Raw genomic sequence first — 72,089 nt, 5'->3', positions numbered from 1 at the left:
AAGAGACCCAGAAGTGGCTCAGGACCTCTACAGGCAGGAAATTTGGAGTCCCGTATACCATAAGATCTAGAAAAGGGGCAGGCTGGAGGCGGGCACATTCACTTAACCCTGCAGGGAGAAATGTTGCAAGAGGGCCAGAGTGGGGCGCTTAAAAGCACAGGCCCAGGGCCACAGCTCATTGGCTCAGGTCTGAGGGTAGTTCTGCCCATGGATTCGTCATCCTCCACCTCCACAGGTCTGCCCCCAATTCTCGTTGCTGGCTACACCCATTCATAAAGTCTTCCCCTGTAATGCCCATCAAGAAGGCACTTTGTTGTAGCGTACGGATTCCCAATCTTGCTTTCATGGGAAGTCTTCCATCATCTTGAAAGCAAAGACATAGAATTCTCAAAAGTCATTTCACCATGATTAAGATGAGTCTTAACTTAAAAGATAAAGTACTTATTCACAGCAGCCAAAAGGTGTAAGCAACCCAAGTGTCTATTGATGGATAAACAAAACGAGCTATACACATACAATGGAACATTGTTTAGGCATTAAAAGGAATGAAATTCTAACACACGGTACGGCATGGATGAATCTCGAGGATATTATGTTGAGTGAAATAAACCAGACACCTAAGGACAAATATTCTATGATTCCATTTATATGAAGCACCCAGAATAAGCAAATACAGAGACAGAAGTAGAATAGTGGTGACCAGGGGCTAGGAAGAGAGGGAATGGAGAGTTAGTGTTTAATGGTTACAAAGTTTCTGCTCGGGACAATGAAAAAGTTCTAGAAATGGGTAATGGTGATGGCTGCACAACAGGGTGAATATACTTAATGCTGCTGTATCATACACTTTGAAATGGTTCAGATGATAAACTTTATTCTATGTATATTTTGCCACACACACAAAAAAAGATAAACTACTTCTGAGTGCCTTCAGGCTTTCTGGAAGAGAATGCTAGAGAAGAAGGAAGAGAGAGCCCAAAATTCAATTTCCAAAATGTCCCTCCCACCCCCAAAAAGACTGGGACAGATCCCTAAGGGAAGCTGTATATTTCAGCATCCACCCCAGCAAGCCTCATAATTGCTCTCCGCCCTCCCATCTGTACCTGGCCCTTCAACAAAGGAGTCTGCGTTTGAATGAATTGCTGCTGCTTCCTGTGCTGCTCTCTACCACAATACCTGGGGTGGAAGATAAACACCAACTTGAAAACTACCCAAGGCCCATGCTAACTGAACTCCACATTGTGCTAAATGGGTCCTACACGACAGAGCTAAAACCCTTCAACACCTAGCGTTAGAATTACCCATGGGGTGGGGGTTCTTTTTAATTTTCAGCTCTTATGGCTTTTAAAATTAAATGAACCCTCGACACCCACACCCCTTCTCAATAGGTACAGACATTTCCACAGGTACTCAGAAAACGATGACACATGACAGATGTGACTGCTGAAGTAATTATCCCTTTGTTACTTTCAAATGGCCACACAACATTTTTAGCCAGGTCTTTGTAGCCAGAGCAGGAAATGAGGCCATTGGGTAATTAATTTCTATCGCAATTATCTGGGCAGCGGCCTGAATTCTGATTTTCCTTTGTCGGTAGAAATTTGACACGATAGAGTGAGATAAGACAAGAATGGGATAGAAAACATTGGTAAGACTGCCTGCAGTAAAGAAGCTTATGCATTATATTTATGCTCTTAAACCTGCTCTGCAGGAGCCTTCTCAGAAAAGCGGCTATGTGGAGGGCACCACCCAAGACCCACTGGATAAGATCCCCAGTGGCACCCATTTCTTAAGACCTAGGACTATAACGTTTAAGAAGCTTGGTGTTAGTTTCCTGCAGCTGCTCTAACAGATTACCACAAGCTTCGTTGCTTAAAACAACAGAAATGTAACCTCACAGTTCTGGAGAGAGAAATCAGGCCAGATTCAAATCCTGTCTCTGCCATTGATTAGTTTCTGTGACTATGGACAGGTACCTAGCTTCTCCCAGTCTTAGCTTCTCCATCTCTAAAACACAAATAATAACTAGTTTGCAAGGTTCTATAAACATAAGAGAGAAAGCATGTAAAGTTACCATTCATTCAACAAATTGGTATTGAGTCTGTACTGTGTGATGGGAACTATTCTGGGGTCTGGAGGTAGAGTATGGGGCAGAACAAACAAAAACCCAGCCTTTATGACTCTACATTCCAATGGGGAAGACAGGAAATAAGCAAATAAATGAGAAAACACAACGGTGCAGTTGATGGTGCTCTAGAGAAAAAAAATCAGCAGGAAAGGGTAAGGAGTGGGTGTGGGCAATGTGTTGTCTTAGGTAGAATAGTGGGGAGAGGCCTGACTGAGAAGGGAATAAGTGAGCAGAGACCTGAGGAAGTGAGGGCAAGTCAGGCAGACACCTGTCGACGAGTGTTTCAGGTAGTGGGAAAAGCCCTGAGGTGGAAGCCTGCCTGATGTATGGTGTGTGCCAGGCCTACCAATGAGACCAGAGTGACCAGAGGTGACTCACTAAGAAGTGACAGCCCTTGCTCAGAATTCCAATCATGTTCATTGCTAGGATGGCCCATTTGGCCTGCATCCTAAGCTACTACTCAGATGTACATTGCTTTAACTCCCCAACTGCATTCTGATTATTTCTCTCCTAATTAACTCATTGAGAGCAGAGCCCAGAATGTTTTTGCAGTGCCAATCCCGTCCCAACCAAATGCCTCAGATATGGAAGGACAATTGTCATCTGGAACCTGACCAAACACACAGACACACAGACACACACATGCACATGAGCAAATTGCCAAATCATCCTACTTACTGAAATATTAGTTTCTTTGCCCAAATCTTCTCATCTCCACAATATGACTAAATTATTTTAAATTTATTTGCATTAAAAAGTGTTCCCTCTTGGGAATTCACTTTTAACACAGCAATCTCCACCAAGCCTGGCTTTCCTGAAACTCCTTCAACAAAGATATTGCTTACATTGGCTGCATCAACGGCTAAACTGACCCTGGCAAGAATGAACTTGAATCTCATACCCCTACATGCCTTTTAGCATGCAGGATACCTTACCAGCAACACGTTTTCTCTAAAGATCACAAAAACCTGCTGTACCAAGGACCATAATTTGAGCAACAAGCTTGCAGAGGGCTAGGAATGCATGTGAAAAACATTAGAAAAAAATCATTGGTCTTCAGTTGCTCTATAAACAAAGAATGGGCACTCCAGTTAAAACATCACATTGCCCAGCCAGCATGGCTCAGTGATTGAGTGTTGACCTATGAACCAGGCGGTCACGGTTCTATTCCTGGTCAGGGCACATGTCTGGGTTGTGGGCTGGATCCCCACTAGGGGGCGTGCAGGAGGCAGCCAATCAATGATTCTCTCTCATCATTGATGTTTCTATCTCTCCCTCTCCCTTCCTCTCTCTGAAATCAAATAAAAACTAAATAAATAATAAAAACATCACTGTTGTTTACTATTAACCATGTACTGTGCTAAGTGCTTCACTTACCTGCCCTACTTAAGTGAAATCTTCACAATACCCTTCAAGGTATTAGCCCCATATTACAAAGAAATGCCATCTCAGAGAGGTTAAGTCATTGGCCCACAGTCCCACAACTACTGAGGGGCAGAGGTAGGATCTGAACCCAGATCAGCCAGTAGTGAAAACTGTACACCAAATGTAGATGCAGCCAAGACCCAACGGGTAGTCTCATTCTGAGACTTTTTGCAGAGGTGGAAGTTTTGTCCTCACTGGTAGCTGTGAGAAGCTAGGGCTGCATACCTGGCTGACCTGTGACCAATCCCCAAGACAGGAGGGAGCAGTATGCTGAGCACCTGGACCCCCTTTCCCAGGAGCAAATGGACAGACAAGTTGTATTTGGGTCCACAGTGCTGAGCCTTTCCCCACGGATTAGCTGTGGGTGCTCAATGCTGGTGACTGAGAGCAATTACACCACTCACAGCAGATGGGAGCAGATGGTGCCAGCCAAAATGAATCAGTGTGTCACAGCAGCAAGGCTTGGATAAGATTTAGAAAATGTTGTCAAACAATGACTATAATACTACCCGGGGGGATGGGGCAGCAATTACATCTTTCAGCCAATCATTTCTAGCACTTTCTTTTTAACCCTCATCCAGTGGCCATTGTTACAGCTCCAGTTTACAGATGGAAAAACAGAGACACAAAGTAGTTTGCCTGAATTTACAGAGTAAGTCATGAGCAGAACTTGTGGTGTTTTGAGAGAACCTAATAGAATCCCTTTTCCTGTCTGGGTCTGGAACCCATTAAGAAACAAAATAGCAGAGGCAGAGTGGAGCACAAAATAATATCATCTCTATTACAAATCAAGCTAGGTTGGAAGACAAATGCCTGGGCTAGCTCCCTCACAATCAACTCAAGGACAGACAACCTGAGAGGAAAGATACTGGCTTGGACAGAGGAAAGAGAAATCCCGTTCTCAAGGCCTTGGCTATATATATTAGCCCCCCAGTTGAAAACATGGACCAAAGGCTGTTGTCAGGCAACCAGATAACTCACTTCATCCAGTGATGACGTGAGACTGGGGAGTCAGTGTATTTAGGGGTGTCACTCTCTTCTGTGATTTTTGTCACTCTCTTCTGTGATTTTTGTCACTCTCTTCTGTGATTTTCCTCAGCAGGGCCCCAAGGTAAAATATATTGCTGTACGTAGGAGAGGGGCTTCCCTTGAAGGGAACAGATGTTACCACTGCCAGTCATCCTGGGAAGAGGTTGACCCAGGCAAGAAATATGGATTCAGGGAGACAAATGCTCGATCAAGGTGAGGACAAAAATCCTCTCTTTCTAGGAGGTGGTATCAGAGCAGAAGGTCCTGTCCCCAGGGTTGACATGCTGGAGTGTATGTGCTGCCACCTTGGCTCACCCCTCGGACTTGTTTTTCAGGCTGCTGTTTGCCTACGCTGCCTGGCTCCCCTGAAGCACAGGCTCACCCTCAGCTCCCAGGCAAGAACAGGAAACAAAAGTCCCACTGAGAGTGGGCAGCACAAAGGACGCTACAGCACCAAGCATATGCCATCAGTCTGAACATTACATTCGGATGCCCCAGGTCCACAGACCAAGCCTCGCCAGCTCTGGGCATCACCATCTCCTAAGTCTCTGGCCCACAGCCAGTTGCCAAGACCCCCTACCAAGACCTCGTGGCCCAAATCCACCTTCTCCAGGGTCCTTTCAAAGGAAAAATCATTTTCTGCACCTTTCCCAATCAAAATATTCTGCTATTTCATCCAACTGAAGATGGCATTCATTTTCAGTTTACTTTAGACATTTACTTTAACCAGATGTAGTTTAGCTTCCAGTTGCCTTAAACCTTTCCACTCCAGCAGAGGTTCTTGCCTTTATCTTTACATAACCAGGACTATCAAAGTACTGCTTTTGTTGTTGGAGAAATCTTCCCTCAAAAGTAAAGTCAGACTCCCATCTCTAGGAAAACAGAAAAGATACTAGCAAATTTTAAATAGCTGCTACCCACCTCCATCCCAGCTACTGCTTCTAGCCCTCAAGGCTTCAAAAAATACTGGGGGCTCGACCTAGTACCATCACACAAGTCCCAGCGCTACCTCCAAGCAGAGTGACAGACATAGATGTTTTCCCGTTTCCTTCTGACCTTGACAGGATCTTCATATTTCTAGCGCTCTGTCAACATTTTTTTCGTCCCCAGTACACCAAGAAGATAATAAACTCTGTCAGCAACAGCATCTCACAGACTCCAGCGAGGATTCTCATTTTGAAGGTGGAGCACGCAGACCTCATAGAGACATAGTCGAATCTTTAAGGAAAAAGAATTGTGTAGTTCGAAAGCATAATTAAAATACCCCTCCACTCTCAACCTCCCTTCCCCCTAAGTAAGAATAAGTTCTTTGGAGGCTCTAATTTGCGCACATGCTCCCCTCAACCAGCCATAATATAATTCAACTGGATGCGTTTATTACAAACCTCACCACTCCTTCAAAAGTCCAACTCCTGCCTGGCTGGTGTGGCTCAGCGGCTGGGCACTGACCTATGATCCAGGAAATCTAGGTTCAATTCCCAGTCAGGGCACATGCCTGGGTTTCGGGCTCGATCCCCAGTAGGGGGCGTGCAGGAGGCAGCCTTTTAATGACTCTCGTCATTGATGTTTCCATCTCTCTCTCCCTCTCCCTTCCTCTCTCTAAAATCAATAAAAATACTTTTTTTAAAAGTCCAAGTCCTTGGGTCACCCTAACGTCTGCTTTCATCTTTCCTTATCCTCTGCCCAACAAGTTGTTAACATCTAAGTTTCAGAAGAAGGCTAATGCTCAACTCATTAGAACCAAATTTTACATTTGAAAAGAGCGGAAACACTGCCTCAAAACAGTCAACGGATCCCGTGTATATCAAAGGCCTTACAGGTGTCCTAAACACCAGTGTGCATTTGAAACCAGAGCTTGGGAGTGTGCTGCCTTACCACATTTAAAGCTTTCAAACCTTCCTGTGGTGTTTCACCTTCGGATTTCAGAATGATGTAAGTTGTGCCAGGAATACTCCTCCCTCAAGCAAGACCAATATATGGAAATTATATTACACAAAAGAAAAATAAATGCATATCCACTTTGTAAAATCACTTACCCATTACGTTTCTTTACTGGCAAGTTTCCTGGGATTTATGAAAATAATTCAATTTATTTGAAATTCTGATTTATACACACAAGAGGGGGATAGCCTTATAATGTAAAGTGAGGTATACCTACACCCATAAATTCACCAACCCTTCTCTATGCAATCTACACATTTATTTATACATTTGTTATAGGCATGTGTAGCCCAATAGCTACAGAATATAACTGCACAAACATGTAACTGCCAGCTGTTATTTGGGTACTTGCTGCAGGAAAACCTGATTTTCACATTACTTCAGAAAACACTGAGCTGAAATGTCAGTTTTCAGACTAAATACTTTTAAGCGTCTGATTGGGTGGGTGAGTTAGGAGCTGGGCATCTCGGGTGCCACAAGGCTCCACCCTAACATTTATACCTAGAGGAACAAAACAGCTACGTTGAGTCATAAGCAGAAAGATAAGAAAAACGCTTTAAGTTTCCAAATTCAGGTAGTCATTCATCTGGCAACTGTGCTCGCTTCTGACAGCCTTGACAGACAAGCATTCCAGGGGACACTGTGCATAAAGGAAAGAAACTGCCATTTGGGACTTTTCGCACCTGGCACCATTGAGGAGGAAGGAGCCCCCCCTCACTCTGCACATGGCACTTCCCGCTGCTCTGCTCTTTATTTAGTTCTCTTTAAAGTTCAGCAGCATTTTAATTCTTTCTAAATTCTCCAAAATTCTAAAGCACTCCAGACACGACAGAATTTTGAATAAATCCTCATGTTCTCAAAATATAAAGTCCTGAGCACAATGGAAAACAGCCTCCGGTGGCTTCATCAGGTGCCCTTTCTCCCTGGGCCGAGGTAGTGCCCTTGGCCAGGGCCACGCCTCCCTCCCCACTGACCACAGAGGGGCCGCTCACACACTCAGGCCTCCCAGTCCCATCACTGGGCCTCCTGCCTCTCCCACCATCGCACGCATTAGTCTCAGCACCCTCTCCTCTGTCCCAGCGGAATCCTGGCTTAGTTTTCAAGCCTCCACACGTCACGTGCTTCAAGGAGGGGGTGGACCTCGTTAGTCTGAGCAAATCAGTACAAAGAACTCAGAAAAGGCTGGGCCAGAAGGCCGGTTTGCAGACCACCCACTCTTCAGTGTCTGCTCAGGTGAGGTAGGAGTTAGGTATGTTAGGTGACCACTGTGACTAGAGCTGGTCCAGTCAGACTGAAGGGAAAGACCAACACAACTGAAAAAGACGTGTTTCCATACTCCCCTCCTCCTGGCAGACATGAATAACCAGGCACGAGGTACCAGTTATCAGAGACAGCCATCCTGTGACCATAAGGACAACCATCTTTAGCATGAGACTGATGCAGAAATATCTGGAGTGGATTCCTGAGGCCCTCACTGAGCCTCCTCTGAAGATCATCTGAACTTCTTTCCTGAAACCTTCTTGGAGGCGTTACTATCCCAACTACACTGGGATCTTTCAAAAGGGAAGTGCGGTACACTCTCTCCCCCAAGTATATGGTCTTTTCCAATTACAGGGTGGGGCAAAAGTAGGTTTACAGTTGTGAGTATGGGAACTGCAGTTTATTCTTGTATTATTATTTATTAATTACACTATCATTTTCCATGTGAACTATAAGCCTACACTTTTTTAAAAATTATCTTTATTGTTGAAAGTATTACAAATGTCCCCCTTTTTCCCCCATTGATCTCCACCTTGCACCCCTCCACCCACGCCTTCACCACACCATTGTCTGTGTCCATGGGTTATGCATATATGCATATAAGTTTTTAGATCAATCTCTCCCCACCCACCCCAGCCTTCCCTCTGAGATTTGTCAGTCTGTTCCATGCATCTATGTCTCTGGATCTATTTTGTTCATTGGTGTAAACACACGTTTGCCCCATCCTGTACATTAGAACAAATAGCCCCCCTCTCTCTCAAAGAGTAGTGTTCCAGGGAACCTAGCTTGGGAAACACACACACTGGTCGGTTTAGGGTTCTTGGGGGCCAAAAATTTCCCCTGAGAATTTAGCAATCACCAGCCACTGAAGAGCTAGGGGTAAAGAACCCACAGCTGTACATCCTTAAACGTAAGATTCTCTGTTTGAGATGCACACTCTGTATTGACAGTTTGGAGACAATCACCAAATAATTTCTTTCCTTTTCCAAATCAAGTCAATATGTATTTATTAAATTATATATTCACTTCATCCACAAACATTTTGTATGGCATGATTCCTCTGCCCAAGAAATGTAAATGCCGACTACAGCGACTTTTACTTCTCCTGCCTAACTTGCAGGACCATGCTGAGTGCCCTACCTAGTTACCCATTTCTCACACCCTACGCCCCACCTTCACCCTGGACCCATTACCCATACCCATCCCTGGTCCCTCAGCTCACATACCAACCACAGCAGCCTTAACCCTTCTCCTGATCTTTCTTCAGATCTGAAATTTCAAGTTAATTTTAATTATACTTTTAATTATATAAGTAGTACATTAATACATTCACCTTATGAAAACTTAAATACTAGGCTACCATCCCCTTTGATAGCCCCAATTCTGGTTCTCCTCCAGACGTTATCAACTTTGTGCATAACCTTCCAGACCTTTCCCGGGCATTTGTATACATCTATATGAACCCAGAGAACACATGGGGCCATATTACATTCTACTCCCACCCTCTGTCCTCACTCTGACTACTGACAGCTTTAAGATCCTGGAAGCCAGAATGGCTATCAGCTCCCAGAACCTGAGAACAGGGAGGAAAAAGGTATAATTTAGCCTCTCAGGAAAAACGGGTGGTACAGAGCACCCCCTATGCCATGGAAAATGCCATGTTTTCCAAAGGGCAAATACCAGCCAGCAGAGGCTGCTCTCAAGCAGACACAGAGGAGAAGAGGAGCACAGGGTATATCAGGAGCCTTGCTGCTTCCCTCAGACGTCACAGAGCAGCGATGCTTTGAGGTGGGAAACACTCCACTCTCACCACCACCACGTGGTCCAGCTCTCTGCTGGGATCCTCTTCTCACAGGTGGGAGGCCCAAGCCACACTCCGCTCCACTAGCTCCCCTCCACTTCCTATCCCTTCTGCCTGGGACAATGGAAGGGCTGCCATTTTGGATTTGGACAGGTACATCCCAAAAGTTCAAGCCAAGGGAGAATGCAGTAAGCAAACAGGGCCCACTCATGTTTAAATTGCATTTGCCTGCTCCTAGCACAGCCTTCATCAGGACAGCAAGACTGTGCTCTTCCGAGTTTGACAGAAACACACAGAGGGCAAGCACGTTAGCGGTGACGTGTTTCCCCCAGGATCTAAGAGAGAACACAACTGGAGCCTGAGGTGGCAGGGACCCCACACACACATATCTGTAGTCTCTCCAGGTTCCCATCACTTTTGCCCCCGCCCACTCCACATCTCCATTTCCTAAATTGGACCTTTGGTTATGGAACCCTTTTTGTTAATAGCCACTAGATTGACTCAAATAAAATAATAAAGTAGCCAGGTATAATCCCAATGATTCCACTGGAGATGGCCTCACGGAACTCACAGCTCACCCCAAGCAGCAAACCCATATGTGACGCCAGCCGGGAGGGTCAGAGGAAGCCTCACCTGCTCCAGGCAGTGTTTTCTTTCAATTGACTGCAATTCTCAATCCTGCTCATGCTCCAGAAGACAGCGGAGCCTCCTCTCTTCTGGCCATGTACAAGCTCTGCTTTCTTGTTGAGAAAAAGCCAGGGCAAAAAAATAATACATTATATGTTCGGAATTATGACCAGCATAATATAATCTCTGCCTTCCTCCCTGACTTCATGTCATACCTCTCCCCCCACACCCTCTGCCCCTCTTGTTCCACTAACAGGCCCATCTTAGGTGCTTGCGCACGCTGTTTCCTCTGCCTGGAATGTTCTGCCCCGGTCTCTACATGGCTGTCACTTTCTTGTCATTCACCTTAAATGTCTTGCCCTAAATGTCACCTCCTAAGAGGTAAATCAGGCAACCCTAACTTGTTCTCCTAAAAAGATGTGGTGCTTTCTTTCACTTGCCATAGGCAGTTGTTAAGAGGTCAGTATGGAAAGTTACTGAAAGCAGACGTGGGGCTTAGAATTGTAATACACACACACAACGGAAGCTATAATCTACACTTACGGAATAAGTATAATTAATTACAATACATATAATTTCCTTCTCTTAAGGAAAGAGGTACACATATCATCTATTTCGTTCTGCTCATGATATTTATAAAGGGAGCAAAAAGGACCCCTAAGGCTCCTCAGATCCGTGCCACCTTACAGATATTCTAACCAAAGCAGTTTTTTTTAATCCTCACACGAAATTTTTTCCATTGCTTTTCAGAAAGAGTGGAAGGGAGAGAGATGGAGGGAAACATCAACGGGAGACACATCAATTGGTTGCCTCCCGCATTTACCCTGACCAGGGGCAGGGATTGAGCTTGCAACTGAGGTACGTGCCCTTGGCCAAAATCAAACCCGGGACCCTTGAGTCCGTGGGCCAATGCTCTAACCACTGAACCAAACCGGCTAGGGCCCAAAGCTATTTTTTTTCTATCTTCCTTTATTTCCTGGTGATGCCAAGGGATGGAAAGGCTCTGCCAAGGTCAAGCTCTGCTCCTATGACACAAGTTCCCTGCACCTGACCTGTTAAAGCTGATAGCTGAATTTTTCTCCTTGATGCCCTGAGAGAGAAGGGAATTTTTTTTTTAACTGTAGGATAACAGGTTGATGGTCCCATAACAAACAGTATCTTTCAAAGATGGAATCTATACTGATACAACACATAGCCACCGAAGTGGAATATAAAGCAAGAAGACAGATTTCCCAAGATTCATCTAGGCCTATCAGTTTCACCTCTGCAGTTGCACCTCACATGTCAAACGTCTCCAGGAAGGAGAACCAGTCACCTAGAGGCATAATATCCTCACTTCTCAAATCATCAAATTCCTGCATTTACTGTGATTGGAAAGGGTACCATGTACTGAGCATCCCTCTCCCCAAAAGCTACCTGCTGGTGGGATAAGCAGAGGCCAGGAAGAGCACCGCGCAAGGCATAAAAACTGCACCTCTCCCTAAAGTTCAATTTTACTATGAGATTTGAAGGGGTAAATGATGTGAAAAAAAGGAAAAGAGCTAAAAACATAATTTAGCATCAAAATAAGTTGGATATGTTACAATGCCTAATGCAAAGTGTCAGTGAGCCTGCTGCAGGCAGGTTCAGATTCTGACTCCAGCCCCCATTTCCTCAACCCTAACCAGGCTGGTGGTCATTCCACTATGCCTTGGGGCATTTTCCAGCAGAAAAGTTTAAGGAGCATTGACTCCTTATAGGTTTTCAGAAATATTGCACGAGGGTTGAAACCAAACAGGAAGTTTGTGTGTTACTTCAAATATACAGAAAATTTATCCCATTAGAATGTAGCAGCTCTCCATCCTAGACTCTGTCCTCTTTCCAGCTGTACCACAGTACCCCTCCAACCCCTGCAGAAAGAAACCCATGCCCATATTCCCACTGCCCGAAGCATCCTCAGTCAGCAAAGCATTGTTTGCATTGGTGACAATGTGCATCACACACGGACAAATCCATCTACCCCACATCTAGTGATCACTGGGCTGGCAACCTCTGAGAATATGAAGATGAACACAGTGTCATCCCTGCCCTGGAGAGGTTTACGGGCATGTGAGGGATCAAGACATCCATTTTTAAATGACTTTATAATGTGATAAATCTGTGAATAAAGCTACAAAGTGCTGCAGGAGCAGAGAGGCATAAGGGATTACCTGCTCCTCTCGGGAAAGATGATCAGGGAAGATACACAATCAAATAGAGCAGCGTCCGGGGTTCCACCTTTAGAGGCCCTGCAGCAATGGGAGCCTCCATCTGGGTGGGATCCAGATGTGCCCTGGAAACCCCTGCCCAGCTGGCTTCTTCACACCTCTCCCTAGCCCCAGCCCTAAGTATCTTCATTGCCTGCACTTCACCCAAAGACACATTCCCACTTTTAATCTGCACCATGTGTTTACCATCTGTCCTATGAAAGGCTGCCTTTGCATAGCTATTACTCTCAACATTTAGGGCTCCTGATGACCATATTTTATTACTCTCCTCATGAGGAGATGGGGGCTCAGGGAGGTTGTGTTTCAAACCTAGATCAGTCTACACTCTCCACTGTACCCACTCTCTTCCTTAGTCATAAAGCTGCCCTTGCCTGTAGGCATTTGGCATGCCTATGTTTATGAATGAAATGCCAGCATCTGGTCTGGCTACTAGAAAACTCAGGAAGGAGAGGGTCCTTTTTGATGAGAGAATTATAATTTTTTTCAATGTTCTTTCTTATACGTTTCAAAATTTTCTGTCTTAGTCTGAGTATAAAATGGAAATTATGCATTATCTATTTATTTATTTCTACTGAAAGCAGTAGTGCCATGCTCAGGAAGACAAGAGAGAAACCCAGATTAGAAGATAAGTGGGGAGGGGGGTAAAATAGAATGGGAAACGAGCAGCCAGAGACATGAAGTGAGGCAGCTGAGAGGAAAAGGCCACACAGCCCAGACTCTACGCCTTTAAAATTTTAAAGGCCCAGGAACAGTGGCCAGAAATTACTGATCTAATAGCTGGAGGCATCAGACTGCAAACCAAACTTGGGGGATGTCACAAAAGCAAGGCTCTCCAGCCTGCCCTGCAAACGGCTTGACCAGGCAACTCCTGATGAACAGAGCTCCCTGCTCAGGATGCACAGTTGTGCTCAAGAGGGAGACCAGCATGGGGGGTCCTGCTCCATAGTCAGATGTTGGGAAAGAGGCCACTGGTGCTGGTGCTGTCAGCTCCTCTGAGCTTGATGTAAAGCTGACGCTGGCAACGTGGTGCCCCCCCGCCCTGCCAGCCCCAGAGCAAGAGCAGTGCTGCCTGCAGAGCTCGTATCTGCGCCCAGGTCAAAGTGGAATCCAGGAGTCAACAAGCCAGAGAGAGAAACGTAAGAACATCCTCCCCTTGTCCAATCCCTGCCTCCTGTCACATGCCCTGAGGATGATGGGGGATAGCACTCTCACTGCCACTTTGTCCAGGAGCATTTCTGAGGGTGGGTGTGTCAAGAGGCTGAGGCAGAGCTTTCTGCCAGCTGCCTCCTCCCACAGACCCAAGCGGCTGCACGAAGGCGTCTCGAGCTAAAGACCCATCAACAAGGAAGCTAAAAGACATCTTCAACTCCTCTTTGATTTCCACTCAGCTTCTGTGAGGTCCTTTTCAAAACCCATGTGGGTTCACTGAACACTCACTTAGACCTATTAAACGTTGGCGAGGAAGAAGTCAACCGCCCAACAGGCCTCTCATTCCTTTGTCCTGTAGCTGCCACATCAAAGGGATGGTGGGTTCAGTCTTAGTTGCCATTGCCAGGAGCTGGTTATCACAGAAGAGAAGGGTTTTAGTTAAGGTGGAAAAAGAAACAAACAGAAAGTGAACCAATTTATGTTTGTTGGAAGCAGAGAATGCCAAGGGCTGGATGCAGATAAGATTATCTGAACTAAAAGCGTAGCAGGGATAGCCTATCTCCCAGTGCATTTCTCATATTCTATCTGTTGACAAGTTGCCAATTAAAGAAATCCTCAAGCTGGTGTCTATCAAAATAGACATTCAGTAGTCAGACTAAAAACTCAGACAAGAGGCATCAGCAATATTCCAGGAAGCCAAGCTGAGAGAGAAAGTTATGTAAATGAACATATACATATACACACACACACACACAGCATAAACATATGGCATCAGGGGGTAGTCCTGTTGCACTGGCAAAAAACAGATGCAGAGCCCCGAGCTGTAACTGCCTGTTCCTATAACCTCAGCAACACAGAGACTGTTCAACTAACCCCAAAGAACCTGTCAAAATGAGCTGGGGGGTGGATCCAGTTCTCCTGGTCAGGTGCTGTGATGTAGATGGACACATGAGACATGCCAGGTACAGAGTTCCCCCGACACTGGAAAGAGGTCCTCTACGGCCGGCAGCCTCTGATTGCCCCTCTGGTGGCTGCTTCTACAGAAGGTGAAATTCATCCTTCTCGACAGTCATGGCCCTGGGAAGGGAGCCTGTGCTGTGAACTGGAGCTCCTGGGGGTAATTTGCATGCTGTCACTCTGCCCAAGGGTCCCACATATGGCCTGCATCTCCCTCCTTCCACTCTAAGCGACTCTCCCCATGCTGATGCCTGCTTCCCAGCAAACAGTCGGTTGTAGTCTCTTCTCTTTTCTCTATGCTTCTCTCCAGCTCACTTTCCACCTCTCACAGAAGATGCACTACAGGAAGGTGATGGTACAAACACCCCACTGTAACACAGCATCTCCCCCAAGCAGCTGTCCTAGAACACAGGCAGGGCCATCTTTGGAATGATTTTAAGGTTGTACTTGCATTAACTCAAACTGGTCTATCATGGAGTGTGAAATTCTACCATAAATGATTAATTTCTGGAATACAACAGTCAAATGTACCCTTATGAAATTCCACAAGCAGGGAACACTTAAAGTATTATTGGTGTGCAGCAAGTGATTTCCTCCATTATGCCAGATGGCTGGGAATCTGGGAGAGAACAAGGAGACCCCCGGAACTCCTACTGCAACCCAGCAAATCCCTGCTGCAGCCAGCCCCTCCCAAAGGGTCTGCCCCGATGCCCAGGGGTCCCTGCTATAAAACTGAGTATCTTCATATGCAGCATCAACTTGTAAATGATTTTACCTTTATATGTCATACTAAACCCCTGCAGCTCTGCACGACCACTGCAGGCCTTCAGCTTCCAGCCACTTCCTGTCTAGACCAGGGCGCCCTTCCTGGAAAACAACGTGCTTTTACTGGCCAGTCCCTAACACATATTGTCTCTCTCTCTCTCCGCCTCTTCCTCCCACCCTGACCACGCCTTCCTTTACTACCTACCTCTGAAATTACTCTCCTTTATTTGACAGAACACGGATAAGTTACATTGTCAAATATATCATGTGAAGCTTCATCCAACACACTTATGTGGGGGGTGGGGACACAAATATTCAGTCCATAACAGCAACAATCTTTCCTAATTTACCCAATAAAGGGCAAACAAAAAGTTTCCAGGGGAAATGTTTTTAAATAGTTTTTTTTTTTTTAATATTTTTTTAATTAAAAAAAAAAGTTTCCCAGGGCAAAAATCACATTTCATGAAAAAATCAGTCAGGAGTGGTGGATCCTAACACTAGCTCTGTCACAATATATGTTGGACTTGGATCAAGTCACCTCACCCCTTTGTTCCTAAGAGAGGAGCAGGTGGACTGAGTGATCCCTGGGCCCCTCTCCAGTTCTGCCATACTGGGATTCTCATGGTAGTAGCCACCCTAAACATTATTTTTAATTTGTGCATCCCCACCACTGCCTTTCCTCGTCAATCTCTGGTACAGATTACACAGAATCCCACAAATGAAAACGACAGCGGCTCTCACCCAAGACTGCACCACCCATCAGGGAACCAATGTCCCTCACATTCCCTCCCCCACACGTGTTGCCAGGACTCTTATTACAATGTGCCCAGAGTCCTACTGGAGGCAATCTGCGCTCACTTTACTTAGTAAAAAGGCAAAAAGAGAAACCAAATTAAAACTATTTGAAAAAATACCTAATTCCACTTACATAAAAGATGATCCTTGGAAGTTTGTAAATGCTTGTAATCAAGCCGAATGTATTCTAAAAAATAATGATTCTACACCAAAACCATGTAACTTCTCAATTTTCAAAAAGACTGAGGCTGGTGTAGTGCTGTTGACAAGCACTATATTTTCTACTTTGAATTCTACAAACGGGATTGCAGTAAAAAAAGAGAGAGAGGTACCCACAGAATCCTCAATGAACAGAAAGCCCCACTTGAAGACCTACTATCTGGAATGTCCATATTGCTAGTTCAGGTTTCCTCTCTTTCTCCCAGATATCCTTAATCTCAATTGGGAATTTTAATAGAGGTAGATGAGTAATAAAAATCAAAAGGACTTCTCTCTTTCCCCCTGCTGTTTTCTATTAGCAGTGCATTGTGTTGTATTATTTTCCAAGGTTTACTTAAAACATCTCAAAGAAATAGGCTGGCAAGAATGGTGACCACAAAACAACGAACAGCTGAAGATTAGACATTTGAACAGAAGAGGTTCACATAAGCCACACTCACGTGCAAATAGGCAACCCAGCCCTTTCAGTGCAGTGCATTCCGTGAAATCACATGGGAAAGAAGAGCAGATCTATTTTCTTTTGCATTGAATCCTACAGTTACTTCCTTTTCACTGGTAGATGGTGACCCTGCAGTTGTAAGTGAAAACCATGAAATCAATGACAAAGCATTACAAATAAGCAAAGTACATACCAATATGCAAAACTACCCATTCCCAAACACCATCACCTGGCAGACCCAGGGCCAGAAGCCTCCACATACAGTCTCATGCTGTTCTCACACCACTGTGAAAAGGCAGTATTCTCTCCATTTTACAGGTAAGAGAACTAAGAGAGTTTAAGCAACTTCCCCAAGATCACTTAGCTGGTAAGTGATAAGCACCCAGCTCTGGTAGATTCCTAAACTCATGTTCCTCTACACTGTGAACAGGGAGCACTTAGAGATAAAAAGACATCCTGTGCTATGGACTGAATTGTGTCTGCCTCCCCTCCACCCCCACCCCAAAAATGCATGTGCTGAAGTCCTAATCCCAGTGTAACTATATTTGCAGATAGGGCCTTTATGGAGGCAATTAAGGATAAATGGATTCATAAGGATGGGGCCCTGATCCAATAAGCTTAGTGTCCTTATAAAAAGAGACACTGGAGAATCCTCATCCTCCTATCCACTCCTACCCCCACCCCCCCACCCCATTCCTCTAAGGATGCACAAAAATGAGGTCATGTGAGCACACAGCAAGAAGGCAGCCATCTGCAAGCCAGGAAATGGATCCTAACCAGATACTCCTTTGTCTGGAATCTTGGTGATGGACTGCTAGCCTCTAGAACTATGAGTAAATCAATTTCTGTTTAAGCGACCCAGTCTACGGTATTCTGTATGGCAGCCTGAGCAGACCAAGATACCCTACATCTCCTGCGAACCCACTCGGCCTTCCCTAATCCTCCCACCACTTCTTCTCATCTGTTGTACTCTCCTCAGTTCACCCTTCTATCCTGCCACCACTGTGGCCTTTCCAAAAGGCAAACGTTACCCTCAGTCTCCCTGAAATACCTCCTTTTGTTGTAGTTAGGTTGTTTGCAGGCTTTTTCTATTACAAACAAAGCTACAGTGAACAGCCCTGTACACATATCATTTCACACATGCAACACTTAACCTATTTTTGTCCATTGCACAGGCATGTTACAGAATTTGCTCTTGGGCCTTCAGGAATTTAACAATTCTCTCCAGGTGCCCAATTTTTGCCATTTCATTATTTTTCTTTTTTCATCTCCATCCTAATCACATGCCTTTTAACTAGCAACATTCTTTCTGCTTTGTACTAAAGAAATATGAGGTTAATAATGTTCATTTATGACCTCAAAACTAGATGCAAACATGAAAAACTGATAAGCAATATAGTGACCACACACACACACACTGCTGCCTTCATCTCCCTGTTGAACCAGGGCAGGGATTATATGCTTTGGCTCTGGAGTGTAGCTCTGTTCCTGATTTGTGACTTCAGGTAAAACTGAGTAGAGTCATTTCTAAAGCAATAACAAAGACCATGCATTCTTCATGATGGAGCCTCTAAATCCTCAGAGCCTGTCTATGTTTGGCTTATGGGCAATTCTAATGAATAAAGTCCTCTGGGTTCTCACCCTAGAAGATTAAAAGTAGCACATAATAAAGCTAAAACTAAACACTAACAACAGCCAGAACTAATGCTTTACAGTGAAGGTGGGGCATCTAAACTGTAAAAACATAAAATAACACTCTAAGACCATTTAATGTAGAAGAAATAGCCCAATATAAGTAATGTGCTCCTGAGGGCACCACTTACCATATTACAACCCAAGTAGCTCATGAAGCAGAGTCACTGAAATATTAAGTCGGGGTTACTCTGTTCTTTTAAGAAAACAGAAAAAAGGGTGGGGGTGTAGATATATAAAAAGGGAACACCTTGAGAAGGATTTTCATATTACATTATCTCATTTAATCACCAATCACTTTGGGGTACACATTATCACTATCATGTTACAGAAGAGACTCAGAGAATTTAAGTAATTTACCCAGGGTTACCCAATTACTCAAATTCAGGTTTAACTTATTCCAAAATCCTTGCTTTTTACACTACATCACACTCTCTGTTGCCATGCTCACCGCTACATTAAGAATTAAAGTGCTGTGAGCCAGCCAGGAACCTAATCCCTGTTCATATCACCAGTTCCGTAGGAAGAATGGGTGACCTGTGTGGAGCAACCTACACATGAATTTTTGAAACTCAATTTATTCATTCCCTGGGTTCTTCCTATAGGACATTTGTTAGCCACTACTGTCCTACCTGGCACAATGCAGGAAGAGAAAAGGCCCCACAAATATTGGTTGGGTTTTTAGACAGTTCCCCATATGACTGTTTTTTCACAAAGTGAAAAAACTTTGTGGCCAGAGACCAACATACATTTTGGATGCGTATTAACATGATATTAAATTAAGAGAAGGCTGAGATCTTGTTGAGGAATTCAAAGCCTAAACATATAAGACATTTTCTAACACAGCTTTTCCACAAGCCCTAAGTGGTTCCATAGATTTGAAGCCTGTTTGGATATACTCTCTATCAGAGTGAGTAGTGAGATAAAAAATTTAGTTTCTGTAGCTGCTAAGGCATCCACAAAACATTTGCAAAGATCATTAAAGAGAGGAAAGGAAACCAGTCTTAGCAAATTTTCAAATTTTTTATAAAGCTCTTATCAGTAATAAAGAGAAGCACATTCACTTATGCACTTACATCCTCTTACACGTTAGTTCAAAGAATAGTAATTAAGCATCTACCATGTCTTGAGTACTTTTTAAAGCATTAGGGTTTTAATAGTGAATAAGTCAACTCCCTACTCATATGGAACTTACTTTTTTGGTAAATCCTTATAATTTTGTTTTTCAATAAGACACTGTTATCAATTATGTAGTCTATGCAATGGATGAAAGCATTTCCTTCCACAGACCTATTGACAGAAAGTTCTCTCCTAGAATAGTGCCAGACACACAGTAAGTACTTAAAAACTGCCAATGAATAAATGCATAAATTAATGAATGAGTGTAGCTTTGAAAAAGCAACTCAACTTTGGCCAACTGTCTTAACTGGGGGGAAGTAAACCAATTCACTGAAAACCAATTCACTGAATGAGCAATTTTCCAGTATTACAGTGAAAGTGAAACATATTGATGAACTGATTAACTCACGTCTTAATCACATGGTAAATTGATGTTGGCAAACTAGTTAATAGGTAAATTAGTCACTTGAAAATTCAGTCGCTTTTGAAGCACTTCTTGAGCAACAACTGAGCCTTGCATTTCAAAAGCAGGAATGTAGCCTGGACTGTCTGTGGCAATGTCCATCTGATCAAGTATATGTCACAGTCCATCTATTGCAGTTCTCCTCTCCCTCACCTAGGTGACCCTTCCCTTCCTTTTCTTGTATCCTACTCCTCCAGCCATTGTCTCCTGTCACAATAAATTTTCCTTTCTCTTATCTCTGGTATATGCTTCCATCATTCCTGTGAGGTCTACGGCTCTGGGCACAAATTGTTGAATGTTTTTGTCCTTTCTGCTCTCACTCTTTCTCACCCTAGCTCTGCCCTAACCCTCCATGCACATTATGGTCCATCTGAGGCAAATATTTGGTGAGAAAAAAGAAAATGTGTTTGTTAATAGAAAACTCTGTATGTCTAGAGGATACCCTCCAGGTCATGGGATTCTAGCCTTTCATTGTTGAGCACTACCTCCATGCAGCACACTCTGCCAGGTCAGATTCCAGGCCTGCTCACTGTCTTTACAACTCTGTAAAAATGTCTGTTCTTTGAATTCCCTTTGAACCAATTATAACATCTGCCTAGTTCCCTCACTGAATGAGCTAATCAAAATCGTTAACGTTATGTTCATTTTTATATCTGAATGAGAACTATGATTTAACCTTTTTTTGAAAATTATCTCTGGACACATTTCTTTTTTCTAGCTTATGTGCATTTGCACAGTATGCAGAGTAGCATCCCTGAAATGGGAGTAGCACCACTGAAACAGATGGGTGCTGCTGTCTATGGTCTGAAGTAGCCATTACAAGCCAGAGGGACCTTGGTTTACTGGTGGTGACCTTTGACCAATTACCTCTAGTGCTCATGGTGTTTTTATCATAATAAAAATACATGGAAATATATGAAGTGGAACCATGAGTTACTTTCAACAGCTTTATTGATACATAATTATGTACCATAAAGTTCACCCATTTAAAGTATATAATTTAATAGTATTCAGCATGTTCACAAAGTTGTGCAAACACTACCACAATCAATTTTAGAACATTCTCATTACTCCAAAAAGATTATCAGTCACTCTTGATTTATCCACCACAAATTCCTGAGCCTCTGGCAACCACTAATCTACTTTCTGTCTCTATAGATTTATCTATTCCAGATATTTCACATAAATGGAAACATACATGGTCTTTTGAAACTGGCTTATTTCACTTAGCACGTTTTCAAAGTTAGTCCATATTGTAGCATGTGTCAATACTTCATTTCTTTTTATAAACAAATTACCAAATGTGTTTATATGGATATACCACATTTTACTTATCCATTCAACAACTGGTGTATACTTGGGTTGTTCTAGTTTTAGCTATTATGAATATGTTGATATAAACATTCTTTACAAGTTTTTATGTAGATGTGCATTTTTATTTCTCTTAGGTATAGACCTTGGAAGGGTCACATGGTCACTGTATGTTGAATTTTTTAGGAACTGCCAGACTGTTTTCCAAGGCACCATTTTATATTCCTGCCAGCACTGTGTGAGGGTTCCCTTTCTCTCAAGCTCTGATAATAGAGTAAAAGCAAAAACTATTTCACATAACTACTATGTTTATTTCTCCTCAAATTGAGAGATAGTTCCCTAAAATTGGTGTGAAGTTAATAAATATACTTTAATCTCTTATTCAAATCAAAACTGGCAATTTTGTATTCCATTTACAGTCACTTATCTGTTCTCCATAGATGGTCCCTGGCAATGGCTTTGGCCTGAAAAATGAGCTTCAACTATAAACTTTTTCTATTAAAGGGATCATATCTCCTACAATAGAAAAAATTTAAACAGAAATTAAAATTTCTCTCTTTACATGTATAGTGACTCATTCTGCCAGCCATTCAAGAAAACGATCTTCATATCTGAAAATTACAAAGCTTCTAATTTACCAAAGTAGTTAAATAATGTATGGCTTGATACCTAATATAAGAACATTTTATTTCTTATACAGAAGCTATCCCTTCCTTGTCACTTCAGGAAAACAATCAGCGAACATACATTTTAACTCCATCAAAAATGTAGGGCAATAAACAGACATGCAAAAACGGTGGAGTTGCACTTCAGTTTGGACTGTATTAGGATGTAGCCTTAGATAGGTTTGCTGACCACAGGATCAATTCACTTTTGCTGGGAGACATCACTTTAGGGTTAATCACATTTAGCAAGCAATTGTCACATTTTTCCACAGGTATGCCTTGTCTCAACAACCATATTGAAGACTTTCTAGAACAAAGACTCATACATCTGTCCTCAGCATCTTTCCTGGTGTCCCACACATAATTTCGACGACGATAAATGCAATCCTTGTCAAAAACTTAATCTCTCATGCCTTACTTTCCTTCTACCTCAGTAAAAGTGGAATACTACTAGCACTTTATAGTGCTGTTGTAAAGATTAAATGAGATAACATAGATGAAATGCCTAGCACCAACCTTTAACTCATGCACTGTGGTAATTTATTCTGCCACAGCCTTTAATTATGAAACAACTAATACAAAGGAATGTGAGAATTGAAAGCAGCAAATTAAACCAACCACCAAAGTACATTTTAAAATCAACTGCTGTATCAGGGTTTAAGGGTTTACTTAATTACATTAAAGTCATCGATGGCTACCCTGGCTCAAGTTTTTATTCTGTATATGCTACCATCAGTTAGAAAAAACATCCCTTCCCAACATGCAAAAGCACAATGAAATAATTTTGTCAATCTTATTAGTCAAAACTCAAATTTAAAATAATACCTAGCATGACTTTGAACACTGTGAAACAAAAAAATAAAAATTATTTAATGGGGCATAAAGTTTATTGTTTGAGTTAAAGACAAAGCTGAAGATTCCTATAGCAACCCAAAAGAAATTACCCAGGGTTTCCTACTAAAGCAAATTGTCATCTGCTGTGGCTGATGATCATGTGGGGTTAAAAAGGATAGAGTGGAGATAAAATTTTATGAATCATACATCGAATTGCAGGTAATGATGCAAGCCATGACTCAGGTAAGCACAATCATGATCAGAACTATGTTTGCATTTTTCATATAGTTTGTCATAGCATTTGTAATTTGTAGTTACTAGCTGATTGCCATAAATGGAACTGATATCAGATAAAAATGAAACAAGATGTTCAAGGAAAAGCACATAAATGTTAAAATATTAATCTGCATAATATTTGAGGCAGTTATAAACACATAATGGTAATAACCTAAGTCTGTACCTTAGTATTAAGTTGTTCAAGAAATATTCTGTTTCTCGCCCGGCCAGGCGTGGCTCAGCGGTTGAGCATCAACCTAGGATCCAGGGGATCGGGGTTCAATTCCCGGTCAGGGCACATGCCCGGGTTGCGGGCTCGATCAATGACTCTCTCATCATTGATGTTTCTATCTCTCTCTCTCTCCCTCTTCTTTCCTCTCTCCGAAATCAATAAAGATATATTAAAAAAAAAAAAAAAAAAGAAAGAAATATTCTGTTTCTAGAATATCTGTTGTAAATAGCAATTTAATTCTTTCAGCAGTAACTAATCTTTTCTAAATGAACTAGTAATGGGAAAAAAAGGGGGGGCGGGTACAGGGAGGAAAAAATAGGAAAGAGGAGAGAAAAGAGAAGGGAGAAGGTATGCAAAACAGGTGTGCAATATAGACATTACTTAGCTTTCAAGAAATGAAGGACAGGAAAGACCCTCGAAGTCCCGCCCTTTGGGCGATATATATAGTGGCTCCTCTTTGTCGAGCACAACTGGAAGCATGCATGTGAAACAGAAAAGAGTGATAAACTAAAAGTCGGTCAACAATTTAATTCTTGAGCAAAGTAATTCTGTGTAGTCTTGTTTCTCTGGAATTTCCCCTTTCTATAAAATAAGAGTCCTTCCCAAAAAAACAACACAAAAAACTCAATGTTTGTTCGTCTTCTCTCTGGATGAATCCTTCTACCATACTAACAGAAATCCAAAAGCATGACACTCAGTCTTTTGAGAAAGACATCTCCTCTACTTAAACTAAAACTCTCCCAACATCTTTTACTCTGAATAGCTTCATTTTATGAAGGAAAAAAACTACTGTGTTTCATAGTTTATCAAATATTCTCTCCTTAGAGAAAAAGACTTTAAACTGGAAAATCCTTCCCCCTGGAAAATCCTTCCCCCCAGTTATTCCAATATACAGTTTAATTTACTTGGCCATACTATTAGAGTCTGGCCTCCACAATGTTATTCTGGTATGTAGAAGCAAATTGATAGTTGATGACATCTAACACAAAAACTGAGAATTCCTTTAAGGCAGGGGTGGGGAACCTTTTTTCTGCCAAGGGCCATTTGGATATTTATAACATCATTCATAGGCCATACAAAATTATCAACTTAAAAATTAGCTACAAAAAAAGCTCCTAGATTTATTGAATTTCGAGTCCTGCCTGTGGTTGCCTGGGCAGGGCCAGGCCAAATGACTTCATGGGCTGCAAATGGCCCCCAGGCCAGACATTCCCCACCCCTGCTTTAAGGGAAAGAAGAGAAAGAATTTATGATTAAAATAGATTTCAAGATAAGTAGGTTCTACTTTCCTTTAAAAATGACTAAGTTATTTTTCACAACTAAAAACAAAAAATATTTTCATCTAAGAGCTATTTTAATATTATGAAAGATATTTAATGATGATCCTTTCATCATTAAAAGAAAATTAAAATGGAACAAGCATACTTCTTATAGATTTACAAATTCCTACAAAATGGCCTGCAGTAAAAGTTTTACATCATTTTTACATTTTTTTCATTCAACAAACATTTATTGAATGCCTGTTATTGTGTTAGGCACAGTCTCAAACCTTATGGAGTTTGTTTAGACATACAGACATTAATAAAGTAATCACACTAAAGAAAAATTATAGTTGCAACAAGTTTTCATTGTACAAAAAAAGTCTGAACATTTCTATTTCCATGACTAATTTAAAACCTTCTTAAGAGTGTCCTTTCAAAAACTGGTATATAATCTAAATTGCTTTATATCTTAATGAAGGAGAAATTTACCATATCCTCATCCAAATAACCAAGTTTGATTGCATTTAAAACTTACCTTCACTAAAACCTCAGTTCTGTATGTTTATCTCAGGATGCTATGGGCCCAGAGCTACACCTGGTGGCCATACACAAACTTACAAGAAACTGTTTTAAACCTTTTAAAGGAAATTTAAGTTACTCCTCTGTTAATCCAAAATAAGCCTCTCTCAAGAAACAGCACACTGCTGCTTGACAGATGGGGAAATTTAAGCTTTTAATGAAAAACAAATATAAAAAGATTAAGGTAGATAATTATATGATAAAGTATAACAACATGTTAATGGTAGAATTAAAGTGATAATATATGGATACTCACTGTAAAATTCTTTTAACTTTGCTATATGTTAGAGAAGTAAAATGTTGAAAAAATTAACTTTTTAAAAATGTTTCATCACACATATTTTTACCACAAACACTTCTGTAGGTATTTTTCCCTTGTGTATAAGCATAATGTGTGTCTTCATATTCATGCTGTGTAACAGTCTATTATATTGCTGTACAATAAATTATAAAACAATTTACTTGTTCGGCATTTAGTCAATTTCCAGTTAACATTTATATATGTATATTTTTGTTTCTGTTAAATCATGTTCCTAAGACAAATTACCTTCCTACTAAATTCATACTGCTTCTGTAAATGAAGACCTGCACAGATTTAACCAATATCACAGGACCTAGCCATTTTAATATTTTGCTGCTTTATTAGGCATAAAAATATTACCCAGAGATTAATTTGCACCTGATTTTTGAACATTTTACACACCTATTTCTGTGTTTATCTGCTAGAATCATTAGTAATTTTCTTATAAATCTGTGTTGTAACACATGGTGTTAATCCATTGCCTCCTAAACCCACGCACATTTTTCTGGTCAGCTGCCATCCCTTAGTTATTTTCATTGTGTGATTTTCATATATTCTAATCTGTCAGTCTCATCCTTGGTGATTTCTTCAATCCATTCACAACTAAGAAATATACTGTTTCTCCACAAATACGACAAATATTCTAAATTTTTTGTTTTAATCTATTCACATTCAATTCAGAGAATAAAGTGACTTCTCCTTCCAGAGCACTATTTCTAAATGTGGTTCTCCCAGAGCAGCTGCATCAGAGAAAAGTAAGGACAGTTGTTATTAAGTGTAGATTCCCAAACCCCATCTCCGATGTACTGAAATCAGGGTATGGACACTGGGTATGGACACTGGGAAACTTGCATTTAAAAAAAAATAACCTAAAAAACATTCAGACACATGGAGGCTAAATAGCATGTTATTAAACAATGAATGGGTTACCAATGAGATCAAGGAAGGAATCAAAAACTTCCTGGAAACAAATAAAAATGAACACACAACCACCCAAAATCTATGGGACACAGTGAAAGCAGTCCTGAGAGGGAAGCTCATAGCACTTACAGTCCTACCTCAAAAAACAAGAAAAACTTTTAATAAACTATCTACCCCTACAACTTAAAGACTTAGAAAGAGAATAACAAGAAAAGCCCAGAGTCAGTAGAAGGAAGGAAATTAATAAAGATCAGAGCAGAAATAAATGACATAGAGACTAAAAAAACAATACAAAAGATCAATAAACTAAGAGCTGGTTCTTTGAAAAGATAAACAAGATTGATGAACCTTTAGCCAGACTCATCAAGAAAGAGAGAGAACCCAAATAAATAAAATAAAAAATGAAAGAGGCGAAGTAACAACTGACCCAACAGAAATACAAAGGATTATAAGAAAATACTACGCCACCAAGCTGGACAACCTGGGTGAAATAGACAAATTTCTAGAAAAATACAATCTTCCAAAACTGAATCAGGAAGAATCAGAGACTGTGAATGGGCCAATAACAGCTGATGAAATTGAAGTAGTAATAGAAAAGCTCCCAGCACACAAAAGCCCTGGCCCAGACAGCTTCACAAGGAAGTTTTACCAAGCATTCAAAGAAGAATTAACACCTATCCTCCTCTATTCCAAAAATTCCCAGAGGAAGGAACACTTCCAAGCTCTTTTTATGAGGCTAGCATTAGCTTAATTCCAAAACAAGATAAAGACACCACAAACAAAGAGAATTACAGGCCAATATCCCTGATGAACATACGCTAAAATCCTCAACAAAATATTAGCAAATCAGACCCAGCAATCTATTAAAAAGATCATACATCACTCGGCTGGGCATGGCTCAGAGGTTGAGTATTGACCTATGATCCAGGAGACTGCGGTTTGATTCCAGGTCAGGGTGCATGCCCGGGTTGTGGGCTCGATACCCAGCTGGGGGCGTGCAGGGGGCAGCCGATCAATGATTCTCTTATCATTGGTGTTTCTCTCTCGCCCTCTCCCTTCCTCTCCCTGAAATCAATAAAGATATATTTTTTAAAAATAAAAATTAAATTAGATTAAAAGATCATACATCATGACCAACTAGGATTTATTCCAGGGATGCAAGGCTAGTACAATATTCGCAAATCAATAAATGTGATACATCACATAAACAAATCAAATGACAAAAATCATATAATCATATTAATGGATGCAGAAAAGGCATTTGACAAAATCCAGCACCCATTTTTGATGAAAAACAGCAAAGTGGGAATAGAGGGATGATACCTCAACATAATAAAGGCCATAAGTGACAAACCTACAGCCAGCCAGCATCATACTCAATGGGCAAAAATTAAGCATTTTTCCTAAGAACAGGAACAAGACAGGGGTGTACACTTTCACCACTATTATTCAACATAGTACTGAAAGTTCTAGCCACAGTAATCAAACAAGAAAACATAAAAGGCATCCAAATTGGAAAGGAGGAAACAAAACTGTCATTATTTGAGATCACATGATATTCTACACAGAAAATTTTAAAGACTCCACCAAAAAACTACTAGGTTTAATAAATGAATTCGGCAAGGTAGCAGGATACAAAATTAACAGCCAGAAATCGATGGAATTTTTATACACCAATAATGAACTCTCAGAAAGAAAAACTTAAAAAACAATCCCATTTACCACTGCAACAAAAAATCAAGATACTTAGGTATAAACTTAACCAAGGAAGTAAAAGACCTGTACTCAGAAAACTACACAATGCTGCAAAGAGAGGAAGATATAAACAAGTGGAAGAATAAACCATGTTCATGGATTAACATGTCCATACTACCCAAAGCAATCTATAGATTCAATGCAATCTCTATTAAAATACCAATGGCATATTTCACAGATCTAGAACAAGTGCTCCAAAATTTATATGGACCCAAAAAAGACCCCAAATAGCCACAGCAATCTTGAGAAAGAAGAACAAAGTAGGAGGAATCACAATACCAGATATCAAGTTATACTACAAAGCCACTGTAATCAAAACAGCCTGGTATTGGCACAAGAACAGACATATAGACCAATGGAACAGAACAGAGTACCCAGAAATTGACCCATGCAAATATGGATGGAAATGGAGGGTATTATGCTAAGTGAAATCAGCCAGTCAGAGGAAGACAAGTATCACATGATCTCACTCATATATGGAATCAATCTGATGAACAAAATAAACTGAAGAAAAAAAATAGATTCAGAGACATAGAAGCATAGAACAGGCTGACGAATCTCAGAGGGAAGGTGGAGTGGGGGAGTGAGTAGGAAGAGATTAATCAAAGAACTTATATGCATATATGTATAATCTATGGACACAGACAATAGTATGGGGAAGGCCTGAGGGTGGGGCATATGCAGGAGGGAGGTGATCAACAGGGGGGTGACGGGAAGGGGACATCTGTAATACTTTCAACAATAAAGATAAATTTTTTAAAAGTATCCAATGCCCCTAGCCCGTCTGGCTCAGTGGTTAGAGCATCAGCCTGGGGACTGAAGGGTCCTGGGTTTGATTCCCGCCAAGGGCACATACCTTGGTTGCAAGCTTCATCCTTGGCACTGGTTGGGGCTCATGCAGGAGGTAACCTATCAATGTGTCTCTCTCACATCAATGCTTCTCTCTCTCCCCCCCTCTGAAAAAATAACCTCAGGTGAAGATTAAAAAAAGAATTCAATGGCTCCACATTTCCTATAAAATGATTATGTATAGGCCTTTTATTATTTCATACAAAGCCCTTATCTACCTATATTACTATTTCCTGCCTCAGATTTTATACTATTAAACATGACAAACTGGTTCTCCCTTCAGTGTTTCTCTGCTAATTAAGATACTCTTGCCCCACCCCCCTAGCTGGTGTTGGACAGTGGTTACAGCATCAATCCATGTACTGAAGGGTCACGGGTTCAATTCCTGGTCAAGCGCACATACCTGGGCTGTGGTTCACTCTCTACCCCCAGTCAGGGCATATTCAGGAGGCAACCAGTCCATGCATCTCACTCACATGGATGTTTCTCTCTCTCTCCCCCTCTCTTCCCTTCCCCTCCTTTCCATTCTCTCTCTGAAAAAGCAATGGAAAAAATATCCTCAGGTGAAGTTTAACAGTATATACATACACATATATATGTGTGTGCATTTATATACACTCTTGCCCCACCTTGCCCTTTACTACTCATCCTTTAAGATGTAACTAAGATACTACCATCCTCCAGAAAGCTTTCCTTGACACCCATCCTCTTTAATCCCATAAGGCTCTGTCCAGAGGTATCATTGGATGTTCCATATTATATTATGAAGATCTGTTTATATCTCTAACTTTCTCAATACATTGTATGCTTTGTAAGTGTAAGGACTGTGTTTTCCTTATCTTTATATGCCCAGAACTGGGTACAAAGCAGAAGCAAACTATCGTTTACTGAACAAAAGCATCACTCTTCATCATCAGCTAGACAAAATACTAAAAATCTGGATAGGATCTGTCCAACAATCTAATAATCTTTTCTATTACAAGTGTAATAGTCTAATTATGCAATTTCAAAAAAATAATACAGACAGAAAATCCTTCCTTAATACCTCCAGTTAAATGAAATTTCAAAGTATACAACTTTTTGAATAGCCAAACATCTTTTATTTTTCAAAACTGGAATACCAAAGACACAACCCAACTAGCTACAGAATACTTCCAGTTTTTTTCTGTTTATTTAACCAAACTAAATAAAGTTTTTAAAAGAAACATCTGCAACAACAAAAGAATCCTAATCTATCAATCAAAGTTGACTTCACCACTTCTTGTCATTTCTTTATATTTATCCAAGTTCTCCAACTTTAATTCTTCTTCCTCCTTATATGGGATATATTCAGTATCTTTTCCTGAGTTTGGAGTTGATTTCCCCTTTGGTAGCAAGAAACATTCAGCATTCAAAACTTGCTCAGCAGTCATTGAACTTCTGCAACAGATTAAGCTACAGAGGAGGGATTTGACATTATCACCCTGCAAGGAAAAAGAGATGTTACAAAACAAAACTCAAATCAAAACAAAGAAGCAAAAAGACAAACCTGCAATAAGGAAGGAGGATCCAATTCAAAAACACTTTCAACAAATGATACAGATCTAAAATCAATTCTTCCTATTTAGATTTTTAAAGATTTCTACAAAATTAAACTAGTTTTTATTAAAAATGAATTACTCAGTAATAAAACAATGGAATAGAATTACAAAAGAATCACAGCTGAAATATCTCAAAAACAAGTGAAATTCCAAAAAGGAAATGTTATGACTTCCCCTTTTCCCTCTTTTTTAGGGCATTGGTCAGAGTTTGACACGATAAAAATTTTACACTGACGTTCCTCTGTCTGGACAGGTACCCTGCTTTACCTGATCAACTGCATCTGGTTTCAGTTTTGAAGCGCTTTCCTCTGGGAACTCTTCTGCCACCACTACCATTATCATCATCATTATGGGAGTCAGAATTTATTATGTGCCTCTATTTCAAAGAATGTTTTTTAGTATTATCACATGTAAACAACACCATTCTGTTGCTCCTCCATTGTTTCTACCTCCCAAATCACCTGGATATGGTTTTCTTGGCCCCTATCATTATTCCAATCAGAGCACATTTCACAGTGAATGAATATCATCTGTTTAAACATACAGTTCATGCTCTTGAAAACCACAAAATTGGATTTAGAACAAGAAAATAATGTTTTTAGACAAAAGACTCTCATCTCAAATGTGTCAATTTTCCCTAGTTTATAAACTTTACATGATCCCAATAAAATACAATCATTGACACTCCTGCCTTGAAACCAAGTAAGCTAACCATAAAGATCTTTTAGAAAAACAAGCAAGAAGAGACATGAAAGGTCTGATAAAAATAGCAGCAAGGAAGAAACTACCCCTCCCAAGGTACTATAAAGTCTGTTCATTGAAAGAATACTGCACAGTAATATGAATAAACAAAGAGAACAAAACAGAAAAACTAAAAATATACTCCTACACAAATGAAATTTCAGTATATGGAATGATGTCATTTTCCAATGAAAGGAAGGGATAACTTTTTAATAAAAGGTACTGGGACAAATGGCTACCCACTGGGAAAAAATAAAATCAGATATATTCCCTCCAACCCAACACCAGGATAATTCCAAATGTGTCAAAAATCTAACAAGTAAATGACAAAAAAGTCACATACCAAACGAAACTGATCCACTTTCGGGATTCCATCTTCATTAGTCTCAAGTTCCTGATTTTGAACAGAAAGCTGTTAAAGAAAATGAGAAGGAATAAAACCCCAATGCACCAATACTGACCCTATATTAGAGTCAAATCTGGAACTCTTCAGATTCCGGTGAGAAGAGCTAATGCAAAGAAAATTCATTAACTCTTGCAGGATAAAAATACTTTTATTGTAATAAGAACTTGTTCACAAGCGACCATGTAGTTCCTGCAGCCCCCTAGATTACCACTCAGAGTGGCTGCCCACAGTATAGCCACTTTTACTACTTCCTCACCTTACAAGCAAACATATTAAAATTTAGTAACTTATAGCTTGCTGATTTCACCAATACTCATACATTAAGTACAAAGAAAATAAATCAAGTTTCCTTCCTCCGTAACAGCTAACCTGTGTTCAAGAAATACATGTTAAACTTTTAAAAAACTATTAAATATGGATAATTTCTTACATATACAAAGATATTCTGAATCCTAGTATCCATCACCCAGCCCCAACAACCATCAACCAATGATCATTCTTGCCTATGCACAAAACCATATATTATTTTTTAGGCAAATCTTATACATGTCTTAATTTTACCTAGAAATATTTTAGTACATATTTCTAAAAGATAAAGCTTATTTTGACATAATCACATCACACTAAAAATTAATAATTTTTAATATTAAATATCCCGTTTTTAAATTTTTAATCATCTCATAAATACCATATTTTATTTTATACAGTTTATTCAAATCTAGGTCCAAATAAGTTCCACACAATTAAATTTAAAAATGCGCCGAGGGACTTCAGGTTTCTTCCTGCTCCTCACCACTACCTACACTATAAAGCTGCTATTTATGTCTTCCTTAATTTCTCTAAACACTTTGTATTTTTCAATGTATAAATGTCACACATCTTTTGTCAAATTTATGCCTTTTGTAAGCGATTTATTTCTATTTCCTATTGTTATTTGCTAATATATGGAAACACAATTATTATGCTGATCCTACAACCTCACTAAACTTGTTAGTTCTAGTAGCTCTTATGTACATTCCTAAAGATTTTCTATATAATAAAGACAGCTTTACTTCTTCCTTTTCTTATTTTTAATCCTCACCTGAGGATATTTTTCCCATTGTTTTCAGAGAGAGTGGAAGGGAGGGAGGGGGGAGAAGAGGAGGAGGAGGGAGAAGGGAGGAGGGGGAGAGAGGGGAAGAAGAGGAAGGGAGGGGGAGGGAGGGAGAGAGAAACATCGATGAAAGACACATCAATTGATTGCCTCCTGCACTCGCCCTGACTAGAGGCAGGGATCAAGCCTGCAACTGAGGTACGTGCCCTTGGCTGGAATCAAACCCGGTACCCCTCAGTCCTTAGGACAATGCTCTAACCACTGAGCAAAACTGGCTAGAACTCTTCCTCTTTTATATGTTTTTTATTTCTTTTTGTTGCCTTATTACACGGGCTAGATCAGGATCAGCAAATTATGGCCTGCACGCCAAATCTATTCCACTGCTTATTTTTGTACAGTCTGAAAGCCAAGAATAGTTTTCACATTTTTAAATCTTTAAAAGTAATACTATTTCTTGACATAAGAAAATTATAAGAAATTCAAATTTCAATGCCCATAACTGAAGTTTTGTTGGAACAGAGCTACTCATTCATTTACATCCTGTCTATGGCAGCTTTCATACTACAAAGACCCTATGGCCTACAAAGCCTTAAATATTTACCACCTGGCCCTTTATTTTGCTGACCCCTGGGTTAGAGCCTCTAGTACAATAGTAAGAGAAGTGAGAGCAGACTTCTTCCCTGATTAATACTTAACCCTTCATAATTCACAGGAAGAATGGGTTTAACCCATGAATAAGTAATAGCTATCTGGTTTACACTGAAATCAGGAACATTTACCCACGGTCCACTCGGCACTTATTTTCCACATATGGATAAAATGCTTCCAGATAATATAGGACAAAATCATCTTCACTATTAATTTTGACTTTAATAAAACTCAGACAACAGCATATGTAAATATGTAACAAGTCAATGTGTAGAAAGTATGTAATAGGTGATAGAAAGGATGTCAACAGTTTGTCATAAAACTTTTCAAAAAGAAAAAAAACAATTTTCTACTAAAAATCTATCACTGCTTTTTGTGTTGAGGAAAATTCCTATAAAATCATCACTTTATATGCTGAAATATATATATATATACATATATATAAATGACTGACTTATTTCAATAAAAAATAACATACCCACAATAAAATGCAGCCATAAGCATACAAGTCAGAACTTGGAGAAGCAGGTTTTCCCATTTTCACTTCAGGTGATATCAAACTCAAGTCACCAACCATCATGTTCACTGAGGCTCGCTGACTCTAGAAAAACAGCAGGTTAAATATCTTTGAGGCAGCACAGTTGAGGTAACTTTCTGTGAAGTACTCTGCATTTAATCAACAACAAAAATTCATTTGAAATACTTCATTCTCTTCTGCTAGCATGTATTTTTACCTAATTTCTGCTATTATAAACTGCTCCTAAAATCAGTCTCATAAAATTAACAGTAAGGCTTTGGTTACATTTCATACTATGGACTCAAGTAGATTCAACACTAAGAATCACTAATTGTTTAAACATTTGGTACACTTTTAAAACAAATTTCATAAGGGTAAAGAGGCAGTGCTATTTTCTAATTCTAAAAGTTTCTAAGTAACTTTTTAAAAAACTGAAAGTCTGCCCAGCCAGACATGGCTCAGCGGTGGAACATCGACCTAGGATCCAGATGGCGGTTCGATTCCCAGTCAGGGCACATGCCCAGATTGCAGGCTCAAACCCCAGTTGGGGGCATGCAGGAGGCAGCTGATCAATGATGACTCTCTCATCATTGATGTTTCTCTCTCCCTCTCCCTTCCTCTCTGAAATCAATAAAGATATATATTTAAAAAAAAAAAAAACCTGAAAGTTTACAAAGTCCTTTCCTTCTTTACTGACCATTTCTAATATACCATTTCTGATGTGTCAAAGATCATCTAGTGACAAGAACATGAACCCTGGAGTCACGCAGACCTTGGCCTGTAATTCTCCCCTCCTACTTATTTGCTGTGTGACCTTACACTTTAACTAACTCTTTGAGCCTAAATTAATTTGTAAAATGGAAATAATATCTCCTTACAGAGTCATGGTAAAGCTAAAGATAATTAGCACAATAATCACCTAGCACACATTACTATTCATTATCTCTTCTCCACCTGCTATCTTTATCCTTGGTTCTCAGAGTGTGGTGGTCCAAAGAGCAGTAGCTACAGCATCACCTGGGAGCTTGTCAGAAATATGGAATCTCCACCTGATACGCTGAATAAAAATCTGCATTTTAACAAGATCCTCAGGTGATTCATATTGTAAAGTATGAAAAGCAATGATCTTGACCACAGACTAGTTTTCAAACTTCTCTTCCTGTTTAATACTTCAATCTGAGAATGGTGTGAAAAATGAAGCAAAAGGTGAATTTAATCAATATTTCAGAGTAAATCATCTTAAATAATGATTAAAACAATGTTTTGAGAGATAATACAGCTGACAAATCAGTATGTAAGAGGAAGACTAACTCTTGGAGTAACCATGATGTCTATAGTTGTGCAAATGGCATACTCAACAGGTAAACTAACCAGGATCTCTAAGAGTTAAGAACTTTTTAAAACTTAAAATTTAGTTACTTTTCTTAGGACGTTATCTTAATTTCCAGATAAATATTTCAGCAAATCTACTTTGTCTAAATCCTTCATAATCCAGCATTTCATTATAGTTTTACATTTGCATTTTAAAAATCTTTCTGAGCTACCACATGAAAACCACTGAGACTACATATACACAGGTGGCATTACCCTGTGACTTGCAGGGTAAAGCATTATGATTTATACTATCAAAAGGGAACTTGTTCAGACAATAAAATGTTTGCAAGGATGTAGTGAAATCCTTGCAAAGAAGTGAAATCCTCATATGAGAATGTAAAATGGTACAGCCATTTTGGAAAATAGTTTGGGTCCTCAAAAAGTAAAACAAGATTTACCATATGACCCAACAATTCTACTCCCAAGAGAAAGGAAAACATATGTCCACACAAAAAAACTTGTACGCTAATCTTCAGAGCAGCATTATTTATAATAATAAAAAAGTGGAAACCACCCAAATGTCCATCAACTGATGAATGTGGAAAAAAAATATGGTACATCCATACAATAAAGCATTTGAACTTTTTTTTTTTAATGATGTTTGGATGCACACTACAACACGGGTGAACCTGAAAACACTGTGATAAGTAAAATAAACCAAACACAGAAGGCCACATATTGTTTGATTTCATTCATAGAAAATGTCCAAACTAGGCAAATCCATAGAGAAAGAAAGTAGATGAGTGGTTTCCCCGGGACTTGAATACAGGAAGAAATAGAGAGTGACTGCAAATTGGTATGGGATTTCTTTTGGGGGTGATAAAAATGTTCTAGAATTAGATAGTGGTGATCAATGCACAACTTTGTGGATATATTAAAGACTATTCCTAAATTGTACACATTATGATATGTGAAGTATATCTCAATAAAGCTGTTATTTTTAAAAAGAGAACGGCTCCCTCACGATTGTGTATATTTTGAGACTGCTCATTCTACCAAAAAGAAATAAATAGATCACAATATGCCCTTTAATTATCTGGTGTTTGCTACAAACTGCTTGTTCTGAGGTAAAATGGCACCAAATTAACAGCCAATGTAGTTGAACCAGCATTTAAACTAAATGAAAAAGTCCAAGGTTCCCAAGTGTCTAAAAATGCCCATTAATCAAAAAACAGCAAAGTATATATATCTAAATTTAATCTACTGGGGGGGGGGGAGGCACTAACGGAAGGAGAGGCAGGAGATAGCCACCTAGTTTTCCATGTGTATTTCCTAGTAATTAAATGTATCTTGATGATGATACAATAATGATTAATGTTGTCAATGCCATTGAGTACAGTGTCAGCTTTCTCTTAAGACTGATGGTTAAAAAATATAATGCGAAAATTTAGAAACTGTTGTTCCAGCACCTAGCTGATAACAGCAAACTGCTTATGCTACAGGAAACAATTTAAATTGAAAGCAAAGATCTTATAATAAATTATCCTATCATGTAAAAGTGGTGAAATACTGCCTAATAATATTAAATGAAGTCTAGAACCTATTTGTAAAATCATGATATTTTACCACAGATTTGGTGAAGTCAAAATCTCCAACAATTCCTTGTTCACGGTTTAAAGCAAATACATTGTTCTGATGAAGTGATCCATGAATTATGTCAGCCTTGTGCAAGGTATGCAGGCCCCGGGCAACACCTTTCATGACCTTTAAAGCTTCCTACAGGTAAGTACACACAAAAGAAGTCAGGAAATAGGCAGATCATTTTAATATATAAACCTTTTCTAAGTAAAAGACTTTTTCTCCAAATGAACCTTTAATAAGAAAACAGCACAGAGAAAGAATTAAAGGCCAGAAGCCCTGATTATGTAACTGGTAACATCACATAATATGACTTAAAGACTTCAGTCTCTAAGACGACTTAGATTACAAATAATGACCATATAAGGCATCTAGGGGAAAAAAGACTGAAATAGTGTTACTGGAAAAGAAAAATCAAGGTGTCCTGTATTAGCATTACTAACTCAAATTTATGATAGAAATTAAAGCTGTCACTTAAGCACTTAATAATACTAAGTGCTATACTACACAACTTACAGTCCAGCTTAATAGTTTTAAGCATGAGCTTTGCTACCAAAAAGACCTAATTTCGAGTCCCAACTCTGCCACTGGCTAAGGGTCCCTGTGCATGTCATTTAATTTCTGTGAGCCTCATTTTTTTCATCTCTAATGGGATAACCCGTATCACAGGATTGATGTGACAGAGTAATACGAGTCAAAATTTTACACAGTAAAAAGCATGTAGTATGCCCTCAACAGACATTAACTGTTATTTTCTCATTCAATACATCCATGGAAATCAGGTTTTTTCTACTTACCTCTGAAGTTAGAGGCATACTGGTTTGAATAGCACTCAGGTTTGCCCTAGGATAGTACGGGACCATGAGATAAGCCATAGGATCAGACTAAGAAGCAAAACAGAAAATAAGACTCAAAGTAAAAAATTTTTAAAAATATACACTGATTGTACAAGATACCTTTATTTTAAAAGGAATAAACTGCCTCGTTAACACTTGAAGCTAAAACTTGTTGTAAATGAAATGTTTTCTGTAAGAGATTAGTATAAGAACTTTACCTTACACAAAAATAGGAATACCAATGGTAGTAACCCAGACTCTTCTTTAGCTTCTCTCCAAGCTCTGTGATAGGCAGCTGTTCTCTGAATCACCCTGGCTTCTGTATCAACATCCACAGAATAGCCCTTGTACCAAAAAAAAAAAAAAAAAAAAAAGGCACTGGTAATTCTGACATTAAAAATCCCACTTTAATGATACATCATTCCAACTTCAACATAATGATTTTTTACATAAGTTAAATTACATCTAATTTTATTTTTAAACTTTATAAGTACCTTTTCTATCTGCTTTGAAGGCTATAATTTAGAAAGGAAAGAACAATTCTACTTGTGACTTAATATACATTCTACAACACATAGCCACTAAGGCCAAACTAATTATCCTATTATCATGGTAACAGTTTCCCAGACCAATGAAGAGAAGAAATCAAAGAATAGAAGACTGAATTGGCAAAAGAGGTAAAATTTAAAAGAGACGTGTAAGAAAAACAAGAATTTCAATTCAAAATTAGTTCTGGCAATCAAACTGGAAGCATAATCATCAAGCTGATCAACCAATAAAATTTAGAAAACACACAGTGGGTTTTTACTTTCCTAAAAAGTAACACCACCACTCCCCTTTATATTTCTGAATCTCCCATAAGTCAAAAGAACTTAAACTTACCTTTAAAAGAATTATCTGCCCATTAACCTCAGAACATACCAAAGGACGTTTGCTGCTAAGTTCTTTCATGGGCTCAGCATCAAGAAGATCCCGTTCCAAGCTCATGGTAAGAAGACCACCAGAGTTCTAGGCCCAAGTTTTTGTTAAAGTAAGAATCCAAACAATCCCAACACTTAAACCATCAACATGACTAGTTACATGCTATTAGCTGAAATGGACATCATCACCCCTACTGGAGAAACCAATAAAACAAAAATATTTAAAGTTTCACATTTTTTCTAGTTCCTGGCTCCTGAACTCCTACAACCCAAAGTATTATCATCATCCATTTAATCACTACTACAGTTCTAGAACAGATTCTGAAAAAGACAGATTAACCAGATGTGCTTCCCAAGAACCCTAATGTTTACTTGTGAAACTTCTTGTGTTTCCTGAAAATATTAAAATGACAAGAAAAGGAGGCCGTAAAGTGGGAAGAAGTCTAAAAATTATGAGTACTATAAAGTAATTCTAATAACTATGCATCTGGTTTGAAGTGGAATCCTCAAGAGTAAAAATGATTTTCAAAGTTCCATTGTGGTGCATTGTGGTGTAGTTTTAGTAACAAGGACTGTAAAATTGTTTTGGAAATTTTTTTAAGTGTTGGCAATATCCACAACCTATAATCGAGCTGCAGAGATTTCCTAAGTATACATCACAGTTAAATATCTTAAAATTATTAAAGAAGTCCATAAGCCATGATTCAAACATTTTATAATCTTCCATTTTATAATCTTAGTAAAATAGGTTAGCGTTATTTTTAAATTAATTTTCAAGTCTTACATGGCATCACATATTCACTCACCCATCCTATATGAGATAGTGTCTAAATTACAGTTAAATAGTTGCAAGGAAAACCCCACATTAAAGTCTAGTCTGGAAAGATTTTACAGTAATTTCTTTAACAATTTAAGGAACTTTAGTTTTCATATTTATGAGTTTACAAGTCTATGTGAATATCCCTTTATGCCCCGTATTTAAGCTATTATCATGGACTTAATGTCAATCTTAAAAACTAAAGATCATATCTAGTTGCCCATCCCTATCAGGCAATATAAAACACAAAGCTAACAGATTCTCCCTAAAGAACCAGAGTTTACTAGTCCTGCTCTACACTGTCCTTCTGTCTAGTATACTGATCTCCCTGGCTTTGAATCCTGCCAGCCTAAAAAAACTATACCCACATCAACATCTCTACCTTACCTAACTTCTCCAGAATTTTTTCCAATCTGCTTTATCTTAAAAGATACATTCTGCATAAATTCATCATGACTAAGTAGTGCCTTGCTTTCATTCTAACTCTTGGACCAGCAGCTAAAACTGCTTATCATTTCAAAAAATAAAATACCTGTAAGGCAAATAAGTGAATGGGTATAAGGGAGAAAAAAAATAAGAGAAAAACATGCAAATTAATATGAAAATTAAGATACACTATGCCAGTATTAAGGACAGTTTTGAGAAAAAGTTCTAGTAATACCCAGAAACTATTCATCAGAAATATTTTTATAGAATGGATAATTATAAATTTAACACTGACACACAATTTTAACATCATCAGTTTCAACACTGCAGAGTAGGAATTCTCAGGGGAAACAAAGTTTACCATGTACTTAAGTAATCCTATTTCAGGATGAAGCAGAGGCAGCTCAGGGAACCACTTCTGTACCAAGTTATTCAGCTTCTCCTAAATTTAAAAAATATAGATATACATTCAATTGTGACATGTTGGTCTTCAGGAAAAAAATAACTATCTAACAAGATGTATAACATATCTAACAAGATGTATAATCTAATAAAATGTATGACCTAAGATATATAACCACTGATTTTGCCTTCTACTACAAAAAAAAAATAGTAAATAAAAACCAACAGTCATATTAGATCTAAATTACCATCTTTACTAACAGAGGAAAAACGTAATTACCAATTTTAGGCTTGGTATACATATATATGCAAAAAATCTTGCCTAAGGTCAAACTCTGCAGTCACTTCCAAGCTAAAATGAAAAAGTGTGATGGATGATACACTAATTTGAATTGTGAAATTGTCATTTCTCAAAAAAATAAGAACACAGTAACATGTTTAAAATAATGACTATTTCAGTTAGGAGGAAAAACGTTAAAAAAACAACATACAGCTCCACAAAAGCCACTGTGAAACAAATGTCAAAATTGAGGATCCTTAGAAAAGTCATTTATCACATGTTTATTAAGTAAAACTTCTAGACACATATCAAGTCCCTGGGAGAGCTATCTTATTCCAGGTGAGTAATGAAGTACAGTTATATGAGTTTGCCAAATGAAACATAACCTGAAAACATCTATTATTTTCACAGTATTTTTATTTTTCAAAGCAACATTCTTAACTTACTCCTTTCATATAACATCCCTGCAATATAAAATACAATATTATTTCCATTTTAAAGAGAAAATATGCTGACTGACTCTCCCAAGGTCACAAAAATTAGTGGTAGATTAGAGACTTAAAGATGTAACTTCCCCCCAAAACCAGGTAGTTTTGTTCCGTTATATTCTTCAATTAATTTATGATGCACTATTAATGCTGTCATTGCAGTTAATATAAGCAGTGTGCAAAATGTTTATGCTATCATTTCGATTCTTGTAAAAATAAATAGAAAAAAAGAAAAGAAACTTAACCTCCAAAGTTAACAGTGATTACTACTGTTACCACTAAGTAGGAAAATCAGAGGTGATGTTTCTGTTCTTTATAATTTTGTGTAATTTCCACACTTGGTACAATGGTAATGAATTATCTTGTAATCAGAAATTAATTCCTAAATTCACATAAACATTATGCCAACATAACTATGCCAAGATAATCTCTACTTGTGATTACAGCCCACTTCATAAAATGGATATATTAATTCAATTTCTAGTACAAACTAATTCAGAACTTCAAAGAATCAAATACTTACATATTCCTCCCTCTCACGATAAATTTCCTGAAAGACACTATTGCGCAATTGAGTTATTTCTTGTTTTATTTTCTCAATTTCAGATCCATCATGGTCATCAGACTTTAATCAGAAAGAAAAAAAGTGATTTTACAGGCTTGTTAAAGTACACTGAAAATAAGTCTTCCTACTAAGAATTAATGCAACTTCTCTATAGCAAATCACTGTCTGATTTCTATATATCCTTCTGTAGCTAGCACATAATAGACTCTCATAACAATTGTTGAATTAATATTCATTAGCTTATTCTAACACTAACTCTCCAAAATCTACAAAAAATAATTATAAAAAATAAAGACATAAAATCAATTACACAGATTTTTCTCATCTCTTAATTTGCTGAAGAATTTCTCTATGATAAAGATAACCAACTGCCATCACAAAGTTAGTGTCAAGAATAGGAACCAGAATAAAATTAAATGCCCTGGAATTATTTTCTGCATGAGATCTGGTTTTTAAAAAATGAGTAAATGTGTGGCATGTCTACTAGAGAAAAGACTCCAGTGATAATCAGCCATCTTAAAAGGTACATGTTTTCAAAGTTAGATATGTTTCTCCAAAAGTTAAAAAATTAAACTAAAAAAGACAGCATTTCCCATAGCCCAGAATACAATAAAACTGGGAAATCTTAAACTATTATATTAGTTCTACTGAAGTGCTACAAAGAGAAATAGAGCTAATTCAAGTCGGACTAAGACATAATATAAATCTCTTTTGTATGTAAATCAAATTCTCAAAGGAACACTAAGAATTCCCAGTTTCACAAAGTTTCAACCCTAAGGAAGGAAGATAATGCAGATCAGAATGTCCTAATTCTTCTAGTTCTATTATCATATGAAAACAACTTAAAATATTTATAAGAAATAGTATGTCCAACCATTAAAAAGAAGTAAAAAGGAGACATCATGATCTTAAAAATACTTTAATGACAAAATTCTACCTTTGGGGAACACCCCATCCATCACCTTGCATATAAGCGACCTGTATTATAAAAGACATTTTATAACAGTCCAGACCAAAGAGTTTTTCAAATTATTCAAAAATATTTATGTTACTGAAAACCAAGACAGTCACGTAAACTGTTTTTAAAGAACATTTAGTGACATGGAAAAATGTTTACACTATTAATGTAATAATCTTATTTACATACACAGGAGGAAAGATAAAATATATAAAACAAAACGTGAATAATGACTCTATTTTAAAGAGTACATTTATGCATTACTTTTATAAAGCAGAGCCCAACTAAAATGAGGTACACAGAGTTCAGTAAGAACCAACTGTTTGCTTACTTCTTCCAAATTATTCTTTTCAACCAATTTCCATCTCAGTCGAGCTTTTAAGTTTTTCAGTGTCTTTTTAATGGACAGCAAGTGATCCAGATTGGGGCTCTTATTTAAACTTTCAATAATCTGCTTCTTAAACTAAGTAAGAGAAAGAGTTATTACATTTTCAAAACAAACAGCAGCAAAGTCACTGATGATTTATTATTTATCTATTGAGATTCAACTAGTATTTACTGAATACAGGTTGAAATAAGTCTTCAATTTTCAACAAGACAATTCTACCACTTGATTTCTTAATTATATTTCTATTTAGAAGAATATCTGTTCCAGTAATCAAAGTAGCAAAGGTTAAAGAAGTATCTCAAGCTGATACATACAGTAAGGCACACTTTGCTAAGGAAGCAAATTGGAATTTCTAGTGAGGATTTAAATTAAAATTACCTTTCCCAAAAGCAGTTTGATAATATGTATCAAGTTTTAAGAATGTTCATTCCTTCTGATTTAGTAATAATTTTTAGGAATCTATCTGAGGAAATAGACATACAAAATTATGTACAAAGATTATGTGCAGTATTATTGATGGTAAAAAAAAATTTCAAAGTAATCTTAATGTCTAATGCAGGGGAAAGGTTAAATGTACATCTGTATGAGGGCTGATGTTTTAGTCACTCAAAATGACTTATAGGCCCTGGCTGGGTGGCTCAGTTGGTTGGAGCGTCATCCCATACACCAAATAAGGTTGAGGGTTTGATTCCCAGTCAGGCACATATCTAGGTTTTGAGTTTGGTCCCTGGTCAAGGCCTGTACGGGAGGCAACCAATCGATGTTTCTCACATCAATGTTTCCTCATCTCTCTCTCTTTCTGCCCCACCCCCTAAAAATCAGTGGAAACATATCCTGGGATGAGGATTTTTAAAAATGACTTATCACATGGGAAAATGTTCACAATACACCACTAAATGAAGAAAACATTTTCAAAATGGCTTACAAAATGATATAATGCACATAACATACATACATACACACAAGTCACCATACAAAAAGAAATACAGGCACACCTCTTTTTATTGCACTTCACAGTTACTGTGTTTTTTCACTAACTGAAGGACTGTGGAAACCCTGGTCAAGCAAGTCTTTCTGCACCATTTTTCCAACAGCATATGCTCACTCCATGTGTTTGTGTCACATTTCAGTACTTCTCACAATATTTCAAGCTTTTTCATTATTATTATATTTGTTATGGTGATCTGTGATCAGTGATCTTTGATATTACCACTGTAATTGTTTAGGGAAGCCACAAACCACACCCATATAAGACAGCAAACTTAACCGATAAATGTTGTGTGTGTTCTGACAGCGCTACCAATCAGCCATTCCCTGACTCTCTTCTTCTCCTTGGGCCTCCCTAATTCCTGAGGCACAACAATAATGAAATTGGGTGAATTAATAACCCACAACAGCCTCTAAGTGTTCAAGTGGAAGGAAGAGGCACATGTCTCTCACTTAAAAGATAGAAATGAGTAAGCTTAGTGAGGCAGACCACTGAAAGCTTGAGATCAGCCAGAAGCCAGGCCTCCTGCGTCAGTTAGCCAAGTTGTGAATGCAAAAGAAAAGTTCTAAATTAAGAGTGCTATTCCAGTGAACACACAAATGTAATAAAGCGTAACAGCCTTATTGATAATATGGAAAAAATTTAGTGGTCTAGAGAAAAGATGAAACCAGCCACATTTCCTTAAGCCAAAACCTAAGCCAGAACAAGGCCCTCACCCTCTTAAATTCTATAAAGGCTGAGAGAGGTGAGAAAGCTGCAGGGTGAATTTAGTTATATATCAACTTACAACAGTTATAGTGCTTTGCTAGCAATAACAAATAATTTACCTACAAATTGGGTATTAAACTACCTAAGAAAAGTTTAAGTATTAAAAAATACAAAGCATCAATACAGAAGACAAAATAAAGCTTAATCCAACCTCAATACTGTTCTTGTACTTGGATTGTACTGTGGCAATAAGCCCTTCCTCTGCATGGATCTTTTGTAGTACTTGACTATATGTATTTAAAATGATCTCCTTGTCTGCATCACCTTGCTCCTAAATGAAATCACACACATGGAATTATAGACAAAGGAGTATCCAAAGCAGTTAAAACTTTCAATAACAATGAAAAACTTCAAAATGATGCCTTTAACAAATTTCTATATCCATTTCAAAATACTTCTTAAACACAAATCTTTTTCTGGACAGAAGAAAGAATGATGTCAAAGATGTTCATTTGGGGAATTTTATTCCTATTACACTATTAGCTGTCTGGAGCAGAGGAACATTAAAGGAATCGGGGATACTACAATGCTAAAGGTAGGAACTAAACAATATATAGAACTTCAACACTTAAAATTAATTTTAGAAATCATCTATTACAACCATTTCTAAAATCAAGTCTAACAAAATCATCTAAATGAGGACTAATAGTCCTCCATGTCTTTGTGTCACATTTTGGGAATACAATAAGGGAATACAGTAAGCATATATTTGTAATACCAACCTAAATAAAATCACACAAGATAAAAAGCAGTAAAATGAAGACATAACCACTGAGACTTTGGTAAACAACTGAAAATCCAGGAAAGAGTCCCAGTGAGCAATATTAACATTGAGGAGCTAATTTTGACATAGCAATAGAGAATATACACAATAGAGAAATGGAGCTACCAAGCAACCCTGTGTATCTGCTTCCAAGTTCTCACAGATTTTATTTCAAGTTTTCACAAATTCTAAGAGTCTTTTCTTGCAGTCATTGAGCATGATGGACTAAAGAATCAAATGCTACAGAAAGATGATACACTTAGATTTCCTAGAATTAAACATTAGATTTTATTTTTAATGTGAAACGTCCTATTAAAATGAAAAAGCACCCTGTGGAAGAATGAGATTTTGCTTTATATTAGGATTTGAACTTGACAGTGTTACTCTTTCATACAGTCCTATAAGAGAAAAACTAAGCCCAGTCTTAACACTTTCTAACCAGCAAGAGAAACAAACAATATTGCTTCAAAGGAAATAGTAATATCAATACTCACAATCAGAGATATCTCCAGCTCTTTGCAGACACTTGACTCAGTCTTCTCTAGGATTTCATCAATATTATCAATTGTGTCTTCAGAAGTCAGTGATTCTTCCACAGATAGATCAAAAGCCTCATTTGCAAAAATAAAAGCATGAAGTATCTCATTTGATTATATCAATCACTACTGTGTCCTTATACCTGGAGCACAGCATTAGCCTATGCATTGAGCAACACGGGGGAAATAAGGCTACATAAAAAAGATAAAGTACTACCCTCATATAACTTATCCACCGGGGGAAAAAAGGGTATAGACTCATCACATACCTAAAAAAATACCAACAGATTTTTTTTAAATGTAGTTAGTGGTTAACAGATGAGAGAAAACACAGAGAAAAAGTAGGGGGGGAGGGGAAACAGAGATGAGACTGAGATATTTGGGGGGAATAGTAAAAAAGGCAGTCTGAGTAAAAACTGGTAAAGAACCTTGAATGTGCAGGTGGCATGCTTAAATCTGAAAGGTACTAGGCAGACAATGTTAGCTCCTGAACAAGGAAGGAATATGATCATGCCCGGAGACTTACTAGTATTTAGAAATAGGGAGATCAAAAGTTAAAGACTAAACTTAAATGGTTCCATTTTATTAGGAAAACAAAGGTATTTTCTATCAGGAAATAAACTTTATAATAAGATATTAAATAGAATGAAATCAGGGGCCCAAACTATAATATGGAACATAAAGGTCACAAGCAGTCACTTTGGTTTCTGTATGCAGATGTAATTACGGAGATCTGGATTTGGGAAAGAGCTGTGGAAAGGAAAGGGAAGGGTAACTGATAATTAACCGAAACAGGAAGACAATTATAATCAATAACAAAAGAAGATAAAGCAATAATTTAGTTATGTTAATTATCCATAAGAAAATACCAAAAAAAAAAACAGTTCTAGAAGTAGCTAGGGATTAAAGGGTTTTTTCCCCAAAACAAAGCTAGAAATTCATATCTGGAAGTCGTTCACACAGAGAAGATAAATGACACCATGAGTGTCCTTGCTCTTCCTTGCTAATGAAGTTGTAAAGCAGACAGAAAAGAGAATCAATAACAAAATTAGGCTAAAATTTAATTAGAGTTCTGAGTACATTACACAGAACCACATGCCTTTTGGAAAATTACACGCCATTTTTATAATAATGAACAAGAACTAAAAAGAGTAATATACAAAATATCTTCTCTAATATCTAATATCAACTGAGACTAAGAGTGTCCATTTATTTTAGATATCTTTAAGATATTTAAGGTATCAAAAACTCAAAAGACTTAAACAATGCCAATTAACATATCATTTTAAGCATGTCTAGTCAGCCAACTGTTAAAACTCACCTTGCTAAAAAACAAAAAAGAGGAAAGCTCTACTACCCTCTAAAGCATATGCATGCATTTTTACATACCCTTATCTCTACACTATAGCTGCAAAATACACACTACTTGTAATAAACTCCAGTGATACTATCTTACACCTACAGCTTGAAATTGTCTTTATATTTGCCCTAAACAGAGACTACAAATATGTAAACTCCTCAGTCCTCCATCTCAGCACACACATTCCCATTCATATTCATTCTCAACCTCTCCCCGCCCCCTTCTCTCTCAGAAGAGAGGTAAATTAACATTTGGAAATTTTTCTTTTAAATTCCTGGTTTATGCCACTGGGCAAGAGCTCTTATTACCTTTAAGGTGCTCTGGAACCATGCTACAAGACGCTCTAGAGAAACCTCTGTTTTACTTCTAACACTGGCGAACTCCTCCTTTTTATCACACTTCCAGTCATAGAATTTCTTAAGTGTTTCTTCAGAGTTTGTCACTTCATTGGCCTGTCCATATACTGCTCCTAAAGAGGCTGACAAATCCTGCAGAGATACATGTCTGTTTATTACAGTTTATTAACTTCCTATTAGGATCCAAGCACTGTATCAGAACCTGAGACAGGAACGTGGTATGTTGAATCACTATACTTGAGAACTTTATAAATAAAGCAGAACAATTAGACATGAAAGCATAAAACTGCCTAGAAGCTGATTTGTTTGGATCCTAATAATGAAAGTTTATTAAGTGAATTAAGATTACAAATAGAAAGCTTTATATTCTTAGGTTTTTAATTAAGTAGAAAGTACCCTCTTTTCTCTGACTTTAAATTGGAATCACTACTGTTTTATCCTGGCATGGAAGTTTCCAAGACCTACTGCTTAATAAAAATAAACTACACACTAAAATATACAAATAATTCCACAACTAAGAGAAGAAACTAAACATATATATGTACTCAAAAGCATTTTTAAGAGGACTTGAAGAGACAAGAGAGACTCCTGGCTCTCTTGAGGAATCAAACTCTAGAAACGTCAGAGACAAGAAAAAACTTAATAGATTATCTCAAAATTTTTATCATAAAACTCTGAGAAACCCTTGGAAAGACAGAGGATAGTTGACGCTTAACACTAAATGAATACAATCTGTGCAAGTGGGAGAAGGCCTATATCGCCTGTGGAAAAAGAGAATGTTCTTCATTTTCAAAACAGATACACATATATACAGAAACATATTAAATACACTCATATGAAATTTTCATTCCATCAAGAAGAAATTAGAATCAGAGAAGAAAAACTTTTGCAGTCATCAGTACTATCTGAAGTCTCAAGGTAAATGCTAATTTCACCTCTCAAATGATCAATATGCGTATTTAATGTATAATGCAATGCGTATTTAATATCTTTTTAAATTCCAACCTGCAATGTTTTCAAGCGTTTATTAAGAGGTAGCTCATCTACTTCCAGAATAAAAACTTCTACTGCTGTGCACAGCTTCTGTTGCACTTCATTTCTTCTAGCAATCAAAACATTCCCTTCATTCTGAAGGAAGAGAAAAAAAGAACCATAGTTAATAAATACATACGGTGTTTTTTTATACATACACAAATAACCACCTCTCAACAATGGATGACTTAGATAGCATTTAATAGTAAGGCAGAGTCCAAAGCTGCAGCATAAAACACCCCACTCAGATCAGAAGACAAGATCCTCGCTGGCAGGTGTGGTAGCCACCCTGATTTACAGTCTCATACCCCTCAACAACTATAATCTCTTACAGGCATGGCTTCCAGGGTCCCTCAGGGGGTATGCCCAGTTGCAAAAGTTATACCAAGTACTTGTAGTCTATATAGTTCCTCCCGGTTCAGATACTATTTACCAATCAGGGGTTTTATTTGCCTAAACAATGCTGCCTAGTAACATGACAAAAATGTTACTTTATCAAATTACCAAGGGAACAGAGAGAGGGAATTAACCAAAGATCAAATTCTCATGCAAAAGTGGAAAAGATTTTGTTAATCCTTTATCTACAACCACTATTTCTTTCCTACCTTTCTTACAAGCAATAAAAGGAATCAAATTATGAATGTAAAGACACTGTAAAAATTAAGATTTCATGCAAAGTATAATTACAGTATCTGCAGTCCCACTTTCTCAAAAGGTATCTCCTTATGTTCAACACATAAAAATCGTTAATAGAGAAAAATTCTTGACCCACCACATTTTGACAAGTTTTAATCTTCTCCTGAGCCAGATTGTATTCTGCCCAAATTATCTCTAATTCATTCAAAGAAACTGGGGTAGTAAAGCACTCTTCATCCAACACTTGTATAGCATCTGAAAGGTCATTTCCCAAACGAACACTGATGTTAACACGTCTATTTTTTTTTAAAATAGAAACAGGGAAAAGATGGAGAAACTTTTAAGTTGGTAAGAGAAAAAGTGGCGCTTAAACAGTATGGTCTAAAGTTACTATTTATAAACCTGGCTATAAAGAGGTACTTTTTAAAACTTTATATAAAATCATAAATAACTTTGATAAAAACTTTTAATTAAAAAACATATTTCATTGAGAAAAAAATTAAGTATTTTTTAAAACCTTTACGTAAAAGGACAACTTCAAAAGTCTACAGACTTTAAATGATATCAAATGGACCTTCAATTCTTGTCAACAGATTTATAAGTATGTATTTGCAAATTTTAAATTTAGTTAACCTTGCCTACCAAGACTACAGACACACAGGCCTTGTACCCTAATAAGCAGACCAGTATTTGTAGAGTTTAAAAAAAAAAAATTTTTTTTTTTTTTTTTTAAAAAGAGCAATCAGAGAGGGAGCCAACTAGTAGCAAAACTAACAAGGCCCATCCATATTCTCTTTTCTAGTTTCCAGCTAGACTGCCACCATTCAAGTAGCACATTATTTCCTCAAATATGGACTGAAATATGTTAGATTGCTTTGGTCCAAAGTCTGTTTCACAACTCTGAGCATAGCCACTTAATTTTAGTAGTACATCACAGGCTGATTAGCTTCTAGAGGGACCAAAACACGCCAACTACTGATACACTTACAAACCAGATACCAATTGATGGATTTATACTGTAGAATACGTTTTCACTGAACAAAAGACCAACATGCAGCATTCATTCAAGGCAACTTCTTAGTGTTTCAAGCACATGGAAAAGAATTACTGGTGTAAATTCTGAGTGCAGCATGAAAGGGAACTAGGTTGTTTGGAGAACTATTTTTTCCACCTTCCAGAAGAGTATAAGAAATTATTCCTAACCAACAATAAAGCAGCCCTCTATTAGATAAAATACCTACAAAATTGACACAGAGTCTGAGAAATGCTGAATAAATGCTGCACAAGACTTGCTAATCTATTTTTCTTCTGACTCCATGAAGACCACTTTTCTCTTTCTTTAGCCAGAGTATAATTAACTTAGATTACTGAAATCTTTAGTTTCCATATAGGCCTGAAAATAACATCAAGCAAAACAACTGGACATAGTAGTTTCCCATCTGTTGATTTTTTTTAATTTCACTCTCATAGGTGACTTTAGAACAATATAATTCTTTCTAGTAACAATATAACACTGACAAAAACAATTCAAAATTTGTCTCAGGAGTAACTATTTTTAGTTTCTCCCCTTAAAGTTATAAAACTACAGAGATTAAATTTCAAAGGAAAAATGGTAGGCATACAACAGAACGCCAACTAATTAACCATTATTTTAAATTATCCTTCTCAAAAATATGCTTTTACCTACCTAATTTCTTTCAATCTTTCAACCTTAGCTGCCAGATTTTTCATTCTGGTACCTACATGAGTCTTCAGAGTGCTTTTTAAATGTTTAGTTAAATCCATGATAGTTGCTTTCTCTTCCTGAAACAAAGAACAAGCACATCCCAGTGAGACTCAAATAGGAAACTGTATTTCTACTGTTATTTAAATAATTTTTAGAAATAATGAAAAATTTAAAGGTTAAAAAATGTTTAGGCCACAGGATAACAAAAACACTGATTTTCCTATTAGTTGGGATCTGAAAAATATAACCTATTCCAGTCTTCTGCCTTCATACAGATTAGATTCTTATACAGTATTTCATCTTAATCAGAAGCCAAATAGAAACAAAATTTCACATACTTTATTCCGATACTTAAGATTTTAAAAAGATAAATAAAAGATCCTCACAGAAACCAAATGATTATCAATGACAATTTCTTTTCTCATAAATTCTCATATCATTCTGCATTGCAAAAGGACCAAAAATATCATTTCCTTGACCCAAGTTATATTAAACTCCCTGATTCTAAGTGGTATGTCAAAGATATGTCTACCATGATATCCAAAATAATGTAGAGAGCTGTAATATGGATAAAAACCTGGTAATTTTATTCTAATACTAATACAAACCAGATATTACATAAACACAGAACTTTTATTCAATATTTAAACAACATGCTCTCCGGTCCTCACACTCTCTCCATTAAATAGAGAGAACTAGCCCTGGCCAGTGTGGCTCAGTTGGCTGGGCATCATCTCATGCACTGAAAAGTTTAATAGTAGGCTATACTCAAGTATGCTCATGTCTGCTCCCATTTGTTGAGCAGGGTAACCATGAAGAATTAGTGGTGCTTGTTCTAAAACTGTTTCTATCCACTGTAATTGTTAGAATAATTACTCCAGAAATTACATAAATCTAAAAAATAGGAGGGGGGAATAAAAAGTTGTTAATCTCTGAAAATGTTTAATGTTTTCACAGGACTCTATAAAAGGAAATTTTTAATACAAATTGCTAATGAATTACATGTCAATGAAAACTAGCCCCACACCAGGCCCCCCAGCCCAGGTTTTCAGTGCTAGGAAGAGAAGTCCCCATGACTTCTGGCTGTAATAACCAACGGGAACTGAGGCTGAGAAAGACAGAGGGCTGCTGGAGTCCCAGGCAGCTTCACTTAAAGGACCCGCACATGGGCTTACTAGGACTCACTCCCTCTGAGTTCCAGTGCTGGGGCAACTCAACTGAAATTCACAAATTGCTGGAGGGTTGGTGTAAACAACTCAGAGTTAAAAACTCCAGGGGGATTCACTCCTCAGGATGCCCCCATATTTTTCTAAGTTTTACTTCCTGGGTCTCTACCAGGTTCTCACTGTAAATATCAGAGAAAAATCCCCTCAAGCTTCCAACAAGGGGAGGAGAAAAGAAACTATTTTAAAATATGCCAGGCCCGCCCGGCCAGGTGTGGCTCAGCAGTTGAGCGTCGACCTAGGATCCAGGCGATCGGGGTTTGATTCCCGGTCGGGGCACATGCCCAGGTTGCGGGCTCGATCAATGACTCTCTCATCATTGATGTTTCTGTTTCTCTCTCTCCCTCTCCTTTCCTCTCTCTGAAATCAATAAAGATATATTTTAAAAAATTTTTAAAATTAAAAAAGTAAAATATGCCAGGCCCTTATGTACTTCTTAACAAGATCTCACTTAGGGAAAGCTTATTTAAACAGAGCCTAACTAACCTGGGGGAAGGGAAATAACCAACCTCTGCCCACTTCCGCCATCTTTCCTACCTATAGGGGTTTAATGGGAATGAGAAGCATGTGTGAAGTTCACAGTCCAGAGGTACAGGCTCACTAAAAGTCTGAAACCCTTTTAGAACCATAAGACACTTCTCCTCCCCTGATACCTTATCACCACGTTACTAAAAGCCTAATTATAGCAGTTTCTTTTACTTAGTACATCATGCCCAGCTATCAAGAAAAAAATTACAAGACACTAAAAGACAAAAAAGAGAGCTGGAAAAGACAAAGCAAGCATAAGAATCAGACCAGGAATTTAGAACATGATATGGCCCGGCCAGGCGTGGCTCAGCGGTTGAGTGTCGAACTAGGATCCAGGTGATCGGGGTTCGATTCCCGGTCAGAGCACACGCCCGGGTTGCAGGCTCGATAAATGACTCTCTCATCATTGATGTTTCTATCTCTCTCTCTCCCTCTCCTTTCCTCCCTCTGAAATCAATAAAAATATATTTTTTAAAAAATAAATAAAAAATAAAAATAAAACATGATATGATTAACATGGTAAAGGCTCTAATGTGTAAAGCAGACAGCATGCAAGAACAGATGATCAGTGTGACAGAGAAGGATATTCTAACATCCACAGTGGCTTTACTCATAATGGCCAAACCATGGAAACCACCTTTTTTTTTTTTTTAAATATATCTTTATTGATTTCAGAGAGAGGAAAGGAGAGGGAGAGAGAGATAGAAACATCAATGATGAGAGAGTCATTGATCGAGCCCGCACCCTGGGCATGTGCCCTGACCGGGAATCGAACCCCAATCGCCTAGATCCCAGGTCGATGCTCAACCGCTGAGCTACGTCCGGCCGGGCGCGTGGAAACCACCCAAGTGCCCAGCAACAAAAGAATGGATAAACACACTATGGTATACTGACACAATGGAAAACTACTCAGCAATAAAAATGAACAAAATCTTGATACATATAACATAGATGAATCTCACAGACATTAAGTGAATAAAACCATTCACAACAGATCATGTGTCAGAGGATTCCACTTATATACAGTAGAGGACCCGGAAAACTACTATTATGACATAAACCAGAATAGTAGCCGCCATGGATGGAAGACAGGAAAGTCTGGAAAGAGGCACCAAGGAACTTTCTGGGGTTGACAGAGATGTTTTACATCTTCAGTACATAAATCAGATGACCTGTAATCCTCTTCATGAACGGGGACAGAACCACCACCCCAGAGAAAATAGTAAAGGCAGGTGACTAGTCTAACCTCTTTGTCAACTAGACCTCTAAAGAAAACAAACTATTTTCTAAGAGACTGTATCTCTGAAATGCCCTTAGCAGGATGTCCCTGGCTAAAAAACTAGTTATAGTGGCCAGAACCCAAGGATTTATGACACAGAGCTCCCTGGAGAATGTCACATATGATTTAAGGGCTCAAGGCTGAATTCAAGTACCAATGATCAATGATTTAACCAATGAGGCCTATCAAATGAAACCTTTATTTAAAAAAAAAAAAATTCAGAATAATGAGGTTTGGGGGTACTTCCAGACTGATGAACAAATCCATGTGCTGGGAGAATGGCAAGCAAGATACACCCCCATCCCTTACTCCCTACCCCACCTCCACCACCACCCCATAACTTCCCCTATGCATCTCTTCCTTTTACTTGGCTGTTCCTGAGTTATATTCTTTATAATAAAACTGTAATCATAAGTATAGCACTTTCCTGAGTTCTGTGAGTTGTTTAGCAAATTGTTGAATGGGGGGGACCATAGGAACCTTCAAATTTATAGTCTGCCAGGCAGAAGTGTGGGTAGCCTTAGGACCTGATTTGTGGCTGGTGGTTGAAGTGGGGTTAAGTCTTGTGTGACTGAGTCCTTAACTTGTGGTGTCTGAGCTAACTCCTGATATTTAGTGGCAAAAATCAACTGTAGGGCATCCAGTTGGTATTGGAAATAAAGAGTAGGAATAATGTATTTGGTGTCAGAAAAACTACACATCTGAAAACAAACAGTATTTTGGGGGGATGGACAGGAGAAAACTGGCCTGAATCTAAGAAAACCCTGACACTTAACTACCTTAAGGAAATATGTGCATGAAGATCAAAGAACCTGTTAAGCAACACAAGGATGCTAATTAAACAACACAAGGATGCTAATTAAGCAACTTTTATCAACCAAAATGCAATGTATGAGCCTAAATGGGATTCTGATTGGAACAAACCAATCATAAAAGGACATTCATGAAACAATATGGGAAATCTGAACACTGACTGGACACTAAATGATATTAAGGAATTATTGTTCATTTTTTAAGTACAAATAATACTATGATCATATCTTTTTTTGAAGTTATTTTCTATTAGAGATACATACTAAAGCATATATAGTAAAATACTATCAATGAGATTTGTTTTAAAATAACAGGAGATTTAGATTTTTTTTAAAGACTGCCCAGCCCGGCTGGGCGTTGCTCAGCGGTTGGGCGTCGATCTGGGATCAAAGCGATCGGGGTTCAATTCCCAGTCAGGGCACATTCCCAGGTTGCAGGCTCGATCAATGACTCTCATCACTGGCGTTTCTGTCTCTCTCTCTCTCCCTCTCCTTTCCTCTCTCTGAAATCAATAAAAAGATATATTTTAAAAAATAAAAAAATAAAGATTGCCCATATGTTTAATATTTGTACAAACTGGGTGATGGGTACATAAGGATTAATTATTCAATTCTCCCTCTTTTGGAATGTTTGAAAATTTCCATAGTTAAAAGTTTTGTTTCATTTAATCCTCACCCCAAGACATGCTTAGGGAGAGGGGGAGGGGGAGGGGGAGGGAGGGAGGGAGAGGGAGGGAGAGAGAGAGAGGGAGAGAGAGGGAGAGGGAGAGAGGGAGGGAGAGAGGGGGAGAGGGAGGGAGAGAGGGAGGGAGGGAGGGAAGGGGAGAGGGAGGGAGGGAAGGGGAGAGGGAGGGAGAGAGGGAGGGAGGGAGGGAGAGAGGGAGACATCAGTGTTAGAAACTGGAGATCAGACCCACAACCCAGGCTTGTGCTCTGACCAGGAATCAAACCAGCAACCCTTTGGTGCACAGGAAGATGCTCAACCAACTGAGCCACTCAGGCAGGGCATAGTTAAAAGTTTTTTTAAAAAAACATAAGAGGAAATGTAAATGAGAAATTATTAATCTTTAAACATCCAATAAAACTCAAAGATGATTAGTTTGGAGTATAAGAAAAAAATTTTCATATATAAACAAATATAAAGAAAGAAGGAAAGGAGGACAGAAGGGGGAGAGGACAGAAAGGAAAGGAAAAGTGACAGAAAATTTAACAAATAAGAGTAGATGAATATACAGATTTCCCAGTTGGTCATTCTTTACTTGACTTAAGCCACTGAACATACCATACCTGCAGTTCCTGGGCAGTCTGTTCTAATTTCAATTCTAATGCCTTATAACTTTCTAGAAGAACCTCCTTCTCTGTTTTTAGCTTCTCATTTTCTTCAATCAGTTTCTGGTCCTGCTTAATTTTTGCCAGGCTGACATTAGACCCTAAATTAAAGTCTCCAATAGCCAAACATTCCCTGTTAAAAACAAATTCACTCATTTTAAAAACCAAAATGTGTAAGACTGACAGAGATCAGAAATCTAAATTATCTTGGACTTTTTATACCATAATATATCTTAAAGTTAATTTTGGAAACTATTCTAAAACCTTTACCTAGGTCAACACTAAAAAGTATCTTAATGCAAACTAGATTTTATAACTGAAGTCATACTTCAGGAACAATGCTTCCAACTCTCAAAAATATATATTCCAACTTCCTCATAGCAGTATCAACTCCAACAAATACAGTAGAAAGCACTCTGCATCAGTTTCTTCCAATCCCTCCTCCCCATCACCCCCACTCCATTTGACAGTTTAGTTCCTAAAAGCACTGATAAAACCCCAACAAATAACTATATCACCTAACACATGGCACCATGACTTGGATCACGATACAGAAGTATGAATGGCTTGGTACTTATAAACATCAAATGTGGCTTTCCGCTTCAAGTTTATGATTCAAAATTATCTAAAAAGTGAACTCCTTTTGTAATAATCAAATTTAATCACAGTACGTTTTCACAGGAAGAACAAAGAGCCTCTCTTTTGATTAAAAAAAAAAAAAAAAAAGGCAATACCTTGAAACTCATTAAAATATTCCCAAAGCCACAGGAAAAACTTCAAAGTTTATTTGAAATTCTAACTCTCCCTGAATAATTCATATGTAGGGGTAGATTCTATTTTTGATAAATGTGTTCAAGAGAGTTGGCATGCTTATGACCCAGCAATTCCACTTCTGGGCATATATCCAAGGAAATAAAAACACTAATTTGAAAAAATATATGTGCCCCTATGTTCATTGGAACATTATTTACAATAGCCAAAATATGGAAGCAACCCAAGTGCCCATCAATAGAAGAGATTTTTAAAGTTGTATATATATGCAATGGAATATTAGCTGGTTGTAAAAAAGTATCATTTGTAATAACACAGATGGACCTAGACAGTATTATGCTAAGTGAAATAAGTCAGAGAAAGACAAACAACATATGATTTCACTTATATGTGTAATCTATAGAACAAAATACGTATCTTTCGACAATTGAATCTAAAAGACAAACAAAACTGAAAAAGACTCATAGATACAGAGAACAGACTAATGGTTGTCAGAAGGGAGGGGACTCGGAAAAAAGGTGAAGGGATTAAGAAGTACAAACTGGTAATTACAAAATAGTCATAGTCACTAGCCAGTTTGGCTCAGTGGTTAGAGTGTCGGCCCGTGGACTGAAGGGTCCAGGGTTTGATTCCGGCCAAGGGCGTGTACCTCGGTTGCAGGCTCGATCCTGGCCCCGGTCGGGGCACATGCAGGAGGCAACCAATTGATGTCTCTGTCTCTCTCTCTCACATCAATGTTTATCTTTCCTCTCCCCGCTTCTCTCTCTCTGTCTCTCTCTCTCTCCCTTCCACTCTCTCTGAAAAGCAGTGGAAAAAATATCCTTGGGTGAGGATAAAATAAAATAAAAAGTCATGGGGATGTGAAGTGCATCATAGGAAATATACTTAATAATATCATAACAACTATGTATGGGCTAGGTAGGTGCTAGACTTATAGGGGGACCACTCTGTAAAGTATATGATTGTCTAACCACTATGCTGTACACCTGAAACTAATACAAAATGATAATGAATGTAAACTGTAATTGAAAAATTAAAAACAAGAATTTTAAAAAAGGAATTGGCATGCGGAGTTGGTATATGAACTTTAAACAATTCAGTAATGATTTCAGGAGGGCTCTTAATGAAAGCATTCCTGCTAAAGAAGAGAGTAATACATGTTTGAGAAAAATAGAAATAATTAGTATCATTCCTCAACATCACTGACATAGCTGAGGACTACAAAAACATACACCTTAACTTCTACTATGACAGGACTTCTACGTGAATTAAATATTAGATAAGACTAAACTCCCCCCCATCTTACTTTGGAAATGGCACATGATTTCCTGCATCATTTTCCTCCTTCGAGTCAAGCGTCTGTCTCGCACCTAAGCGCCCCTTCGGCCTGCTGAGGGCTGACTGGTTTGATCTATGCCCCCACAGAGGAATGGGGCCTTTGAGGTTCCTGAGAACAAGCTGGCCAGGATCCGACTTTTTTTCCTCACAGATGTTAGTGCTGGGAGTGAGTTTGCATTTTTCTGCAAATCCTTTTTTAGCCACCTCTTCCCCTATATCCACAGTGCCATACTCAGCCTGAGCAATAACTGTTCCATCTTGATAGGTTGCTTTAATTCTCATTTTTATTTCCTTTTCAAAGATCAAGCTCCCCAAAAAGGTTCTGCCCTAAGAAAGACAGGGGAGGAAAAGACATAAACCACTACACCAACATGTTTTTTCTTCACTTATTTTCCCAGTTTTTCCAATGTTCATATTTATTCATTCTCAAATCTCTATAGAAGTGGTCTTATCTTATTATGCAAATATACTTCCACATGAGTATGAATATAGTCCAATTACCTACTTGCTGAAGTAGAGCTAATACCTGTATTGACACCCATATTTTTATATTTTTTTAATGTGTATCAATTAAATATCCTCAAATAATTTATTTTAAACCAAGCAGATTGTGTTGACCATTTTGACCCCATCTAAACATAATGGTGTCCTCAGAAGCTATAGCACATAAAAATAAATTTTGGTACCTAGAAAAGGTGCTAAAATTCAACAAAACTTAAAAAATATTTTAAAAGCAAGACCGGTACTCTGGTTTTAAAGACAGACAAGCAAGAGCAGAAGCAAAAAACAGAACTAAGAGCACAAAATATCAAATTTTTTTTAATCAACAAATTGAAATTACAGAATATGAGATGCTAGAAATTCCTAAATTCTAAACCCTCTTAAACTGAATGTTGTTTAAGGGCATAACACCTGTACAAGTGGCATATGAGAAAGCCATATGAGTAATTATGTATTGGCTAACTTTTAATTATTGATTATCCATCCTGTGCACTAAGCAGATACACCTAAAACATTATTTGGAATTGAATGATACTTTGGGATTTTAATAAGGGCCTACATGTAGCTCAAGAATATTAAAATTCCTAAAATTACTTGGACACACTCTACACTAAGACAGATGCCCGAACTTGGAATACAATTTAATTAAATTGTGAGACTACCCCTGAAATTATCAGATGTCTTACCCAAAATTTAATGGAAATGAATACAAACTAGAATCTAGACTACTAGAACATCACTGCCAATTACCACATCAAACAGTATGAGCCTCTGCCAAAATGATAATATCTGATTAATTTACAACTCCATTAATTTCAAATGTGTGATATTTATGACCAGGGCTAGGTTAAAGATCACTTTTACTTAAATACTCTCTCAAAAGCCAAATACAGCAGAATAATTACGTTCATCATTTTCTCCATCAAATAAGAGACTCTCCTTTTAAGCTTTCACAACAGAAAAAACTATATTTATTATATAAATATATACACATATACACCACTTTTATCTGAATATCAAGATGTTTACCCAGCAAAAATGAGTACAAACATGTTATTGTATAATTGCCTTTGAATTATTCTTAATTCATATTTTCCACTTACTTATAAAAGCTTTTTATATTAAAGAAATTAGTGAAATTTAACTACACTTATACTTTGTTTCAAGCACATAGTTTTACTTCCATTAACAAAAAATATTTAAAATCTGTGACTTGCCTGATCAAACTGGTTAACTTCTTGGCCAGAAGGAATCTGTAGTCCCCAAAGTCTATACTTTTTGGCAACACTAGAAAATTGCAGATCCAAAGGAATCTCAACTATATCAGATCGATTTAGAATTTCAGTATTTCCATAGTCAATGTATCTCACCAGACACTAGGGGTGAGGGAGGGGAACGAAACAAATATTAATTAGGAACTAAGATTAAATATCTCAAAGAAACCACCAATCTGCTGCTTTCTATTAATTACTTATAAATCAAGATAGCATTTTACCTCTAACTGACAAACAAGAGCTCCAGCAATATCCTCAAAATAAGGAAAATCCATAGTCCGTGAGAACCCAGTGATTTCTATATTTGGTACCAAACAGTAGTATTTCCAACCATACCATTTCTCATTTTGTCTTTTTTATAAACAACTGGTATTAAGTAAACATAAATCTATGAAGCTTATGGCCTTCTCCTACCTGGAATGTTAAAATCAATCAACATTCTTAAATTCAAGTTGAAAAGACAGGCAAAGTTATCAAACTTCCTGTCAAAAAAGTAAACCCATTCTAACTCTTAGACCTTGAAAATGAATCAAATTCATCTTTACCTCCAGCTCTATATCTGTTTAAAAAGAAAAATAGTTTATCACAAGGTCAAAGGCCATCTTGCTTCTTAATTTAAAAAGTTAAAGCCAAATCAAAAGCAAATGCAAAATATCTGCAGCTGTCAAATTATGGGGAAAAGGTTATTAGAAAGGTCTATTTCATTAAGATAAACCATTATCTTTGACAGTAATAAGAAAGATATTTGAAACATTACTCAAATTGTTTCATCTTAGCATCTCCTTATTACACTAAGAAAAATATTTATAAAATATATATATTATAAAAACATTTTAAATCCAGGAAAACCACTATTAAAAAAACAGTAAAGGAGAGCGTACAGAGATGCTTTTACACAGCTCGCAATGTACACTTGTCACCAAACAGCTATTCAGAATCTCTGCTTCACAAATCCCACTAAAAATCTCCCACAAATTCAAAATAACATAAATAGCTAAACGCAAAGAAAATTCATCACATTTAACCAAGGCAAGAGAAAGCTGAAAGCTAATCTTCATTATTAACAATATGCACATCAACTTAGTAAAAAATAAACATAACCTCAGGTTCAATAAAATGCTACTTTCCCACTCAATCTTAATAGAATGAACTTTTCAAAGTTTCTCAGCAAGAATCAAACATAATTATTAAAAACTTGAATACAAAAAAAAATTAGTCAACAAAGATTATTTAATCTATTCTTAGACAATCTGGAATGATTATATGACAACTTAAATTCAGAAGAATATTCCTGGATCTGATCTGGATTTTTTAAGCAATTCATTTCTTTTGTATTCACTAGGTAAAAAATGTATGTTTTAATCAATTTATAAGTTCATTGAACCAGATCTTATTACCACTATGAATAAGCACTGAAGGGATAAATAAGCATCAAATTTTAGAGCCAGAATATTCCTCAGGGAAAAAACTGAACATTTATTCCTGCCTTTTCATCACTGATGATTTTCAGTATTTTGCATCTGTACCAACACTTATCTTCAGAAAATAATCCGCCATAAATCTACAAAGAGAAAAAGAAAAGATAATTATTTGGAATTTTAAGGAATCAAAGCATGATAAGTAGATCAGAATAGTGATTAGCACTTATTAAGCACTTACTACATGTCAGTAAGTACTTTATATATAACTTATTTAATTCTTACAACAACCCTATGAGGCAGGTACTTTGTTTTCACCCTTATACAACTTAAGTCATAAGCTAGCAAGCAGCAGAACCAGGATTCAAACTGAAGCAATCTGACTACAGAATCCATTATGCTATTCTGCCTCTCCAGAGGGGGGTGGGAAGAAAAGAGGAAGAACAGACAACTCAAAAAGACAGCACAAATTCGTGTTCTCAAATTCTTTGGAGATAAATGCATCATATTCATTGCAGTATTATTTACAATAGCCAATATATGGAAGCAACCTAGGCATCCATCGATACATGAAGAGACAAAGACGACGTGGTATGTATACACACTGGAATACCACTGAGCCATAAAAAGAATCAAATATTTGCAACAACATAGATGAACCTAGAGGGTATTATGCCAAGTGAAATAAGTCAGAGAAAGACAAATACTATATAATTTCACTTATATGTGGAATCTAAAAATACAAGCAAACAAACCTGGAACTTACTCATAGATACAAAGAACAAATTGATAGTGGGGGGAGGGGCGGGAGAATGGGCAAAAAGGGTGAAGGGGATTAAGAAGTACAAACTTCCAGTTATAAAATAAATAAGTCCCGGGATATAATGTACAGCATAGGAAATATAGTCAATAATATAACTTTGTACAGTGACAGATGGTTACTAGACTTAATCGTGGTGATCACTTCATAAGCAATATAAATGTTAAATGGCTGTTATACATCTGAAACATTATATTGTATGTCAACTATACTTTAGTAAAAAAAAAAAAAAGGGGAGGCACAAGGATCAAAGACTTGAAATCATGCTGTTTTAATGTATGAAGACATAACCGATACAATTAATTGCTCTTAAAACATAAACATTCCAAGTACATGCCACTTAAGTCTTTTAAGTCTCAACTATGGTGAAATACATATATCCCACCAGCCAAGAAATGTTTTTATACTTTTTACTTTGTATATAAGAAGTTTAGGGCTGTTAAGTAGATGAAATTAAGTCAGATAATATCCTTAATACTGAAATTTCATTTAAGTATTTTAATTATATTTAATAAAAGAACAAAGAGAAAAATGTACATACTTTAAGTCAATTTCTCAACCTCAGCACCACTGACACTTGAGACAGGGTAATTCTTTGCAGCATGGAGGCTGGGGGCTGTTGGTTGTCCTGTCCATTGCAGGATGTTTAGCAACATCCCCCTGGCCTACAAGATACCAATACTATCCCCTCCAGTTGTGACAACCAAAAAGGTCTCCAGACACTGCCAAATATCTCCTGGGAGTGAGGAATACAAAATCACTCCAGGTTGATAACCACTTTAAATCATTCATTCTCAATAGGGAAAATACCGCCAAGGGAGTTAAAACTGGTTCTTGGGGGGTGGGGAAGCATCGTAGATATTACAATGGTTTGTAGCCCTCCAAGGTTCAACGGTACCTGACAACATTAACAGATACACAGTATATCTGTGGTGTTCAAATGTCATGGGGGAAAGAGACCCATTAGGGGGGGAAAATGCCTTAGAAGGGAATAATGAAAAAAGAGTTGAGGAACACTGCTTTAAGTGACAGTGTAAAATTAATTTTAAGTGTATCACTCTGAACTAGAACAAATTCACAGGTTTTAAAGCAAAAGAAATACACCATGTAAAACTTAAAATTCTCAACTCCCCAAAGCAACAAAGTGCAAATCAATTCAGACACACAAACATATCTACCAAGGCAAGTGCTACAAAGAATAAGTGTGTTCAATGAGCACTTGACTCTGATTCCCTCCGCTAACATTCAATTGGAGGGCAAGAGAGAGCACAAAAGACATGGTACCCTCCACCAACCATCTCACTTCATTTTGCAGCAAGCAAACAGGTTTAGTAGCAAAAATAGCTGATAATCTACAGTCCTGCCCAATTTCAGACTCTACAAAAGGTCACATTATCTTTAGTTAAGACTTTGTAATAATATATTAATAAAATAAACAATTGGATATAAGATAGGTGACAGAAATGATATATCATTGCAACCCAGTCTAGGTAAAAGTGGGGACACTTGCATCAAGGAATAGAGCTGGGACCCAACCAAGCTGAGGAATCTGAAATTAACATCATAAATACAAGTCAAATCCCAAAGAGATTTGTCTCTAGAACATAGTCCCATTGTACCTGGTCCCAATTTTCTCTCAAGACTCAACTGTTCATAGTCCATGAACCTGCCTACACAGTGAGAGGAAGAGGGCCACTCAATCACTAAGGAAAATTTACAAAGTATAATCCATTCATGGATAACCAGAGATGACTGAGTAATCATTTATAAGTCTATTATTGAAACTTGTTTAAATTTTTGTTAAGCAAGTAATTTATTTTGCATTCAACAAAAGAAAAGCAGGTATGACTTAATTTTTAACACTATTAAACAGTCACAGACTACAAGGATGCTTTAAAAAAACCTAAAAACTTTACAAATTACATTACCTTATCCATTCTGATGCTCAACTCCAAGCTACATTGTTTCCTTCCTTCTAAATTTCTCCTTTTCACGCATTTTCATATATGCCATTGGGGTTTTAATTATTTTAAAATAAAACTGATAGAGGTGATTCGAAGAAAATCAAGTATATTGGAAAGGGTAAAAAATAAAACTTCCTTCCCAATACTCTTCAACATGCACCTCCTGAAAACAATTTTACATTTACACTAACATTCCATATACACTAGGATATATGTTTATACATTTTACTTACACAAATGGGCTCATTTTACATATGCTATTTTGCATCTAATTCCATGTCAAAATACAGACATGGACCTCCCTTATTTAAATAACCAAGGCTTGGAACTGAGTAAGACAAGCAAGGCACCCAGTACACAAAACGTAAAGAGGCACTCACTCTGAGGTACCAACCCTGCACTTGCGTAAGTGCCTCCTTAAATTTTACACAAGAACTCTATTTTGTTCACCAATGTATACTCAATGCTTAACACAGTGCCTGGTACATAGCAGAAAGTCCATAAGTAGTTTTGAAAGAATAAACTTACTATGACTACAGTTTATATATATTCTAAAAGTGTGCCTCTTCCTTTCAAATATATCAAAATTTCAAAAACTATAAAATTTAAGATATAGGAAAGATTAACATGACAGATGGAATAATTATATCCAAAAATATCACTCACCTTCTTTAGATCAAGATTCCCAAAAACCGAATTGGCATGAGGACAAACTTCAGACAGTGAGCAACCAATCTTCATAATATCCTTATTTCTACTGATACTCTAGAAGGAAAAACATATATAAGATTCAGTAAAATATTATTTGGTAGTATTATACAATTAAGGGTTCTACTAAGCATAATACTTAAAAGATTATGGAGCATTAGAAACTATTTTTTATTAAATTTATTGGGGTAACAATGGTTAATATGAACATATAGGTTTCAGGTGTGGGTTTCTATGTTACAAGACCTGTTATATTCCTTTGTGCGCCCACCACCCAAAGTCTTATCTTCTCTTGTCACCATATATTAAGACCCCCTTCCCTCTGGCAACCACCACACTGCTGTTTGTGTCCACAAGTTTCAGTTTTATATCCCACATATGAATGAAATCATATGGTTCTTAGCTTTTTCTGACTTATTTCACTTAGCATAATATTCTCAAGGTCCATCCATGTTATTGCAAATGGCAATATTTCATCCAAATCAAATTCTTATGTCAGTAATTTTTTCATAATTCAAATGAGTTCTAAGAAATGAGACTAGGCTATGGAAAATTTTTACTTCCCAATGAGTTCAAATTACTTGGAATTCAAGCCAATATACCAAATATTATTAGATCATATGAAGAGGTAACTTTCAACAATTGTTTCTGGATTTAACTGTTCAAAGTGAATAGCATATTTTGGTCTAATGACATGAGTCTTCTCACATTATTTGTTGTTGTGTAAAGAAAATATGTAAAAATAATTTCAAAATGTATACATTCCTCTGTACACAAATACTGTAATCTAGTTAGTAAATTCATTTCTTACAGGGCCATGGGTTAAAAATTTGAAACTACTTTAGGAATATACTAGGATTGAACAAATAAGTATATTGTAAATAATGAGAGCAGGGAGAAAGAAATTACAAATAAGGAAGGCTAAATAAACCTACAGTGTTAGATTAGAACTGGAAGGTTATCAGAATGAACTCAATAATACATATATGTATGTGCATGCACATGTGTATGCATTATATATTTGTGTGTATTCATGCATATATGAAGGAGAAACACACAGAGATATAGAAATATAGATGTGTATATGAGTGGGTTTTTTATACATATAATCTCTTCTAGCTCTGTCTGTTGAGAGGGCCTAGAAGCAATGTCACTCCAGTAGTAATAAGCCCACCTTGATTTCTAAACACCCAGATCTTGATTTCTAAACACCATTCTCCAATAAAAGGAACCAGGGTTCCCTGGAGAGTGGTTGATTCCAGGGCTTGGAAAGGGAAATAAAAGATGACCCTATAATATCTAGTGATGCCAGAAAGAAATGTTTAAAAAAAAAAAAAAAGAAGAGGGGATCATTTAAAGGACACAATAGCCAATACGAAAATCTCCTAATGGCCAAAGCTGCAACAAATTAAACTATAAAATAAATAATGATAGTACTGGATTATGTCCCATGGACTATATACCCACTTCCATATTAATGTAAATCATCAAATAAATGGTGGAGAGCAGACAGCTTTTCCTTACAAAATTCCAATTAATAAATGTAGAAGGAATGAGGGAAATAGAAAATCATCATTAGATAAGCACCGTATTAATAAATAATAAAATTGGTGGGTTAAACGTTGAAGAGAAACAAGATTAGTCTCAATGTAGCTCCAAAACATTAATTGAAAAAGGAAAAAACAGTAACTTTACAATGAAGGAACCCAGCAGTCACCACCATAATCAAGTAGACTGAGGTTAATATCATCAATAATGAGGTATACCAACATCATGAATCCCCAATATGATGCACTGAACAGGACACATCACTTCTGCAATATTTCTACCAATCTATGAGAAACCATCAAACAAATTCAAACTGAGGGATACACTATAAAATAACTGACCAGTACTCATCAAAAATGTCAGTCATGAAAGACAAGGATAAATAAAGGAACTATCACAGGCTGGAGAATACTAAGAATACATGACACTAACTTAACAATGTGGGCTTTTGAATAGGATTTTGAACAGAAAAGACAATGAAAAACTGGGGAAATTTGAATAAGAATTGCAGTTAATAATAATGTTAATTTCCCAGCTTTGATCATTGTTCTATGGTGAAATAAAATGTTAGTATTAAGAGAAGCTGTATAAAAATAAAGTAAGATAAATGAATAAATAAATTGGGGGTGGGGAGAGAGAAACTGGATGAAGGGTATAAAGAAAGCCTCTGTACTAATTTTACAACTTTCGTATAAGTCTGAAGTTATTTCCAAATAAACAGTTAAATATATATACACACACACATATATGTTCTTTAAAAATATATATCACCTGGCCGGTGTGGCTCAGTAGTTGAGCATCGACCTATGAACCAAGAGGTCCCCAGTTTGATTCCAGATCAGGGTACATGCCTGGGTTTTGGGCCCGATCCCCAGTAGGGGGTGTGCAGGATGCATTCAACTGATGTCTCTCTCATTAATGTTTCCATCTATCTATCCCTCTTCCTTACTTTCTCTCTAAAATCAATTTAAATATATATATTTACTTATTTCAACAAATACTCAGTAAGACTAGAAAGAACATGATCATCTCTGATGACTGAAACACTGAAAGAGCAGTCCCAAGGACACCATGATGGCTATCAGTACCACTGTACAGTAAAAAGGGGAACTAAATATACACTAACCCCAAGACATATTAGAAGCAGCCCTTGTGAATAAAACCCTGAAATTACCTCTCTAAGTTCAGAATACACCAAAATAGTCTACAAAATTAGATTAAATTAAAGCTCTGTTTCAAATAAAAGGTAGAAGTCAAATACTTAAGATTCCTTCAACTTCCACTCATCCAACTTTCATATAAGTGGCTTATCTGGCAGAAATTCACAGTGGCAGAAAAACAGAATATACATGATCGGATCTCCATCCTGGCCTGCCTCCACATACTTCTAAGTCTGTATTTACTCTTCATCTAAATCCCACCCCAATCCCAATCAAATTTTACAATATACCTCTTGAAACAATCATTTGATTCATATGGATGCAATTAGTAGTTTTAACTCTTAATGTTTTCATCAATTTAAGACACATTTCCTAACTTTTTTGCGTGTTCAAATTTCTACAAGGGCCTTAACTTCATGGCTAAAATCAGAGGTTGGTAAATTATGACCTCTGACATCTGTTTTGGTAAATAAAGTTTTAAAGGATCACAGTTACACCTATGTGTCTATGTACTGTTTATGGCTGCTTTTGCACTATAATGGCAGAGTTGATAAAGTTGAACAGTTCCAACAGACTCTGTCTGTGTTGTAGGGTTTATACATATAGCCCACAAACCTTAAAATACTGATTTTTTACAAAGAGTTTGCTAACACCAGATTTCAAAAACTTAATATGAAAAAATAAAAGTATCTTAATATATTTGTGCTGATTACATTCTGAAGTGACATTTTGGATATTTTGAGTTAAATAAAATATAATTATTACAATTGGTTTCACCTGTTTCTTTTTACTTTTTATGTGTCCGTTAAATTTTAAATTACTCACATGGTTCACATATTTCTACTGGACAGCGTTGGTCTAGAAAATCTTATTTAAATTAGTAAATGTTGTTCCTATATAATGAGCTTAAACATAATTCATCTTCAATCTGGGATACTGTTGAGATCGACACAGATGCTATTAACATAAAGGGCACAGAACCAGAACATGTGGGCTATTCAGAAAATATATGCATAAGCAGAGACACAAATCTGCCACAAATTTTCTATAACTAGCACTCTTCTCTAGTATGTTTTCTATACAGATTTAAGAACTCTGGGTTAATCACATTCTTCCATAACTTTTCTTCTCATAAATTCTATTTCCCACATTGTCAATTCACTTCACCCCCACAGAAAGGACTTCCCATGCTGTAGGAAGTATAGAGAAATGTCATTCCCTTCCCTCCACATGTAGTTCACAAAATTAAAAATTAGTGAGTACTTATGTTCACTAGAGGGATTCACCATCTTAAATACTACAACACATGCACTTTGGTGCCTGGCTTTGTATTTAAACCTGAATAAACTTATCTGACTTGAAGCCTGGCAACAGAAACTTAGTAATGCTTCATTACTGCTTCCAATTTTGCAATGAGAAAGATACTGTATCTCAAATTCAAAATTAAGCCATTAGAAAAAAATGACTGAGATTTTTAAATTTAGTATCTTTCAAGAAACAATCTTATAAAATATCGCTAGATGGAGCTGTAACTGCACAAATAAAACAGTTTCTCAGCAACCTCAGTAATTTATGCAGCCTAGATCACTGGTTTGAGTGTAATCCTGAACCACAATTACATTCTTGTTTTCTTATACTCAGTGAATTATGAACATCCTACTCATAACTCAGGTATTAAGCACCAGCTGTAGCCATCTGTCTTCTAATAATGTCTTTAGTTAAATAACTGTCAATAAAAATTAAAAATTTGAAAATGACAGTGAGATATATATATATATATTCTGGAATTTTTATTTTTGTTTTTGTTGGGGAGGGCCTGTGTTAGTAGAGAAAGGGGCTGCGAAAGGAAGTCAACCAGGCTGCTATTTACCTGGGCCCAAAATGTTACTGCATCTTCCACATGACTTCCAACCACATCTTCAACTGAAACCAAATCACAATGCAAAAAAAATTAGAAATTAATCAAGATCATCTAGCTTTTACATCCAAAAATAATTTTTAATGTAAGTACCTTTATTGTAATGTATATCTTCATCCATTTGGACAATTCCTGAAAAACTAAAATAATGCAATATCTTTAATTAGGTTCTAATCATCTGTCCATTAACAGTGAACAAAGACTAAACCTAATGTTCAAATTCCTACAAGTATGTTTTGCCCTAAATAAAGTTTACCAAAATTCAAACTCTATATTAAAAAAGACCTCAAAAATATTTGTTCAATAATTAATTCTTTTATGCTTTTAGTATACTTTATGTTGCAATTTCATCATAGACAAACGCCATCTTTGAAATTATCTCTTTAGCCAAACTTCTACAAATTTACACCAAAGAGGATAATTCATGCACATTTTGATCAGTTACATCAATCAATACTTCATAACAATATGCATATCCTTTTAAAATAATTGATGTCCTCTCAAGAGCAGGCCTTCCATAATTTAAACAAAAAGAAACACTACAAACATATATAGAACAAATGCTTCAGATTGGTAATCAATTTTATTTAAAAGGCACAGTGGTTTCTGCTTTTGAAGGTACCTTGCAATTAAAGACTTGCAAAAAGAATCAAATGTTACCCATTATTTCAAAAATAATTTTCAGTCTTGGATGGGTGGCTCAGTTAGCTGAAGTATCGACCTGTACACAAAAAGGCTGAGGGTTGGATTCCGGCTCAGGGCACATGCCTAGGTTTCCTGTGTGACCCCTGGCCAGGGCGCCTGCAGGGGGCAACCCAATGATACTTTCCCCATTCCTGTTTCTTTCTCTCTCTCCCCCCATCTCCCTCCCTTGTCTCTCTCTAAAATCAATAAAAACATATCCTCAAGTGTGGATTAAAATAATAATATTTTTTATTACATAACATACTTTCCCAACTGCATATTTCAAAATAAATACCTACTAGTTTATAATTTTATCCATAATGCACTAGGATATTGCACTTCACATGCATAAATGTTAGTTCTTTGAAGGAAACTGAAAACACATATTTACGAGTTTTTAAAGTTATCTAAGAACATCACTATACCAAAGTTTAAAATGCTCTCTGATCGAGGGAGAGAAAAAGTTAACTTATCACGGGGGGGGGGAAGGCCATAAAAATTTTTTTAAACTTCATTCTTCTAATTTTTGTTACAGCTTTCAAATAAAAAAAAATTTTTTTCACATACACTACGCAGCATCCAAACATTTCAAGACAAGGATTCCTCCTCCTATACTGGTCAAAAAGTAATTTTTAAATTGGGCAGAAATGTTGTAAAATCAAGCTGGAATCGGTTCAAGGGGACCTTGGCTTCAATTTGGTAAAAATGAAAATGTTTGCTTTGGAAATCCCGCCGGACACCTGAGAAGCGATTTGTAAAACGGTTTTAAAGTCGTATTTTAAAAGGGGTTTGGTAAAACGACTTTTCTGCAGACCTGGATTGCCACGTGGCACTTCCCAGTCTCCAGTTCAGGGCGAGAATTTGGATTAAGTGGGTCCGGGCCGCTCCCTGACAACTATTTCGAGAGATTTTGAAGTTTCAAAGGCACAGGAGAGAGGGTTCCCCACCCGGCCTCCCCGACCCCCGGCCGGCTCAGCTGCAAGCCCGCCCCGCCTCCGGGCCCGGCGCCCGGCCCCTCGCGGGTAGGCCGGCCGGCGGCGCCAAGGCGAAGGCGAAGGCGGGCGGGGAAATGGGCCTCGCCGCCCCTGGAGACCCAACCGGCACCCAGGGCTAACCCCAGGGCCCTGGAAGCGACCATGGAACCTACCAGAAAGACCACTACTGACCTCACACTCTCCGCCACAGAATCCCTAGGAAAGTGTTCCCAACCCCACATGCTGGGCCCTCAGCCCTCTCCCGCCACCGCTGCTCCCCGTCGCCAGCCCTGGCGCAGGCGCAGACACTTACCGCGCGAGCCTCGGCCGCTGGGACGCCACGCGGCCCCTGCGCGCGCCGCCCTGGGCCATCCCCCGGATCCGGATCCCGCGAGCCCTCTGCGCTCACGTGGCGGCCGAGGCCCCGGGCACGCTGGGCGGGGCCACGCCCCGGGGGCGGAGAGCTGCGCACTGAGGTGGTGCGCAGGGGTGGGGGCGGGGCTTGCCTCGCACCTGAGGGGAGCAGCAGGCTCCTTTCTCGAGGCTCGAAGGACGTCAGGTCGGATCGCGAGCTTCCTGCTCTTTCCTAACTTGTTCACGCCGGTGCAAATTTTAACGCGG

The 72,089-nt window shown here is 37.7% G+C and overlaps 1 protein-coding gene across 1 annotated transcript; it reads right to left on the bottom strand.

Annotated features, from left to right (window-relative positions):
• Positions 1–30,177: 30,177 nt before the first annotated feature.
• Positions 30,178–71,835, bottom strand: STK31 (serine/threonine kinase 31). Its single transcript, XM_081147336.1, has 24 exons — positions 71,782–71,835; positions 69,904–69,950; positions 69,763–69,815; positions 65,143–65,241; positions 61,761–61,835; positions 60,218–60,376; positions 58,468–58,826; positions 56,349–56,523; positions 51,181–51,296; positions 49,630–49,789; positions 48,831–48,953; positions 47,778–47,957; positions 46,068–46,184; positions 44,962–45,081; positions 42,998–43,129; positions 41,667–41,768; positions 40,335–40,415; positions 38,693–38,818; positions 38,029–38,154; positions 37,772–37,858; positions 36,963–37,112; positions 33,984–34,106; positions 31,702–31,770; positions 30,178–30,500 (listed from the first exon to the last, which is right to left on the bottom strand). Exons 2-24 carry the CDS (start codon positions 69,929–69,931, stop codon positions 30,273–30,275), a joined length of 2,988 nt encoding a protein of 995 aa, XP_081003462.1. The 5' UTR covers positions 69,932–69,950; positions 71,782–71,835; the 3' UTR covers positions 30,178–30,272.
• Positions 71,836–72,089: the final 254 nt, after the last annotated feature.

The sequence above is a fragment of the Miniopterus schreibersii genome (genome assembly GCF_964146895.1).
Source record: "Miniopterus schreibersii genome assembly, chromosome: 9".
NCBI lineage: Eukaryota > Metazoa > Chordata > Mammalia > Chiroptera > Miniopteridae > Miniopterus > Miniopterus schreibersii.
Note: the sequence above shows the minus strand (reverse complement) of the source record. Positions and strands in the feature narration are given on the sequence as shown.

Bases quoted from the DNA above. Each gene is read 5' to 3' on its own strand.
- STK31 (XM_081147336.1), bottom strand. From the start codon at position 69,931: ATGGATGAAGATATACATTACAATAAAG. The intron at 48,954-49,629 runs GTGGGTCAAGAA...CTCTTCCTTCAG, and splicing joins TTAAAACTTGTCAAAATGTG to AATGAAGGGAATGTTTTGAT. The intron at 37,859-38,028 runs GTAAAGTTCTTA...TTTGCTTCTTAG, and splicing joins TATTCCTATTTTTGTGTAAG to TCTGATCCTATGGCTTATCT.